A 72,089-nucleotide genomic window follows, 5' to 3' on the forward strand; every position below is an offset into this window, starting at 1 on the left:
CTGGGAAGGACACATGCATCCAGGTTTTTGGCATAATTGGATAACCAAAGCAATCTTTTAATCTCAATGTCCTTAATTATGTATGCAAAGACCTAGTTTCCAAATAAAAATAGCATTCATAGGTCCCAGGAATTAGGATTTGAAAGTATGTCTCTGGGAGCCACTATTTAACCCACTACAATGCTGCAAAACACTTATGTGTCCTTTGTTGTTAAAGGTCTTTATTTCATTGCAGCAAATGCGCTGGAGTGCAATTGCTTGGTTGAATTTCATGTTTAGCCTTTTTTTTTTTATAGAAAACTTTGGTCTTTTTTTTTTTTTCAAAATTACTGTGCTGTTTATGGTTTTAGCAGTGATGTGTGGTCAGTCCAGTTTTTGGGAAAACCAAGTAGGATTTGATGTCTGGATTTTTCACTTTAGACACTGTGAGCGGTGTGTTGTGATGTCTTTCTGTGGTTTCAGCCTGCATGTCCCCGGGGGCCCTAGAGGAGGATGCCAGCCATCTTTTTTGTTGTTGTTTGTGAGTTGTGCTCTTTTATTAAAGTGGTTTCCAGTCAGTGTCCAGGCGTGCCCTGGCTGCCTCAGCACCTCAGTCTGCTCCCAGGGAGATCAAAGCTTTTATACAACAAGTGGGGGGGCAACAAAAAAAGTGGCCCACAATGGCTGCCCAGTCAAAACTAAAAACAAAAAAAAAGTATCAAAAAGTGGAAGATTTAAAAAAATTGTCCTAGAGAACTGCCACAGAAGCGATGCTGGGGAGGTGACAGTACTGCCTCCGTGTACATTGTGTGCTCCCTGCCATCCTTCTGCGTGTCTGTTCACCGTCTGAGTGTCTTCTTTGATGAAGTGTCTACATATGTTGTTCGTGTTCAACTGAACTGTGTGTTGTTTTACTGTTGAGCTGTCACTTATAAAGTTTAAACAGTAGCTCTTTATCAGAAATTCTGTCTTCCCAGCTTACCTTTTTCATTTTCTTGGCCTAGTTATTTTCAAAGCAAAAAGTTTTAATTTTGAAATGACCCAGGGCAACATTTGTTCCTTTTCATAGATCATGTTTTTAGTATGAAGCTTAAGAACTCTTTGCTTAGTCCTACATCTGGGAGATTTTTCTCAATACTTCTTTTCTATAATTAAAAAAATCATATTTAGCACTGATGTTTATAACTTGTTCTTAATTAATTAATTGTTTTTTGGTTTTGTTGAGACAGGGTTTCTCTGTGTTCTAGAACTCTTTCTCTGTAGACCAGGCTGGGCTCGAACTAACAGAGATCCGCCTGCCTCTGCCTCCCGAGTGCTTGAATTAAAGGCGCCACCACTGCCCAGCCTTAGTTAATTTTTTATGAGGCTTGGCACTTAGATTAAGGTTCTTGGTTTTTGCATTGGGATGTCTAATCTGTCCAGCATTGTTGGCTAAAAGTCATTGTTTCCTCAACTGCCATGTTGGAATCTTAGAAGGAAAACATTTAGTCTATGATCGCTAAGTGCAGCATTAGCTGTATGTGCAACTCTTTATCAAGTTGAGGAAGCTTTCCTTTGTCCCTGTGAGGACTTTATCATGGGTGCTTATTGACTTTTCTGATGCTTTCTTTGCATCACTTGATAAGATCATAAAATCTAGTTTGTTAATTATATGGAAAATTGATAAATATGAAAAACTGATCAATCTATGTTTATTAAGCTCTCTATCTCTGCAATAAGTCTAACTTTGTTCTCTGTGTGTATTATTTCTCTATGCTGTTGACTTGTATTTGCTAATGGTTTATTATTCATTTTGCCTCTACTTTTAAAAAGAATATTAATTTGTAATTTTCTTCCCTCATTTATTTTGTTTTCTTCCTGTTTTTTCTTCTATATTTTTGTTGGGTTTGGCGTCAACATACTGCTGAATTCATAGTTGACTGAGAAATGTTTCCTCTTCTGTATTGGGGAGAATTGGTATAATTCTCACTTAAATTTTGGATTTCCTCAGTACAACAGTCTGGCCTGGTAATTCCTTCCATGGTGGTTTTCAATTACAGATGCAATTGCTTTAATACTTCCCGGAGTTATTCAAATGACTTGTTCAAACTGGATGAATTATGATCCTTGGGGTTTTTGATTGTAAAAATTGGTCTGTCTTATCTAAGTCCTCAGACTTGTATTTCTCTCGCCCTCACTCTTTTGATTTTTTTCTGGGTAAAGCAATACTTCTGTTTCATTACTAATACTTCTAATTGCTACAGATGTGTCAATTTTATCAATTTAAAAAAAAAGTTTTTTGCCAGAGTGTTGGTGTGAACCTGCAGTCCCACCTGCTGAAGGGTTGAGGTAGAAGGGCCACAAGTTCAAGGCTATCTTAGGCAATGTAGGGAGGCACTGTGTCCACATAGTGAACAAACCAGCTCTTCATTTCACTGATTTTTATCAAGTATTTTACTATTTTCAACTTCAGTGACTTCGGCACGCCTCTATTATTTCTTCTGTTCTGCTTGCTTCAGGCTTATTTTGGGCTTCTCTTTCAGCGTTCCTGAAGTAGAACTTAGGTAACTGACTCAAGACTTCTATTCTAATGCACAGTTAATGCTATAAATCGATTGTCTGCCAGGTATTGCCATGGAAGAAAATGGAGGTTTGAAAATTTCCATTTATAACAATAAAGACCGTAAATATAGAGGAATAAATCAATGAGAGGAAATACATAATCTTTACAGAGTAAATGATGAACCTTAATGAAAGTTGAAAAAAATCTAATTAAGTGGACAGAAGACCTGTGCTAACAGGGCGACCCAATATCATGAGGGCCGCACTTTCCCCCAGATCAGCCCTAACCACTGCAACGAGATGGGAATACATGCAGCTTCACTACTTGGACTAGTGAGGCCACTCCTATGAGCACTTGCCACCAAGCCTACCCACCTGCGTCTGATCATCAGCGCTCACACTGTAGAAGAGGACCACTCTTACAAGTTTTCCTCTGACCTTACCTGCATGCCATGGCATGTGTCCATGAATACACACACACACACACATGTTTAGATGATAAGTATTTATTACAGCTACTATTTTGCTTTCATCATCTTAACACCAAATTAAGTGGAAAATATTAACAAAGGCGTAAGAAAATAATCTCAAAATCAGCAGGTGGCACCATAGCTACTAGTACTGAGATAGTTGTAGTCATTACTTTTCTTGCTATTTAGTTTGATAATACTTAGAGTTGAACATATTCATATATGTTTTATAAACTCATATGTACACAAAAAGTGAAAAGTTACTATTTATTGTTACATTATAAATAATTGTGGAAAGTTGTAGATCTTTAAAATTACCATGGCTTTCTGTGCCAACAGAATCAACTAATAGGGAAGATTTTCCAGTCAGCATTTTTTATATTTATGTTTAATTAAATCCTTTAAGATCATTTTTACTACCTGAAGATAAATTGATCAAGCAAAATAAGTATTATAGAGACAGGTAAGGCAGACAACTCCAAGAAGGCCTGGGTGTGGACAGATTTGCATTTTTTATAATGTGTGGGCAGAATACGTTTGTTAATGGGGTTAGACTATTTTATTTGGAAGAGAGCAGCTAGTAATAGACCCCAAAAGAGAGGCATGTTTAATAAATTCTAGGGGCAAGAAAAGCAATAGACTGGAGTAGCACAGAGGAGGGGAGAGATAGCAGGAAATGAGAAGAAAGGGTAGGAGCGAAGTGTGCTTAAACCAGGTAGGGCCAAGTATTGACTCTGACTTTGACTGAGTCAGGAAACCTCTGAATGATTTTATCGGTGGAGAAAACTAATTTTACTTACGTCTTAAAAGAATCACTGTGACTACAGAGAAAAGGATGCCAATTAGCCGTTTCTTCTTTACAATCTGGAGACTGTAAAGAAAACAATTGCTATGGACTAATTCTTTATATGGTATTTATAAGATGTGTTTGTTTTTGCTTCTCTGTGAACACAGTTAGATACACTCCTGTCTCCCATTTTACTAGTGAAGGAAAGGGTAGTGACTGCCCACGGCCACACAGGCATTTACCTGAGGGTTTGACTTTTTACATCTGCTCATGTTCGGCTGTCTCTCATCCCATGGGTGGTTCTGTGAAGGGCGCGAGGAAGCTGATGGGAGTCGTGCGCCTTTCGAAGTGTGACGTCATAAACGTGCGCCTTTCAAAGTGTGACGTCATAAAGTACAGACAAGCAGTGGTGAAATGCAAAGAACAGAACTGCAGTAGAAATAAGCTACATAAACAGCTCTACAGGTAAATGACCAGACAGGGAGAAAATGGCCTGTAAGAGATGACTGCGGAGATTTGCTCAAAAATACAGACAAGTTAACAGCCACGTCAGACCATTTAGGTTAGGTAAGACACGGTTGTTCCCAGATAAAAATCAAATTTTCTGGCATAAAAAAGAACTTCAAGGTTTTTGTTGTTGCACAGAAAACTGACCTGCTGCCGGGCGATGGTGGCGCACGCCTTTAATCCCAGCACTCGGGAGGCAGAGGCAGGCGGATCTCTGTGAGTTCGAGACCAGCCTGGTCTACAAGAGCTAGTTCCAGGACAGGCTCCAAAACCACAGAGAAACCCTGTCTCGAAAAACCAAAAAAAAAAAAAAAAGAAAGAAAAAAAAAAAAAAGAAAACTGACCTGCTGATGTGCCACACTGTTATCAGAGTGGTCACCTTCCTGATTCTTTGCCAGTTTGCTGATTGGACTGGGTTTCACAGATCAGCTCCACTTAGAATGAAGGTATTTCTGCTTGTGGTTTAAATACTTCTCTTGCTCAGTTCTTACACTGAGTCATCCAGTTTGGAATTATGGTGTCCCATTTTCCAGCCCCCCCCCCCCCCCCCCAGGCAGCAGTAGTCACGAGAGACACAAGTGAAAAGCATTAGTGGCAGAGTGTGTGGTTATGAAAATCAATAAGCCACAGGATGCTTCAGATTCTTAAACAGTTTTTAAAAAGTGTGAGGACACTAGGTGAAATCCACAGAAGAGTGATTGCCCAAAGCTGGTACGCAAAGTACAAGGCCTCAGCTTGTAATTAAAGCTCCTTGTCCTGCTTTAGTGCCGTCTTTCACACATGCGTCTTGAGAAAATCCATAACCGTAACCATAGCTGAATGTTTCACAAAATTAATGTTTTGCCGGCAACACTGCAGTCTTGTTGAGAAATAAATACTGTCTCTTATGTAAATTATAATTGCAACAATGTTAAACAGTCTTGAGTACAGATTAAAGAAAGCCTCCAGGCTTAGATTTTAAGACTTTAACTCAGTTCATTCTGATCTTTCCAGTCTCTAGTGATGACATAAAGTATCACAACCTCAAAAATAATTGTTTAGGATTTGTATTTTGAATTTTTATTAAAGTTGTTTCTTGCCCCTGGCTTGTCTTTTTTCCAGTTCATTTTAATATCGTCCATATTTCATTGCTGTAACTGGAGGTTTCTCTCCTGCCTGCCAGTTGAGGCTTGATATTAATTACAAACTGGACAATGGCTCAGGCTTCTTACTGGCTAGCTCTACATATAAATGAACCTATTTCTGTTGGTCTGTGCATTGTCACGTGGCCATGGCATTACCTCATTTTCTACATGTCTTGCTTCCTCAGTGGCTGCTGGCATCTCTCTGACTCTGGCTTCTTTTTCTCTTTATCTTTGCTTGGATTTCCCACCTGGCTCTATTCTGCCTGGCTATTGGCCAGATCAGCTTCTTTATTAACCAATGGTAATAAGACACATTCACAGCATACAGAAGGGCATCCCACATCACAAATTGCAGACGATAACATTTATTGAGTGTCAGCGCTTTAGTTGACTCTTTAATTGAACAGATACAGCCTGTACTCTGTGAATTCTAGATTAACTAAGCGAAAGAGAAAACTGGGAAATCCTGACAATGCTGCCAGTTTAACATGCCCTCTATTTTTATTCCTTCCATCCAGCTTCTATCTATGCATAGCTAATGGAGTTAGCTTAGATAGAGTCTAGCATAAAATCAGTTCTCACAAACAAAGCCTAACTCTGAGAACTTCTGCACTGTTTTGGGAATGAGATACAGAATGCATGACAGACGGCAGTCATGAAACAGGAAACTAAACCAGAGACACAAGCTCCAGGATGTTGAGGCAAGCAGCAGAAAGGAGACCTTTAATGGAAAACTGAAAGTGTAGCTGGCTATCCCTTCAATATGTTTGAAATGAGCAGCAATCCAGCTCACCTATCCAAAGTTGATGCTCACTGAATACTGGCTATAGACCCAAAAGGACTTTGTTTTTCCAACTTTCTTAGTCCTCACAACTACAAGAGGTCATTATTATTCTTTCCATTTTATGGAAAAGCAACTGAGGTATTGAAGTCAGCTGACCAAGTTTCTGTACCCTGTAAGTACTTGTGGCCAGTCTCAGATTCAGTGCAGAGCCGAAGCACGTGGCTCTCATCACTGCGCTAAACCAGGTCCTAACATAGCGGTCCTGCGTCTCAGTGTGTTTCAGTGTCCTATAGAAAACTTAGAAAAGTTTTGCATCAGTCTTTTGGAATGTCAGTGACTATTATGAATATTGGAGGTTATGTGCCTACCATGCCCACATGTGAGGTCAGAGAACAACTTTGTGGAGTAGTCAGGTCTCTCCTTCCACGGGAATGAGGGTCATGTGGTGGAATACAGGCCTGGTGCCAGCATCTTTACCCACCGAGTCATCTCACTGACGCCCGGCCCCCATCTCAGAGACGAGGTCTGTGTACCAGGGAGGATGTGGCAAGATAGTGACCTCTCAGGCGTGTGACATTAACTTTCTAAGTTGGGATCCATATCAGAATCCCCGAGAAAAAGTATGAAGTTTCATTTCGCACATTCAAATAAATTTCCTAACTGCTATACTTTATAGTTTTAAAGATAAAAACTTTAGAAGCCGTTTTTGAAATTTGCCTTTTTAAAAAGTTTCTGGAAAAGCCTAGATTTAAAAAAAAACTTAAAGTTGACACAGGTGAAATTAACAATATCAACTATGGTGATATATATTATAAGGAAAATATGAGACTGTAACACGTGGAAGATAGCCTGCAACAAATTTAAATGCTAGCACTGCTTGTCTTGGTGTGTGGGATTGAATTATTTTGTACTTTCTGCTTTATTTTCAACTTTTGCCTCATGAACTTACTTGTTTTCCACATTATAATGGAAGTCATTTTTTAAAGCCTCATGAACTTGAATGAAAGAATTTAATTAAAGATGAATCCAAAGTTGATTTATAATTTTAAAAGGGAGTTCTTATCTTGCATATAAATCCATCCAGGGCAGAGAATACACGTTTTTCTTCTCTGTCCTTTCCTAGAGAGCCTATTCTTTCTGACGGCAGAAACCTAATACACTGGGTAACAAAGGTCCTTCCTGGAGACTGTTGAGTTCAGGGTCCTGAGAGGGGAAATTAAACTTCGAGAACTTAGAAGAATGTTCAAAAGGTTGTGTAGAGAAGTGCACACTAGGAAATCGTGAAGGGTGAACCGTCTGGGAGGTGGAACATGAGCGATGCCCACCTCCGAGCTCTCAGTTCCATTGTTCTGCCATGGCAGCTGTCCATCAGAAGGCGCTCTTAGCATCCCGCTCAGCTTTCAAAAAGGGTGAGAAAGATGGGGAAGCCAAACAAGGATGCTCGAAGAACGGAAAACTACAAACTAGTCTTTGTTATAATCATTGAATTTTAAAACCCAAAACAAAATGTCAGGAAATTGCATCTGTTGGTATGTAGAAATGGTTGCCGACGGTGATTGAGTGTGATAGCCTAGAAATGCCGAAGTGGTTTAACATTCCCAAGTCACTATAACGCACCGTGTCAGCCAAACAAGAGACAGAAATTCTATGATCCTCCTGCTAGATTTTTTTCAAATCTTTGATAAACTTAAATACTAATTCATAATAAAAACCAGGAATAGAAAGGAATTTTCTTAACCTGATATCTGCAAAAATGTGTAGCAGAGCTGAAAGCAAGATTAGGGAGGATAGTCTTCCCCAGGGATGAGAATTGGTTATCCAATACCACATGGCCACCCCAAAATGATGTGCATATGAGTGACACTAAGTGAACTCAGCATGTTGTAAATGCACACAATTGAAAAAATAATACAATAAAAATAATAACTGGAAAAAAAGAGGCCATGAATTTGAGAAGGAGCTGGGAGGATAGATTGGGGGATGGAGAAAGAATGATGTAATTATATTTTAATTTTTAGAAATTACAACATAAAAAGATTAAATACCCACCGGCATTACTTCTGTTCAACATGGTACTTCAGGTCTTAGCCATAAAAAGCCAATCAAAAGCAGAAGCATTGCCATTATTCACAAATTACCTAATTAGTGTACATGAAAAATTTAAATGCATGTCTAATGTTGATGTCTTTGGGTATGCCATATTTCCTAAAATAACACAAATAGTGTATTAAAAATCTGGATACGCTGTGCCACATTAAAATCAAGAAGTGTTCGTGGAAATACTCCTGTATAGAGAGTACAGCAGCACATCCTAGCCCAGGAGACATTTACAACAGATGATGTAACGTGTTTGTAGCCATACAACACAATAACAGAGCGTATGTAACTCATGCCTGGCAGTTCTGCTACTCTATATGTGTGTATTTACAAAAGACCCATTCTAGAATATGCATGCCCCATCTCTTTTAACAACCCAAATAACAGTAGATGGGTAAATAAATGGTGTACGGTCACACGGTGGAACACTTTAAGGCATGAGTCTAAACTTTTCTGTCAATGACCAGATTGTAAATGCGCTAGTGTTTGTGATGTAACTTGTGATCTGTGTGTCCCAGCTGCTCAGTTCTATTGTTATAGCCCGCAGTTAGCCCTGGACAGTCCAGAGAGAAGAGCCTGACCAGTGCTGGCCAAGCACCCCCCCACCCCAGTTTTCATTCTCAGCCACTCAATTTGAATTTTTTATAATTTTCACGTGTGGTAAAATGTTATTTTGATTTTAAAGAACAACTTTAAAACAGAAATATGATATTCAGCTCACAGGCTGTGCAAAAGCAAGGGACCAGGTTTGACCCTTTGGCCATGGTTTGCTGATCTCTACCCCGTGTATGTGAGAATAAGCTATAACTACATACATCAACATGCATTAGACTTACATAACTTTGAATAAAAGAGATAGACACGAAATGTGCATATCTGATTATCCCATTTCTATGAAGGTCAAAGGTAGGCAGAATTAATCTATGATGATAAAATAGCAAGGCAGAGAGCCACGCTTAATAGAGTTGGAAGTGACTGAAAAGCACAGGAGGCTTCTGGGATACTGACCAAACATGGGTCTGACGGATGCTGGTTATGTAAATTCTGTGCCTAGTAAAAATGATGGCATACATCTTTATCGCTTCACTCTTCAGTGTGCTATCCGAATAAAAACTATATTAAAATGGAGGTTACTGATTACGAGGAGTAGAAGAGAAATGGGAAAGGGGCAAGAAGAAAACACTATTTTGTTTTACCTTTAAAAAGGGAGAAAGAATTAAAGCAACCAATGATAGATACTTCTAAAGAATTACTAAAAAAAATTGCTATTAAAATTATCTAAAGCCTTTTAGATATTTTTTGTCAAAGATAATGGGGCTGAAAAGACGGCTCAGTGGTTAAGAGCACAGATTGCCCTTCCAGAAAACCCGGGTTTGATTCCCAGCACCCTCATGGCAGCTCACAACTGTCTGTAACTCCAGTAGCAAGGGCTCCAATGTATTTTCTGAACTCCATGGGTACCAGGCTCACACAGGATACACAGACACACATGCTGGCAAAATGTACGTGTACATAAAATGAAAATAAATTAAAAAAAAGATACACAGAACTCCAAAAACAAAAGATAGTCTCTGAAGATTAATTATAGTACTTTTATGGAGTAGCTGGACTTAAAAAAAAACTCTTTTAATGATCTACTAGTTAATTCCTGTGTCTTTTAACAACAATAAAAATTATGTAGGTGGATTTTACGGCTGAGGAAGTGCCCGAGGAAGGGGTTACTTGCTCCCTTCCTTACACCTAGCCCTCCCAGTATCTCAGGCACTGATAGCACTGACATCTTCTGGTCCTGCAGTATAGTGGTTATCACTTGGCCACACTTGGGTAACCTTGAGAAGCTGTACCTTTTCATTATTAGACTGTAGACTTGCAGCTTAATTTTCACTTTTATACCCAAAGGTTACAACTTTTTTTTTTTTATCATCAAAAAGCTACATACACATGAGTTGTGATTTAAGCTTCTGGGGCCAGAGATGACTCTTACTGGGGTATTCAGGGAGGAGTGGGGGTGGGGCTAAGAACTTATTTGGGTTTCTGCTACAGCAACCAAGGGTGCTCTATGAAATTTTACGATGATTTTAAAATGGAAAATAGAGAAGGTAAAACAAGCTGTTTCAGAACTAGAGGCCAAGAGGAATATTTTACTTTTCATCTCCCACCGAGCTCTAGAAAAAGATAATTTTTTTTTACAAACCCTGTTGTATTTGCAGAATGCAACAAATTTCTTTCTAATTGCTTTTTTTAAGATATATGTATATATCCTGCATCGTGACATTACTGAGGATTTTTTAAACCGGCATTCTTTTGTTTGAAGCCTGTTCTGTATGTATATGCCTCCTCATCTGGAACCATCATCTTCCATCATAGCCCAGCACATGTGGACCATGCCAAGCTGATTCCTAGAATTTCTCAGTATTAAAAACAAGCATCATTCCAGTTGCCATGGCTTTGATACCTGGTGTTATTTATGGGTTTTCATAAAGGGGAGGGGGTGAAAGGAGAAATATACTACTGTCTGGCCTCTCTCTACCTTCTCTTTCTCTACCCCCTCTCCACAGCGGAGTTTAATTTTAAATGATAAATGTGGAAATTAGAGACCATCGAGAAAATCCAATTTGGTGAGGAGTTTTAAAAATCCCATAATAAACGCGGAGTGAAATGTATGATTTAATGCAGGGCGCCAATGGCTGCTATTATGGGCTATTAGCAAATCGGGGCTGAGAGTGAATCTTTATCACTCGGTGAGTGCGGGTTGGTCCTGCTTCTCCCTCTGCTATTGATTTGTAGCCGCTTGTCATAATGACACTGGGAAGCAATGAATGGAAGATGTGCTTTTGATAGGATTCAGGGGGGTCCTGGGTAGGGAGAGAGAAAATTCAGCAAGTTTTCTATCTCTTCTGCCTGATTAGATTTTTTTTCTTCTTTTAAGAGCTTTCACATTCCAATAAAAATGCTAAATCAGCTCTGTGCCAGAATTGTTAGGGTGTAAATAGCCGGTCACAGTTAACACAGGAAAAGATACAATATTACCGCCCCGGCTCTGCAGCACTAGGTGGACAGAAGCTGATGGAAATGGAGTCGCGCAGGTGACGACAGTAGGATGAAGGAATGTGCAGGCATAATGCAGGTGTGCACTCACTACATAAAAAAGCACCTGCATTGCATATGTGTGTAGCAGCTTGTCTGCACTGTGTCATGGAAGGCGATGTAGCTTTCCATATACTGTGCGCATTTTATGAAAAAGATCCTTTCTTGTTTGCTTTGTGTGTAGCTTGTTAAAGGGCACGTAGAAGGTGCTGATGATAAAATCCCCCAAATTTAACTACTCACAGCAGACACTCAAAATGTTCAGCACAGGGAAGGCATACTCTTTGAGGACAAAGACACTCGTGAAGTAATCCAGTTCGGACTGGAGGAGATTTCTATTTAAAAAATGTGCATTAAATTTCTCAGTGAATTGTCTTTGGTTATTCAGTAATAGTTGTACTCTCAGTATATACATACATTTTGTGCATTTTTAGAGCAAGCAATCATCCCCCCCCCATTTCCTTATTCTGAGGTAATGCTAAGAGTCCTTGTCTTTGTGTGCAAAAATGCATGCATGCAGGCAGTACGAAGCTAGAGCTATGGATGTGGTTAATGCACGCACGGAGAGAGGAGCGTGGTCAGTGAGCACACGACACCCTTTGTTCTGTTCCGTGATAAACCTGCCCTCTCACCATGCCTCATTTCTCAGGCAGGTGTAAAGGAGACAATGAAAAGAGCACAGCGTTGTGCAGAAGAGAACAGCACTGTTAGAGACGTGTGAGATGCTTGTGGGAAGGTTTCCTTCATCTTTACTATTGAGGAAGAAAGCATGAGACCTTATGTCAGAAGAAACCAGGAATGAAAAATAGATCCCACCTGGATTCCTACGGCCATCTTAAACTCCTTCAGGTCCCTTACTCTGTTGTACCATGTACCATGAAAAATGTCCTCAGCCTGCTTTGTAGCATTTAATGTCAGTGAACCAAATAACACCCTTAAAAAATCCTTCAAAACTAGCCAGGCCTAGTGGTTCAGGCCCACCACCCACTACTCAGAAGGCTGAGTAGGAGGAGCATGAGTTCAAGACCCACGGCAGAGTAGGTTCAAAGGCTAGCCTAGGCAACTTCATAATACCCTGTCTCAAAACAGTAAAAACGGACTGGAGATGGCTCCATGGTAGGACATGTGGCCTAGTGTGGTCCAGGCTAGACTCCGTCCCTAGCGTTGAAGAAAGCAAAAGAAAGGAGAGGGGGTAGACTTTTGACTGTTAGTAGACTGGTCACATCTTTTAGATGGTTAAGAGTGTCTGTGTACTAGGAATGGGGGGTGGAGAGACAGAGGGGGGCACACATCAGACTTTGAGTGCGTATTGCACTTTAAAAGAAAGCTTCATGGGCTACGCAAAAAGCTGCCACAGTTCCTACATCCCCATCCCCCACTCAGGGACTACATCTAAACTGTGATAAATTAGAGCATGGCCATTTATTATGTATCATTTATTAAAAACTAATTAGAGGTAGAAAGAGGGCTTTCTCCATTTTTCACTGGGGGGGGGGTTGCTTTATCCCATATAGTAAGTGATTATTGTTTGGTCTATATATGGCTGTTTTATACTGCAATGAATTACCTGTATTGAAGTAATAATACCATATGTTCACATAGCCTTTGTTCTAATGTAAAAACATAATTAATCATTCCAAGAGTACACTATGAAGCAGTCGTTTCCATATTGTATATATATTAAGTGATTTTCACTATTACCCAACCAGAGGTAATAGTGTTAAAAATAAGTATGAAACATTTCTTTTTCTTACGCTGCAGTTTTATAACATAAAACTGTATATCAATCTATAAACTGAAATAGATAAATATTTTATAACAGAAAAATGGCTAATGTTTTGAGACCATTATTTACTGGATATCAGTGGAAAAAAGTGATATTTTTGTTGGTTCATTATATGCAGTGGTTATTTCTCCTTTTCAAGTGACAGGGTGAAATTTTTCATACTATTGAAAAGTTTACACGCTTAAAACTTGACAAATAAGATAGCTAAGTCCAACAACATCAAGAGAAGCAGTAGAAGAGAAACAAAAGACTTTTGCATACAAATGAAGTGAGGAACTCAAGACAAAAATAAGTCATGTAAATAAAAACTGAAAGGAAAGGAAAATTATACAATAGAAAAGGGATTCAAAATACCTAAACATAAAAGAGTCAATAAATAATAGAAGTGCATTAAAGGGACTCTCGCGATGGCTGGAAATGCAGATGCTACAATTCAACCCTCTGTTTTGCACACAGTGTGCATTGTGGACACATTGTCTTTGTGTAACTGAGAAGCAGAATCATGGGGAACGCTGGCTTTGCCAGAGGGGTTTGCACTTTGTGTATTGATTGCCGATTACCAGTATTAACAAGTGCTACAGCCTTCTTGTACCCATTTCTCCATCTCTTGTCCTGGGTTTGCCAGAGCCCCAGCTGAATTTATAAACCAAGTGTTTGATAACACATGTACCAGAAAAGCTGTGCTTCGGCTCCAAAGGTCACCCAACTCTAGAAACACCGGAACATACACTACCCTTTGTTTATCCTCTGTAGGTTTTAGATTGATGTTTTGAATACTCTCTCCTAAATCACCTTTTTCTTGGATTATACACATTTGACTAATATACCCTTCCCTCCTCCCAAAAATACAAGCATAAAAGGCAACAAATCTAAAATAAATTAATTCCAGTGATTGTTCTATTTATTGTTGTGTCCTTATTACCAAAATACATTTCAGACATTTTGTACCTACCCATGATTTGGGACAAAATGTTTGACTGATAATTTATTAAATTAAATGGTAGAAATACATAAATAAGCATAGCTAATATATAACATAACTGTACATTCAATAGCATGCTTATTTCACTTTTTGAATATTTAGATTTTCTAGTCTTTCTTACCATGCAGCTCATTGTGTATAGGCTCTTCCAAAAGGTACACACTTTTGATCCATCATTTCAGAGGCAGAAGCAGAAAGATTTGCGTGAAGCCATCTTGGTCTGCATGGAGAGTTCTGGGCCAAGGGCTACATAGTGAAAACCTTTCAGAGAGAGGCTGGGCAGATATTATTCCAGGTTTGGTGGCATGTGAGTATAATCCAAGATACTCAGAAGGCTGAGACAAAAGAATAATTATCCTGACAGTTATAGGCTAGTCTGGACAACATTGTAATATCCTATCTCTCAAAATAAAATACAAGAAAAAAATATTCCCAAGATAAAATGAACATTGATAGAGTTGCCCGTCTCATAGTTCAGGTTCTTTAGTGTATACTCGACAGTGAAGCCTGTGGTCCCCTGCCCCTCTAAGCATCTCCACCCTGGTGTCAGCAGTATCTGAGGGTATATTACTGCCATTCAGAGCTTCCTTCCAAGAAGCTCCTCTTTGCTTCCTTCCTGGAGTCTAAAGATGCATTTTTACCTTATATCCAAGAGATCTGCTTTTCTTTTGCTATCCTTTTAGGATTTATTTTAAAATGAACAAAAAAAGTACCATTACCAAAAATAAAAATTTAAACTATATATATATATATATATATATATATATATATATATATATAGTATTTGGTTACTGCCACCCCAAGTAATAAGTTGGCAGATATTGAGAAATCAAGAAAATCAAATTACTGCTATTTTTCTTTTGAGATCATCAAGCTAACAGTTCTCCCGCAGCAGGAATCCCAGCGCCAGGATTAGCCAGGATAACACACTCAGATCTTACTTTTCCCCTCAAAAACAAAATCATGCTTTCCTAATTACCATGAAATATATGGTACTTTATACAAATTATCTTCTTTAAAAAACCAACCTTTGAACAAAAGATACATTTTTAAATGGTGACAACTCATTCTATACATTAGCTGACATGACATAGTTTCACCTAGCTGGCATTTCAAGCTGCTAACTGTTTGAAATTTAGAACTTTCGACAATTACTTGTCTACACTTTGGAACAATCACCGCTTTAGAGTCTAGTGCAGTGCTTATTCTTCTCTGTGGGCTTCTCAGCCAGAGACAGCCGAAGCGTCAGCATAAGCAGAGCAACTCATGAGAAACGGGTGAGCCTGTGTCAGCTGCGAGACAGCCAGCACAGAGGGTGTTCCGTTAGCAGATCGTAAGGCAGGGTCTTTTCCAACTGGCATCAGAGCCACCTTTGAAATGGAGGAGAAGTTGGAGGAACTAGAGGGAAAGTTAGCTGTCCTGTGTCCTTTAATAAGGACTACTCTTCTTATATAAAACAAAGGGCAGGGGACAATGGGGAAATGTGCGTGTCAGCAGTACCCGTCTCTCCAAACAGAGTGTCTGCGTCTCTGCCAAGTGAGCATTTCTTAGAGACTGTACTTTCTAGCTTGTAAGTGTTACATTGGTTAAGGGTGACATTTTCTGCTCCGTTGTTTCAAGCAGAGAATTGTGTTCCCTTTGTGTCCTTCTAAACAAACACTGTTTTGACAAACAGAACTGTTTTCGGTGTTTTGTTTTAGAAAGGTGTATTTTTCTACCCATTTTATTAATTTGAAAAATTTTAAATTAAATTAACATTTTTATCCTCTTTAATTAACGTTTTTCTCTTTTTACACCACTGTTTTTTTTTGTTTTTGTTTTTCTGTTCTCCGTGTTCTTTACTTTATCTGAGACCCTAAAAGGTCTGCAGTTCATATATTTAACAATTTTTTGCTTTGTTTCTCCTGTTTCTTCTCTTGCATTTTCATTTTCCATTTCTTAATAGACTATGATAAAAGCCTATAGAAATACATACTGTAAAGATCATTAACTTAGTTTTTTCTAACATACTGAATCTGTATAGACAATTGGCATGAAAATGCCTGCCTAACCACAGTTTGGAGCAGCTACAGCTGAAAAGCAAGGCACGGCCATCAAGAGTACAGGCTTCCAAGTTAGATCAACATGACTCCCTATTGACTATGTTACAGCGAGCCACTGTGTAAGCCTTAGCTTCTCCACCCATAGAAATGAGATGAATAATAATAAACTCAGACTAGAGATAGGACATTTTTACATGTGAGTAATCATTCACAGTGAACACTAGAAACACGATGGCTGTTGCCACATCGTTTGGATGTGGCCCAGATCTTCATTATACTTCTTTTGCTATAAAGTCTTAAAATTAAGTATTTGATTTTTGTTATGTTGTAACAACTAAATAGTAAGATCAGAAGCAGCGCTGTTCTGACCCTGAAGAACTGTGGAAGATTAGGCTAGGGTGTGGTTAAAGAGACCCTTGGGCAGTCCGCTTAAAGAACACTCCTTACCCTGCCATGATCCTGAAGCCGAGTTTCTCCTTAACATTTGCAGCCAAGGCATTTCTCTGGCTCTAGTTCTGGTCCCCAGAAAGAACTTTATCTCCTCAGGGAAGAGAGTTGATTTTGCCAGTTTGTAATTTTAGGTGTGACCATTTGTGGTTCTCGACACTCCTTATGTTAATACCGGAAACACTTCCTCTTATTATTGCTTTTACTTTGAAACTTGAGCTCTCATAGAGCTCCTGTGTTTGCTTTGCTTGACTTCACTGCCTTCCTCTCTGAGGACCCCAGGTCAGCAGTAATTATCAGCGTAAAGCACAAGCATAAAGGAAAAGTATGAAGATAGGATTTCTTAATTAGATAATAATATCCAGTGCCGTACTCTCTCCTACTACTAAAAAAAGTGTTGTGAGGTGTTTCACCCATTTGGCTTTTTGAGGGGCCCACCCAAATAAGTCAAATAAAGCTCCCAAATAAATCACTCACAGGGGCTTATCCTTAGTTATGAATGTCCGTCCTTAGCTTGGTTTGTTTCTACCCAGCTTTCCTTAACTTAAATTATCCTGATTACCTTTTGCCTCTGGGCTTTTTTTTTCCCCTTCTGCATATCTTTACTTTCACTCTTCCTCTGTGACTGGCTGGATGACTGGCCCCTGACGTCCTCCTCCCCTTGTTCTCTCATTGCTCCTTTTCTTTAGCACGGGTCTCCTCCTATTCACGCTCTCAGCCTGCCAGCCCCCGCCTGTCCCTGCTCCTGCCTCACTATTGGCCATTCAGTGCTTTATTAGACCATCAGGTGTTTTAGACAGGCAAAGGATCACAGCTTCACAGAGTTAAACAAATGCAGCATAAACAAAAGCAACACACCTTAAACTAATATTCCCCAACAAAATGTATCTCTGCCCTGGTTTTGCATTGTCTTCAAAACGGGTTTTTTTCATAAATAAATAAATAACATGAACCAATGACAGAAGCTATCCATGAAATGATTATGATAGTCAATTAAAATAAAGCTGCTGATTGTCATTTGATGTCATAAAGCTCATGAGAATTTGGGAAAGTGTGGGCTTTGTTCTAAAAACCCTTAATATTACATATTTCTTTGAATCCAGAGCTTCAGGAGTGTTAGACAAATGCTATGTTGCTGATTCATAACACTAATCCTCAATTTTTGTTGAAAATAGATTCTTTTCATAAAATAAATTCTGATTATGATTTCACCTCCCCCAACTTCTTCAAAATCCTTCCCATGTACCCATCAACCCAAATCCACACCCTTTTTTTCTCTATCTCTCTCTATAGAATTCAAAAAGACAGAATAATAGAAAGATAAAATAAAAAACAAACTAACCAGAATAGGACAAAACAAAAAGAAACAAAGAGGCAAAGAAAAAGCGTAAGAAACACATACAGATGCTGAGGCACATTTGCACACACAGAAATCCCACAAAGACAAAATTAGAAACCATAATATGTAAGCAAAAGATCTGCAAGGCTAAAGAAAATGCCCAGACAAAAGACTGTGAGACAGAAGCCTCCAAAAGCACCATTGAGTTTGTCTTGTGTTAGTCGTCTACCTCTGGGTATGGGACCTTCCCTTGAGAGTGGTCTGTATCCCCAGTGAAACTCCATTGGAGGAAATTCATCTTTCTATTGCAAGCAGTTGTCAATTGGAAGTAGATTCTCTGCTATAAGGCTGTGTCCTCTTCCTGTCTCAGTGCTGGGACCCCGTCTGTCTTAGACCTGCGCAGGCCCTGTGCATGCTGCCACAGTCTCTGTGAGTTCCTATGTACATCAGTCCTGCTGTGTCTAGAAGGCGGTGAGCACAGACTATCCTCTCACCTAGAAGTCATCCAAAGCCAGGCTTCAGCCATATGCCTTTGAGTTCTTAACTTCCATCTCTAGTCCTTATTTCCAGCCCACTTGGCATCCTTAGACATACCTCAAAATCAAACACATGCAACATAATCCGATCTCTCTTACAAGCCTCATCGATGGCTCTGCATCTGGAGAACTGAGGTCGAGAGATACTGAGATCTCAAATGACTGATTTAAGTCTTAGGAGGTAAAAAGATAAAAGCTGAATTTAGAGAAGATCAGTTGAGGGAGTTCTCCTTTGTAGGTGGGTAAATATAACAGATGCCGAACAGGCTAACTCTTCAGGTAAAGTGTCGCTTGTGCAGAAATAAGTGTCCACAAATGAAAGACTGAGTGATAGAGTGTTTTCCCTCTATGGGAATTGCTAATGAGAAACTAGACCCAGAAAAAGCAAAATTTTTAAGGAATCACAGGAAGGCGTGGTCACGCGTGGCAGTGGGAGTATGAGTTGTGTTCACGTCATAGAAGACTAAGAAGCAGGACCAAGTTAAAAACCTCAAGACCTTCACCCAGTGGCCAACTTCGCCATCTAGGCCCTACCTCCTAGCAGTTCCATAACTTCCCCAAATGGCACAGCTATCCGGAAGCCTAGTGTCTGAAGACCTGAGCCTGTAGGAGAAGGGTTTGCATCTGAATCACAGCAGTTATGCAGGTGGGGAGTGCAATGAAAAATTATTCAGTATGGAGGAAAAGCCTTGTCTAAAGACCATATTTATTTGGGATATGACCAAATGATAAGGGAAAGAATTAACATTATGTAATGAGTTACCATGTTTAAGTCCAAATCACATTAGGCTTGGAACGCAGTGTTTGGGGTGGCACTATTCCCCTTGGGACAAGTAGAAAGCCTTGAAGAGGTTTTTGAGCAGCAAGCAAGGGATCAAACTTTTAAAATACCACCTTCGTTTTGATCTGGGAAAATGGTGATCTGAGGTAAGAATGGATGCCAGGAAAGCAAGAGGCTCTATTGGGCCAGTGAAAGATGACAGTGACCTGGCCTAGGGCATAGCAGTGGCCACAGACAGAAGGGATTGGATTTGTAAGGCACATGGTAAGATACCTGACCAGCAAAACTGGTAGGACTTGATGAACCAAAGATGGAAAGGAGATTGTCAGCGGTGATTCTTCAGGGTAGCTATCTTTGACTTCTAGATGTAGGACTTCCTGGAGCATTTCTTGTGAGCCCAGTCTAGTGGTGGTGAATTCCTTCACTTTTGGCTTTCATGTGAGAAGCTTTGTTTCTCATTCATTTCTGAAAGAGAGCTTTGCTGAACATGATATTCTTGACTGGAAGTTTTATTTGTGGATTGTGGTTTTATTTTGTTTAGTTTGGGCACTTTGAAAGCATCATTATCATCTCGTCTCACTTTTAGCTTTCTGCTTAGTAATCAATTAGTGTATGGAAAATTCCTTTATAGGTATTTTCGTGCCTGAGTTACATCTTCATGTTTGACAGTTTGATGCAATGGGCACTAGAGAAGACCTTCTTGGGTTAAGTCTGTTAAGGCCTTTAAACTATCTGTATCTTCCAAGGATTGCTGAGTTTTATCTGTGAGTGTGTTAAGCCCGTCTTCTGTTTCCTTTTCTCTCTCTCCTGTAATGCAAGTGTTTGTTCACTTCCGGCTCTCCTCTCAGTTTCTAGGCTTCCTGTTGCCTCTCTGTATATCAAACTGCTTCTGCAGTATCTTCCTCTGCTATAGGTATAGTACAGAGAATTCTCAAGATTAGATGTGGTAGTACACACCTGTAATCTCAACTCTTAGGAAGCTGAAGCAGGAGGATCACTGTGAGTTCAAGAGCAGCCTGAGCTACGTACCTCTGGCCACCGTACCCCCAAAAAAATAAACAAAAAAACTTTCAACTTTTGTTTAAAATCATTTTCCCTAACTATAAAATTCCGGGGTTGGTGACTTTTTTAGTACATTAAATATGCCAGATAGTGTCTTCCAGATTGTACCATTTTGGATAAGTAGTCCACTGTGACTTTGAATTTTGTTTTCTCTGTAATAATTATTTTCTTCTCTGGCTGCCTTCGGTGTTTTATTCTTGTTTCTCAGCAGTTCAAATATGCTGTCATTATGAGCATATATATGTACTTTGTCCTACATTGAGTTCTGTGGTGGTTTGGATGAGGATGACCCCATAGTCTCACACATTTGAATGCTTGGTCCTTGTTGGTAGACCTGTTTGGGAAGGATTAGCAGGAGTGGCCTGCCTTGGAAAGGTGAGTCACTGCGGGCATGTTTGAGGTTTCCGAAGACGCACATCGTTCCTAGTCTTCTCTCTTTGCCTGCTGCTTGGGGATCAAAATGTGAGCCCTCATTTGCTCCTTCTACCTTATTTTTTGCTCCACCATTATAAACTCTAGCCCTCTGAAACTGTAAACCCAACTAAAAACTCTTGTTGTAAGTTGCCTTTGTCATGGTGTTTTCTCACACCATAGACAAGTAAATAAGACAAGTTCTCTTCAATTTGAGCTATTTAGTCTTATTTTTGTAAAGCACTTTTATGAGTCAGGATTTATTCCTTCTACTTTTCTCCTCCTGGACTTCTACAATTGTGCATGCATTGGACTGCACCAGCGTTGGCAAACGGTGTCTCAGGGTTTTACCCCACTCTGGTTGCCCTTTGTTTTCCACTCTGAATAATTTTGAATATCTTATTTCAAGGCCAATTGGTGTTCACTTCCGCACATCCGTGCTGCCTGTTGATAAACTAACAAAGATTTCTTCATCTGGGAGACCTGTCTTCCTAGCATACCCGTGGAGTATTAATATCTTCTAATCTAGTTCTGTTCAAGGCTTTCCTCTCTGGAAAGCTTTTCCCTTGAATCTAAATGTTTGTAGTTCACTGACTTACAGACATTGTGTGTAGTATAGTAGAGACAAATTTTTGTCACCTTACCCCCGACTACTGCCTACCTATGGACTCTCCATTATGATGGTGACTTTTGTTTCCACCTCTTCTCCAGAAGCAGCAATTGATTTTTTTTTTGCCTATATCATAAAGAAGGGCTTCTTTCCCTGAAAGAGTGACTAAGATTTTTGTCTAAGAAAAATATCTAAGAAATAACTATGGTTTCATACCTCAGAGAACTTGTGAGTGTGACACTCTGTGTCAGGATGCTCCAAGACTGTGGTTGTTTTGCGCTGACGTAATCGAACACAGATTGTGTTTTCTTTACTCTGATGAACCAGACACAACTGCATCCATTTCTTTCAGACAAGTTTTCACTCTGAGATTAACTTGCCTCTGCTTGCCTTTAAACTCAACTTTCTGCTGTGTTCAAGCAAGTTGTAATTCTTCCGACTGTCTGGCTTTTTTTTTTATGTCATTGTTAGGATGGAGCAGCATGTCTTCGCTTGTGTTTTATATTTTCCCAGAATATAACAGGTCTTCATGATACCTACTACTTTCAGATATCCTTCCTTCTCAGTTTCACCATATAGAATAGTTCTTCTTGAGCCCCCTTGCACCTCTCATCTCTCATGTTATACATTAACCTGTGGGTGCCTTGGTTAATGGGATAAAGGGAAGAAAACAGGGGAAGAAAAGAAAAGACAGATATATTAATGTATTTATATAAAATTATTTGATGGTACAATGAAAGAATAGGGCAGTTGAAAAATAGATAATGAATAAACTCTTAGTCACAAAAGTCATAAGGAACTTTGATGTAACTGAATGATCCCTAATGGTTCTATAAATTGTGGTGCTTTCTACTGGCTAACTAGACAGGAAATATGGAAACACAGTTGATTAGGAATTAGATTATGGCTACTTAATAAAAAATTCACACGGCTGACTTTTATCTGTTCTATCGCTGTAACATGGTTAGAGCTCTTTCTAAGAAAAATTCTTGTCAAAGGTTGGTATATCTCAAGGTTGTTGCTTGGCAAAAATTGTGTAAGAATTTTTCTGAACATTTTATGATATTCTGAAGAGAATTAAGAAAGAACTAAATATAGGTATACTGTAATTATGGATTAATGTATTCTCTATCATTAAGATGTCACTTCTCCCTAGATTGACCTCTAGAATTAATGTAATTACAAAAGAAGAATTCCAGCATGCTTTTAAAATATAGAAATTAGCAAATACATGTGAGAAGAAATGGACAAAAGATGCCAATTGGAGGCCTTCACTAACTGGTTTCACAGTTTACTCTCATGCTCTAGGAACCAAGGCAATGTGCTACTTGCATATGGATGAATCTATGTCAATGGAACAGAGCCAAGTCGAGGGGCATACCCATAGTACTTGACAGAGATGCTAGGTTGTTTTAAATGAGAAAAAGATCAGCTTTCAAGTAACAATTGGGTGTTTATATATAAAAGAAGCAAAGGGGAGGAGGGGAGGGATGGAGAAAGGGGGAAAAGGCGTTAATCCTGCCCATATGTGGAAGCAAAGAAGTGCTGCTGGTCTCAAAGTCTATTTCTTCACGGTTCCAAACCCCGGAACATAGTGGATTGTGCTGCTGGTATCAAAGAGTCTATTTCTTCACAGTTCCAAACCCCGTAACATAGTGGATTGTGCTGCTGGTATCAAAGTCTATTTCTTCATGGTCCCAAACCCAGTAACATAGAGGATTGTTATCACTTCAAACTGTAGGTTCACACACATTTTCTCACAAGGGCCTCATTGCAAATAGTTTTTCTTAGTGGGTCATATTGTTATAATTACTCAGTTTAACCATTGGCAATATACAATCAAGAAACAAAGGAACTTGGCTATGAAGTCCATCAGAACTGATTGTAAGGAAGTAGAATCCTGTGCCCTTGTCTCAATCTAGATTTTTGATGTGTTTTGTCCATTTTCCTCCAGAAAAAAAAAACCTGCTTTTTATCTAGAGACTTCCTAGATCAATAGGAAGGAAAATTAAGAGAATATAAACATAAGGTAAATCTGATAACAGTAACTCTATTGATTATTTGGATATTTGTGGAATTCCTTCAATAAATCATCTAGTCTAATTCTTACAAAACACATGGGAACTATAATTTTCTCCCATTTTACTAGACAATGAACTGGCATTTTATGAAGGTATACTACATTTAAATTCGAATCTAAATCTAGGTAGTGTAACTTCTGAGTGTCAAAGTTGAACCTATGGCATCATCTCTTGAACAGAATTTACCAAGAATGAATTCTATTCTAAGTAAGGTTCTGAATGTCAGGGAATACAGCAGGAAACAAAATGGTTTGAGTTTCTTCAGGGCAAGTATGATCCAAGCAAGAAACAACAAAGCCTATTTAGGTGAGCAAGTCATGTTCCAGCTAGGGAAAAAAAAGAAGAAAAAGAAAACAGCAACAAAGAGTCAAGAACAGGCTGGAGTGGAAATGTTGTCAGGAACAGCTACACTGGAAAGGGTAAGGAAACAAAGTGCAAGCTACCAGGCTGCCATGTCGCCTAACAGAAGGAAAGTAAGACAAGTAAGGCATAAAAAATCTCCAAGATAGGGCTCTTCATGGCAGGCCGAAGGAGGCTAGTATGTAAGAGCTGAGCAGGGAAAAGAAAGAACAGTGGCAAAAAAGATAGAGGGCCTGGTCAGGGTTACTCTGTGTGGGGAGACCGAAGAGGCCGTTAAGTAGTAGCATAAACATGTTTTTATGAGATGATAGATAGATAGATAGATAGATAGATACATACATACATACATACATACATACATACATACATACACAGACAGGTATACACAAAGATAGTAGTTAGTTAGTCTGGGACAGGTAAAAATGGGGAGACTAATTAGAAAACCATTGCCACTACTTTGACAAACTATGACAATAGCATAAGAGAGAGTGAACAATGCCCGTGTTTCTTCTTAAGAATAGAAAGCAATTCTAGTTACATTATGTATTTTGAGTGTCATTTGTATTAAATTTCTTAAATTATACTTTCTTCATCATCTAACATCTGTGAGTAATTTAGATCGTTTGAAACCCTCTATGCCATATTTATTTCCCTCTTTGTTAATATGTTATAGATTTAGTGTATTTGAAAATAAACGGTCACATGCCCAAAGTTCCATTCTGTTGTCGTCTAGGGGCAGCTAATTGCATGCTGGTTACACATCAGCCATTTGGCTGATACACTCACTCCATGGACCCCATTGTTCATTATTTTTGAACACTGCGTGAGGATGCATATCTTTTTCTGAAAATTAATTCTATGATGCACAGCTTGTCTTACCGCGTGTACGTGAGAATTATCTGCCTTAAAGTGATAACTTTCTCTAGGACCCTATGGAGATTGAGACACCCCCCACCCCCTCCCAAAATCGCTGGACATTCTTCAGAAGCAGTAGCTTTACCCTGATATCTCATTTTTCCTAGAGACAGACAAGTAAATACAGCCTTTCCTTAAAGGGCAAAATGGAGAAAACAAATAGAAAACAAAGGGAAAATCTGTGGCTTCGGTTAGCTATGGACTTTTGGCTTATCCAGTTGTTAACGATTGGTTTTGAGAGCTCATAATAACAGCTCCTAGAATTACAGTTCGGTCTGTGCTTTTCATCTTGGCAGAAGTGAATTCATCTTTGTCATATTGGGTTGAAAACTTTGAAGACACAAGAAATTGGTTCTCAGACCTACTAATTTCCTGTCTTCATTAACACATCTTTCCTAGCGGTCTTTACACTTCGGGCAAAGATACCAGAAGAGCTGGTTTTCAGTCTTGTCACTGATTTAGAGTTTATCTGGGGGAACTTGACAAAGATGGGTTTTAGTTGTACTTAAAGTTCGGAAGTGTGAAAATATAGAAACCAGGTCCTGGTAAGTCCTTCAGAATGATACAAAATAACAAGCACATTCAGCAGTTTCTGCAGTAATTTAACTTAGAAGACTCTTGGTAAAGGTCTTAGCATTGTGGGTTTGCTGTGTGATCAGTAGGCCCCCAAGATCTTAGATTTGGATTTCTTTAATGATGCTCTATTTTTCTCCAGATAAGTCTTACTTTGATTTACTTTCTTCATTGAAAGTTAAGGAAGACAGCAAGATAAGATTTTAACAACATGTGAAGCCTCACGGAAAATACCAGCGTAGTCTAGCTCCCCTGTCTCCTTTGCTGTCCGTCAAGCCCATCTCACCTTCCCTGCAATAAAGTGTGAATCTAGCATCCATTTATTTGTCTTGATATATTTTTTAGATTACTTGTTCTTTATTTGTGAAATAACAATTTCTGAAATGTTTTTATATCACTTAATCTTGTTCATTTTATTTAGTCATAGGTAGTCTATGTCTGCCACTCTCAAGCTTTAGGAGCAACCCTTCTTCTGTGAGTGAATAAATTAGCTTACCCATGGAGACCCTCCGTTGGTCTTGCCTTTTCAGACTGACGAACCCTGGTTGTTTCAATTCACCTCTCTGGATACTGCCACCCTAAGTTATCCTTTAATGCAGCGCTTTGAAGGTTCTAGGTCAGATCTGCACATAACTTTCAGCCATCATAGTTCCATCCAGTGGCTCTCTTTCTAAGTCCATGCCTATGACGCATATATTCTTTGTTTTAAATATAATTTTGGCTGTTGTGCTCTCTAGGGAAGAGTTAGCAGCCCTCGAGAAGAAAGTACCCATTAACTCCATATCACTGTGCATCTATTTTTTTTTAAAATTCTAGTCACCATCTTTCTTCACTTTGTTAGAATCACATTCTCTCTGTTAGATACAGAAGCCAGTCGAGAATGGAGCTACTATAAAGTTAGACTTAGAGAACGAGCTTCGTTAGGAGAAAGGGATTTGCAAACACAGAGGCCATAACGGGCCCTGAGGCTGGAGAGCATGAGAAAGGAACAGGACATTATGTTTGAGACCTGAGTAGGGTCTTAAAGGGAAGAGGAGACATCTGTTTAAAACCTTGGCTGGAGCTGCACTGAGGGAGTAGCTCAAGGTAAGAGTAAGAGAGAAACAGCCGCATGCGCAGGCTGACAACGGGAAACGGAGAACTCCCTCACACAATGGAAACCAGCTGACATTTGTAACCTTGTAGGGGTGGCAGGAAGTCCCACACATCGGGGTTCATCTCAGAGTCGCACATCTGACAAAGAGCATGTGCGAACCAGGTAGGACAGTAAAACTACAAAACAACTTATCAGTGGGGAGGGGGAGAGACAGACAGACAGACACAGACTGTAGGATCTGGCCTTTTAGAGTTAGTTGCTACACCTTAAAGGGTCAGGCCCATGATCTAACAGTCCCTTCAGCTGAGTAAATTCAGCTTTGGACTTTTCTCCTTCCCCTTTTTCTAATCACCTCCAGTGCCTAACCGGGCAGCTGAAGACCGACTCCCGGAGTCCACCAAACAAAACACATGACCGAACGCTAAGGGAGAAAGCAGCAGAGCAGAAGCAGAAGGCCTCATCCATCAATACTTAAAATTTACCGAATAGGTGAAATAAAAAAAAAATCTAACTATATGCCACCTACAAGCAACTTCCCACCCCCATGGTTTGTAACTTACCTTTCCTAAAGCAAACTATGGAAAATAGGATTTCTCTTCCCCAAGTTAAGTAACAGAAACTCTAATCTGCCCTTCCGTTTCACATTGCAATTGGTCATGAAGAAGCACCATCACCAAGCCTTGTGTGCTAATTCTCCTTGTTCCAGAGAGCCATGCCTCCTACCCTACTGGACGAAATGCTGCCTAAAAATGCCCTTCCAGTCTGTTCAGTGTATAGGAAATCTGAAAATGCTGAATTGGGAACACTTTGAGACAGCCGAACTCAAGAAGGTTCCTGGAGGGTGAGACACCTGAAGAGCCTATTCAATCTCTGCACTCATTCCATGCAAGTACGTGTTTCCCTGAGTTCCTCAAGCAAATTAACCAAAGCCAAAGGGGTTGTGAGAACCCTGATTCATGCTATGTTAGAAGCTGAAGTGAACAACCTGGGGCTTGTGATTGGCCTCTCCGGTAGGAGAGGGGCTGGCCAGTCTTAAGGACTGAACCGGCTCTCATGGTGCCTCATCCTGTTTCCAGGCAGATAATATCAGAACTGAACTGAATTAGAGGACACCTAACTAATCCATCGTTTGCTACAACTAACTGCTCTATGATGGGGAGAAGGGCCCACACCTTCTGAGATCACAGAGGTCGCACAGGGAAGGCAGTCTGGTTTCGTGTGTTTTTGTTTACGGTATGTAGGTAAAAGATGTGTACAGTGTGGATTGCAAATCACTGATGAAAGCAATTAAAATAGAACAAATAAATGGATGGATAGGCCAGAAAAATTAAAATTATTAAAATGCCTATCTTACTCATTACAGTTTGGATCTTGAGCTTCTCGCAAAGGCCTGCATATTAAAGGCTTGGATTTCAGGGTGGGTGTGTTATTGGGTGGTGGTTGAACCTTTGAGAAGTGAGGCCTTATGGGAGGGGATTCTGCAGACTCTGGCTGCTTTCCTATTTCTCCTGCTGTTTGGATCGTGGTATGAGTGGTTCCACCCTGCCGCACACTCCCACCATGATGAGCTCTTCAGTATAGGCCCAAAGCAATGGAGCCATTTGATCTTAGACTGCACCCTAAAAATCAGGAGCCTACGTACACTTCAGTCATCTTGGACATGTCATTATGGTGGCAAAAATTAACACATTACTCCAAAGCAATCTACAAATTGAATGCAACCCCTATAAAAAATTGATGGCATTTTCTCACATCAATAGAGAGGTCAGTCCCCTTCCATTTATATGGAAGTCCTGTGTAGTCAAATCAACCTTGAACAAGAAGAATAGAACTCAATTTAAAAGTCTTATACTCACTGATTCCAAATTGTATTACAAACTATACATAAATAGAATAGAATTGAAAGCCCAGAGAAAAGCTGTAAATAGATAAACAATTAGTTTCAACAACAGTACCAGGAATATACGGTGTAGAAAGCAAGGTGTATCTAGTATATGGCACAGGAACACAGAATATACATGTGCAGAAGAATAAAATGAATAGTTGGACCACACACAAAAATCAACTCAACAGGTATTAAAATCATAGACAGAAGACCTGAACCCTTCAAACTTCAAGGAGACAAGATAAAAGCTCTTTGTCTTTGGTTAGCTGCAACTTAAGGGATTTATGTAACTTGGAGGGAGGGAGGAGGAGGAGAGAGAGAGATACCTGACTTGGAAAATCAGCAAAATAGCTAGACAGACATTACTTCAAAGAAGACATACAAAAGCTACCAGACATTTGAGACAGTATTATTCAAGTTTAGTCATCATCAGACAGCTACAAACCAAAATGTAATGAAATAGCATCTCACGCCTTTAGAGGACTGCAATTAAATAAGAGACCAGTGTTCGCAGGAGTATGGGGAAAGGAAGAGATACCATTGTAAATTGTTACTGTTGTTATGGGCAATAATATCAAAAGATTAAAAACAATGAACTCTATGGTGATCTGAGTTTGGGGCATATATCTAAAAGAAAAGATAGGGGTATCTTGAAGAGATATCTATTCTTCCATGTTCATTGCCAAATTCTCTACAGTAGCCAAGATATGGAACCAATCTAATTATTCATCAAAGGGATAAAGATATTGTGGCATGTCTAAACAATGGAATATTATTCAGTTAAGAAATTTTTACCATTTATGGCATATGAATGAACATAATTCTTGATATTAAATGAAATAATCCAGATACAGAAAGATAAATAGTATCATACTGTCTGACATGTATAATATATAAAAAAAAGTATGGAACTCACAGAAACAAAAACTAGAACAATAGCTGTCACGAAAGTGTGATATTTAAAGGTTGCGGAATTTTAGTCATGTTAGGTAAAGAAATTCAAGTGATTTCCCATTCCATATAGTAACTATAGCTCAATACTGTCGACTTAAAATGCACCCTATGAATTAAGTATGTATATATGTATATACTTACACACACACACACACACACACACACAATCGCACATATATTACTGTAGACATACAACAAGAAACCAAAGGAAATTTTGGGGCATAAATGTCTTTGTGGTATTTCTCAGGTGTGCCCCTAAACTCACTGAGAGCTGCACACTAAAATGTGTGGGTTGTGGATTTGTTAATTATACCTTTCTACAAGGTAGTTGTTTTCTTAAGAAAAAGCAAGCATGTAATATAATCATAGACTGTGTGTATTGGATATAATTTTGTTATAAATTCAAATGTGAAAATGGTATGTGCAGAGCAACGAGGCTTTGATTTTTCTGGACAAACCAGTGAGTTAGTTATTGTATAGACACGAAGGATTTAATTCAACATTTTTGATGTGGAGAAACCAAATGACCAAATGCGAAGCCTGGAGAAGAAAGGTTGGAACTCCGCCTTAGTATTTTCAGAACATGTAGAAGCTCGTGACTCACAAAGCAGAGGAACAGAGGCCGTCTGGCATTAAACTCCTAAGCCGCTTTAGGTCTGTAACAGTCATCCGCCTAAAGGTGGAGAATAACTCCTCTTCCCATGTATTCATCCACGATAAGAAAAGCCCCATCACCAGCCCTCTCTAGAGAGGGCCAGCGTCTCTCAAGGAACATCCTGTCGGCCCCAGCTCCAGAGTGACCCGCGAGGCCGGCTGTGTCCTGTGTTTCAGGCTACATGCTTGTGTCTGCCTACAGCTTTTGTCCCCATAAAACTCTCACCCAAGCATGGCTAAAATAGAATGTTGTTTGAGAAAGTGCATCTGGCTCTACATGAGTTTTGGGCATTCCATCCCAGGTTCTCAGGCTTCGGTGTCAAGGGCTTTATCCACTGAGCTGTCTCCCGTTCCTAGAGCTCACGAGTTTTAACATAAAATATTTTATGGATAGTAAGAAAGAATTCTACTTTGAAAGGGGGTTGAGGAAAGGTGATACTGTGGAAAGAATGTGGCTCTAATGCCTAAGAGACATGGATTTTAGCTTCCATTCTGTTACTATCTAGCCATGTGTCCGTGCGTAGATCACTTTCGCCCCCTTTAAATCTCAGCTGATTCTCCTCTAAAGTCAAAGAATTAGACTCGGCTATCTGGTTCTGTAAAGAAGGGAGAGGTTTCTTTGTTTTATGTATTACGTGGGCATCTAGATTAATATTTATTAGCTTGGAAAGGGGCATCCATAAAGCCTTTGCAGTTTGCTGTGCCTTGCAGCCCTTTCTCTGTATTACATGGACTTGCAGGATCAAAGAGTCACTTTGGGTTCACGGAAGGCTTTTGGCATATTTATCAGCGCAAAGTGGCGTGGCATTGCTGGCAACTGTGTCTCGTTTTTCGCCGGACTGGAAATACGTAGCTAACTTAGGAATGTTTATAAAGCATTTGCGTTCTCCATTCTTTATCAATCACTGACAGCCTCATTGCTTTATAATGTACTTCTCAGCAAGCTGTTTGCGACTCATCGCCTGCCTTACTTTATAATCCATAAATATTTAATTCTTTAATAAACTGCTTATATGTAATATAAAATGACTGATGCTATTCTTTCCCTCCTCTTTTAATAGTGCTACTATTTGCAAAACAATTCTTATTTTTTTTCCAAGTAGCAGTATGTTTCATAAACGTTTGGCTTTTCTCTTCTTAAGTAGCAATTTATTCTGTGAGGGTGAGAGTGATGGGCAGAAGCACAGACCTTGCTCTAAGGGGTACAGTTTAACTCTTCCCCATCTTCCTCCCTTCCAAGCTGTACACGGATGGGGTAAAGAAGACAGACTCTGGAATTGGGTCAGAGGACAGTTACCTCCCTACAGACACAGTGTACAAAACTGTTCAAATCTCTGAACCAGTGAGCAGACATAGTCCCCTCCATGTTCTGGCACTCTTTGTCCATGGGAATTTCAGATGACAGTCGGGAATAATATACCAACACCAAAGTGGTTTTGTCTCTTTTATAGATTTGCACTATAATATTGAGGGTTAGCTAATTTGCTTTCTGTGGCATGACTTTTTAATATTTAAAAACTTACTTTTAAAATCAGGTAAGTTGCATGTTTCCTGTTGTGTGCCCGGAAGAGTTGTTGGAATATTTACAAGCAAGCTACTGTCACTTGTCCGTAGTCCAGTATTACCTGCGAAGCCCTACTCATGACTCCTCCCCCCCCATAGAGAGCCGGAAGGCTGAAGCAGAAAGGCCAGAACAAACACCATTTCAGTGCCAGATACATTTGAAAACAGCATGAGGAGCACAGGGGTAGGGGATTTGTTTTTATTTTTCTTTTAATCTTGACATATATGCTGCATGTACCTTGAATTAGCTATGACTTCAAGCTTTTAATCTGCCTTTTCCTAACTGTTAGGTTAGCAGAAAAGATCATGACATTTCTATAAACATCTGACATACAATAGGCCCTCAAAATAGTGTCATCCCCCTGCCCATGTGTTCACTGCGAAGAACACTGAGACAAGATGAAAACGAGTGAGCTTCATCGCTGCAAAGATGGCTCTTTGGTGGAGACGGGCAATGCACACTCTAAATGTGGGGCTCCCTGTCTAACTCCCCTCACTTTTCCATGAGGAGACTCGCTAGTATGTTTCTCTAGAGCAGAGTTTTTTATGAAAATATACAGGTCAGTATATTGCATCCTCATATTCCTTGTAGCTCACCCCTTTTATGTGAGCCATTGTTTAATTCACGTATAATTCCAATGTTTCTCTCACCCATCTGTCACATCCTAAATATCTTTCCATTTTATTCTTCCCAAATCATACTTGTCTGTGATACCCACGGTGTCAATTTTTACACTGAGCATCGTAACTGTAAAAGGGTTTGAGTGTAGGTCCAGGTTTTCCTACGGCTCTTTCCTGTGACTGTATACCTCACTTGCTTCTGAAGCTGACTTTTTGCTCTCTTCCTGGCTTGTTCCATGACATAGGACTAGCCATCACCTCCTATTTAATTCTTTACTTTTTATCCTATGTTTTGCTAAGATGTTTTAGTCAGTGAAAATAATAGTTAATCTTATTATTAGAAACTTTATTGTATTATTACTGAGTCCTTACTAATTCTGGATATTGCTTTGAAGTATTTATTTATTTTTCCTGTTAATATAGCTATGTTGGTTCAGAAAACCTAATTTAAGAGGAAGAAAATGAAACATATACAAGTTAAGTTTTTTGTCCAATCTCACCTAGCTACCAAGTAAATAAAACCAAGACTCCAACACAGGTCCTGCTGATTCCATAGCGTGAACTTTGCCATATAGCCTTTAGAGACGCTCAGGAAAAAAATTAAGGAAGGGAAGGGAAGGGAAGAGAAGGGAAGGAAGAAAGGGAGGAAAAAAGAAAGGGTTTTATAAAAATGATAGTGTTTCTTTCTCCATTTAAAAAATAGCACAATTGCAGCCTACAAGATAGGTAAAAGGATTTTTACCAACTACACATCCAATAGAGGGTCTCCAAAATATATAAAGAACTCAAAAACTAGTATCAAGAAAACAAATAACCCAACTAAAATTGGAGCACAGATCTAAACAGAACTTTCTCAAAAGAGGGAACTCAGATGGCTGAGAACATTTAAAGAAATGCCCAACAGTGTTAATCATTGAGGAAATGCAAATAAAAAATTATTTTGAGATTTTATCTTACATTCATCAAAATGTCTAAGGTCAATGTAGCAAATGACAGCTTACACTGGTGAGGATATGGAGTAAGTACCAGTTGGACTGCAAACTTGTACAGCTACTATTAAAATCCGCGTGGTGGTTCCTTGGGAAGATGAACTCAATCTACTTCAAGATCCAGCTATAACACTTTGGGGTATCTACCAAAGGACACTGCTTACCACCACGGAGATGCTTTCTCAGCCATGTTCATTGCTGCTCTCTTCTTCATAGCCAGAAATTAGAAACAATCTACATGTCACTCAAAAGAAGAATGGATTTTGAAGAATGGTACATTTGCACAATGGAATACTACTCAGTCATTACAAATGAAATCATGAAATTCACAAGTAAATGGATGGAACTAGGGGAAAAAAATCATTTTAAATGAGGTAACCCAGACCCAGGAAGACAAATATAGCATGTATTTGTTTATATGTGGATATTATCTGTTACTTCAATGATAAACAAGCTACAATTCATAAAACAACAGAGGGAAGATACAGAGTAAGGGACTGAGGGAGGGGCAGGTGTATTCATAGAGAAGTCAAGCTGGTGCCCACCTAGAGCCTTCACCCCTACAGACTCATGCTCTTGGTACTGGAAGGTACTCTACATGTGATGAGGGATTCCCCTCTGTATGCTGTGATTACCATTGATTAATAAAGAAACTGCTTTGAACCTATAGCAGGGCAGAATAGATGTAGGCAGGGAAATCTAAACTGAATGCTGGGAGAAAGAAAGTGAAGTCAGGAAATGCCATGTAGCTGCCACCGAGAACAGAGGAACCAGAACCTTGCTGGTAAGCCACAGCCACGTAGTAATGCACAGATTAGTAGAAATAGGTTAAATTAAGATATAAGAGGTAGCCGATAAGAAGTTAGAGCTAATAGGCCAAGCAGTGATTTAATTAATACAGTTTCTGTGTGGTTATTTCGGGTCTGGGCAGCTGAGAACAAATAAACAGCCTACCAACAACATGCATGCTACTAAAAGAGAAGCATAAACACCAACCCAGCTACAAACACTTTGATCTACAATGATTGACTCTCCTGAAAGATATGCTTGGGCAATGGTGGCACAAAGCTTGTAGGAGTAACCAACCGATATCTGATGGAACCCATATGCTGCACTGCTTTGGTGAACCTGAGACTAGGGACCTAGGGTGAAACCAAATGCTACTGTTAGGAAGAAAGGACAGAAAGAAGGAAGGAAGAAAGGGAGGGAGAAATAGCTATCAAATGACTCTCATGGTTTAGTATCTTGTTCAGCCATCATAGAGAAGCTTCCTCCTGCAGCAGATGGGAACAAATACAGAGACCCACAGCCATACATAATGTAGAAAGTGGGAGAGAATATAGAAACTTAACTTTTTTAGTTTTAATTTAATGATACTAAATAACCACCCCTTGCAGAAAAATTAAAGCCAAATCATTTCAAATCATCTCTGTTTTTCAAGCTCAAATTTGCTTTCTTAATCAAATGACTCTTAATTATCCCCTCCATTACCCCCTCAGATACGACTCAACATCTCTGCTCTTAATTTAGGACTGCTTTTCTAATAACTTTTTTTGTCACATTCTTGTGTGTTTTCATGTCACTCACAATCAGCCTTGCATTTCATTCTTTCAATCTTTGTGTTTTCAAATTATAATCTACTCAAATTGCCAAAATCAATTACTTTTAACAATCTTTATGCACCTTCCCATGATTTAAAAAAAAATTCATCTCCTAAAGGGCAGAAATTGTTTTCTACATCAAAAACGTATACTGTTACAATGTACCAGACTTAATAAATGATAATCCCACAGTTAAAATTTATAGGCAAGAAAAAATAGTCACTTGGAAAAAATATGTATATAAAAATATTTTAATGCCATTTAAAAGGAAGAACAATTCAGTTTCAGGACTTGGTCTTGTTGTGCCTTTCTTAAAAAATATATATGAAATTGCTTTTTGCAGTGTAAGCCATAGACAAATATAAATTATAATTATAATTATGGTAAGGAATTGGATCACTTTTTAGTATAACCCTGTTAATTGTTACAGCATTTAAATCCTACATATGAGCATGTCATTCTCTGTGTAATTAAAAGACCTTTATAAAAATTACAAGTAATTTTTTAATTTAAAAAATACTACTTTAAATGCACAAAGGAGTTATTAATTCTGGATAAAGCCTGTAACAAGGTAAAGAATTGGTTTGTAATATGATTAATTCCCTAATTGTGTTGTGAATCTTTAGCTTTTAACCTTAGAATTTATAAAGGTGAGCATTTTTAAACAATGCTAACCAATGCCTCTAATTGCTTGAGATGTTTTGTTAAAGTCATCATGGAAAACCTTCTGACTTGTGTTTGAGACTTGGAGCCATTGTTATTAGAGCTTACAGCACAAAATCTCTGTGTCGGTGGTGAGTTAAAGCCTGGAAGTGTTTTCTCTTTACATTGATGAAATTGGACAACCAGGTGGTTCATCAGAAAAAGTGTGACCATCTGTCAATCATTTCCCCTATTCATGCATTCACAAAACACACTAATCTTGCAATATTCGAGTTTGGAAGCTCTGAGGGGCATCTCTGTTACCTAATTCTCTTCATTTCCTCTTATTTAATGTCAAATAAGGTAACATCTGATTCCATTAAAATATTATTTTCTGTCTCTTTTACAGAGAACAATGAAAACTTTGAGGTATTCTTTGATGGTTAATTCTTAGTAGAGGATATTCTTCAGTTTACAAATTCTTTATATATATTTTTTTAAGCCTAAGTGTATTAACGCTTTGCTCTAACTTTCTGGAAATACTGTCATTGCTTCATGCAAAGTTATGAAATATAGTATGCATGATGCATGTATCTGTTTATAACAGAAGCACACATAAAAATTGAGAAATTCAGCCGGGCGGTGGTTGTGCACGCCTTTAATCCCAACACTCGGGAGGCAGAGGCAGGCGGATCTCTGGGAGTTCGAGGCCAGCCTGGTCTACAAGAGCTAGTTCCAGGACAGGAACCAAAGCTACAGAGAAACCCTGTCTTGAAAAAAAAATTGTGAAATTAATTAACAACCATATGCTAATCCCAAAGCTGGCTATTTGATTGCATTGTCTTCTACAAACTACATTCTTGAGTGGGAGAATAACATTCATTAATGACTATATAATATCAACAAAGGGCAGAATTTGTAGGGGTAAATGTTGCAAAGCATCAGGGTAGACATTAATATAAAGATCACAGGTAGTTGCTTTGGGTGGATAGTCTATAATTGGCTAGGCCAAATGAATGATAAAGTCCACTAAAATACTCAAAAAAATTGTGACTTTACTAAACACATACAGGTTTATTTCTTGTCATTACTTATTCCATATGGTATAACATGGCAAACTATGGTCAATATTAAAGAGGGAAAACTTAAAGCAATTCCTATAGAATTAATGTGACAAGGATGTTCACTGTTGCCACTCATATTTAATATAGTATTTGAAGTCTTAGCCAGAGCAGTAAGGCAAGAAAAAGAAATAAAATAGATACAAATAGGAAAGGAGAAAGTAAAATTATTCTTATTTCCAGATGATATAGTCCTATACTTAAAAATACCCTTAAGATTCTATTACAAAACCTTCGATCTGATTTAATAAAGTAGCAAAATACAAAAGCAGCATAAATGCAGTGGCTTTCCTACATGCCAATCACAAATATGTTGAGAAATAAAGGATAAAATCTTTCACAATAACTTTAAGGTTTGGAGTAAGGGTCTGAGGAGGTAAAAGACTTCTATTATGAAAACTTTAAAATACTGATGATATAAAAGAGGACTCTAGAAGATAGACATCTCTACCATAACCAGGGGTCAACAAAACTAAGACTGTGAAAGTGGCTCTGTCATTCAAAGCAGTTACACAGATCCAATGCAATTCCTGTCAAAATTCAAACATTTCACAGAACTAGAAAAAGGAATTCTAATATTTACATAAAAGCACAAATGATCCTCAATAGCCAAAATAATCCGGGGGAGGGGATGATTGGTACTTAAGGTATCATGATACACAATTTCATATTATACTAAGAGCCATAGTAACAAAAAAGCTTGATACTTGCGCAAAACAAGCATTTGCATCATGGAATGCAATAGAGAGCCTAGAGATGAACTCACATAAATACAAATGTCTGGTTTTTCAAAAATATGCTGAAAGCATATATTGGAGGAACAAACATCTTTTTAATAAGTGATTCTGAAAAAAAAAACCTGATGTGGCTTGAAGAATAATACAACTAGAATCCAGACTCTCACCCTGTATAAAAATCAAAATAAAGGCTTTAAAGATATATCTGAAACTTTCAAGCTAGTAGAGGAAAATATAGGAAAAATATTTTAAGATACAGGCATGGTGGCTATCTTTTATAATACCAGAAGATGCTGTGTAGGAGAGAAAAAGGTAGCGGTGAACTTCCCCAACTTGAACCTTCATACCACAACAATATACCAGGCAAGGTATGCCCACTGGTGCAATAGTGTTATGACTGTTATGGGGGTAACCAGCTGCCTTCTGACTGGATTAAAAGCCTCCCCCACAGGCAGTAATTCATTCCTAACCCTATAAACCCAATCAAAAGCCCAAGGCTGAGGAGATTATAGGCCCCAAAATGAATGTACTACTATTTTTGCTTAATGGTAATGTTGTCCAACTGGCTTCTAAATATTATTATACCCACAAGTTATTATTACTATTCTTAATCTTGGTCTGTTGTGGAATATGAATTTAAGATGTGTTACCTTCATTTATGCTATGGAACATTTGTTTAATGATGCAAAAATGTGTTGCAGTCTTATGTTACATGTGTTTAACTTTGTGAAGCTGTGTTACTTTGCCTGTCTAAATACCTGATTGGACTAATAAAGAGTTGAATGACCAATAGGTAGGCAGGAGAAAGAATAGGTGATATTGGCAGGCAGAGAGAATAAATGGGAGGAGAAGTCTGGGAAGAGAAGATTGAGGAGCGAGAGGGGAGAAGGAGGAGGACATCTGGGGCCAGCCACCCAGCTATACAGCCGGCCATGGAGTAAAAAGTAAAGTATATAGAATAGAGGAAGATGAAAACCCAGAGGCAAAAGGTAAATGGGATAAATGAAGAAAAGCTGGCTAGAAACAAACCAAGTGAAGACTAGACATTCATAAGAAAGAATAAGTATCCATGTGATTCTTTAGGAGCTGGGTAGTGCCCCTCCCCCCATAAAAAACAAAGAGTAAAAGAACCAACTACATTGATCAGTGAAACTTCTTTTTGTAGTGGGCAGCAATTAATAAAGAATTGTAACTGGTCAAAGAGCTGAGGGAAAAAAAACTGAGTCTTCATGTTCAGTCCTAAATGGGATATCTATATTAACCTCCCACCTAGGGCTCAGGGAACATCACAGCAGAGGGACTGGAAAGAAAGAAAGAGTCGGAGGATGGGAAAGAGTGCTATGAAAGACAGTCTTCTGGAGCTGGCGTGGCATGCACTTGTGAGTTCATCAAGACAGTCAATGTTTCAACAGATAGAGGAGGCGCTCACAACCCCCCACACACACTACCTGAAGAGCTATTGGCAGCTGATGGCTGCTGGGTAATGGAGAATCATCAGTGTTCTGTAGTAGACTGCCCGTGCCCCCATGGGAGCCCACATCCCTGTGCATATTGGCAGCGCTAAAGGACTCAATGACTTATAACAACCAAGGACAAGAAGGTTGGAGGAGAAACCATGTTGTGAAGGATGCAGAAAGGAGGAGTGGCAGTGGATACGATCAAGATATATACATTTATGAAATTCTCAAAAGAATAAATAAAAATATTTAACAGATACAGACATAGGCAAGGACTTTGTAAATAAGATTCCATCAGTTCAAGAAATAAATGCAAGTATTGCCAACTAGGCTTATAGAAATGAAAAGACTTCTGCACATCAAAGGGAGAAATCAACAGATTGGAGGAACAGCCTGCAGAATGGGAGAATAGCTTTGCCAGTTGCTCATCTGAGAGGATATTGACATTCCAAATACATAAAGAACTAAAAAATTAAACACCAAAAGAGAATCATGCCACCGATAAAGCCAGAACAGACTTCTTGAAAGACGCGCAACAAAACACCTGTAGCCCTAAGAAAAAGGCAAGTCAAAGGCTGTTTGCCATCCTGTCTCACCCAAGTCACAATGGCTTTCATCACGAAAATGAGTAGCACCATTTCTGAGTAGTACAGATGAGAGTGTGGGGTAGCTCTATACACCGTTTATGAAACTGTAAATTCATCTAGCCAGTTTGTAAATCAGTATAGGATTTCAAAAAGAAAACAAAAAAATCTAAAAATAGAACTACAATATGACCCAGATTTACCACTCCATAGTACTGCTCACGTGAATCAAAGTGAGCATATAGTTAAAATGCAGCACCCTCGTAGCAACTATTGTACTATGTATAATAATCAAGGTATGGAACCAACTTAAGTGCATAGCAACAGATGAATTTAGAAATTCAGCACAAACACATACACACACACACACACACCACACATACCCTACAAGTATTTATTCACCACAAAAAAGAATAGAATCATTTTATCTGTAGAAACAGTGATGGAACTAGAAAGCATCATGTTAAGCAAAATCAGCCAGACTCAGAAAGGCAAACACCTCATGGTTTTGCAAATGAATTGAACATAAGGATAAAAGACATGAAGGTAGAAGTAGAGAAAAGGTCAGGGGGTGGAGAAGTAGGATAAAAGAGAATGATATGGCTTGAATATCATTACTGTATTATATGTATGACAGTGTCATAGTAAATTTCATTTTGAGCAATTAACATATTAAGATGAAGGAAGGGAAAGAGAGGGAAAAGAATAAAGGAAGGATGGGATTGGAGAGGGAGGAAGGAAAGAGGAAAGGATAGAAGACAGGAACCCAGAAGGGAGATGCAGCAGACCTATAGTTAACCAGATGTTTGGGTTACTAGGCAAGGTCTCTTAATTGGCACCAGAATGACATTTTGAAAAACACAAGAATACAGCTTAAAGAGAAGAGAGAATATAGTTATGAAAAATTAACTGAATATTCTGAGATTGAAAAATACAGTAACACAAATTGAACCCTTGGAAATAGATGAAGAAAAGATTGTTGAACTATTAATAAAGCAATAAAAGCTTTCAGATCAAAGCATGAATAAAGGAAAGTTGCATAAGAAATAGCAAAAATATATGATACATATTGCAAAGTACCTAATATATGTATAATTGGAATCCTACAAGTAAAAGAGAGTTTTGTACAGCTCATATTCAAATTGATAACAAACATATCAAAATGGAGGAAAGATATCAATCTGCAAAACCCCATGTGCAATAAACAAACAAACAAGTACAGTACGACTAGTTACATCAGTGGAACTGCAGAAGATGGAACAATAAAGGGAAAAATCGTAAGATGGGAGCAAAAACTGATGCATCACTCAAAGGCTGTGATAAGACTGGCTGCCTGCTTCTGAGAAGTGACGACGCCTAAGAGACAATATAGTCCCATCTTATAAAGCACTAGGAGAATGGCTACCGATGTAGAATTCTGCACTCTAGACAAATATCCCTTCAAACTGAAGATGAGATAACCTTCATCTCATGAAGATGAGGGTAAATTACCAAAATAGATCTGACTTAAACACAAATTTGAGTTGTTAGATTAGAAAAGGCAATCTCAGAAAGAAATATAAGGGTAAAGAAAGAAACAAAAAAACACTCATGTAGATGAGCTTCAATTCATCTTGGCCTCGTAAAGGAAAAACCATAGAATTTCACGATGTTGAAAATATATGAGCAATAAAATGCTTGTCAGTAATAGCATGACAGGTAAGAAAAGGCAGACAGGACAGCAGTCTAAGACTCTATGACCTTCTGATTCTAAAGTACCAGTTGATAACAGCCTTATTGAATGGTGCATGCTGCATTTAGGGTGACATCTAACATGTTACTCTCAAACTAGGAAAAACAATGAGACAAGACAGTTCATTTTCCTTTCTTCTCTATTTTCATTTAATATTGAGGATCAAAACTTTGCTGGGTGGTGACACACACCTTTAATCCCAGCACTTGGGAGGCAGAAGCAGGTGGATCTCTGAGTTCAAGGCCAACTTGGTCTACGTAGTGAGTTCCACAACATCCAGGCCTATACAGATAAACCCTGTCTTAAAAAACAACAACCATGCAAAACAACAACAGAAAAATTACTTTTCTCCTAGTACTACACAAGCTGGTCCTGGTGGCTCATTCCTCTAAGTAGGAAGGTAAAGACAGAGGGCTCTCCTGTCTCTGTGTATCCCCAGTTGTACAGAGTTCAAGGCCAACCTGTGTTTTATGAGATGCTGTACTTTAAAAAATAAATAAATAAAATCTCACATATGCTAGGTGATCCCAGGGTCACTGAACCACATCCCAGCCCATAAAAGAAATTAATCCTAAATAATGAAAAAAAACGTAAATGTGATAGAATGAATAGAAAAAATAAGGTAGTTTCTATTAAATATAAATTGACTCAGTACCAATTAAAAGATACTATTGTCTTACTGGATAAAAGATTCATTTAGGAAAAAGTATAACTAATTGAGAGAAATGATATTTTTTGAATCCAGCTATATCAAAATATAATTAAAATAACTATATTTGCCCTTAAAATAGACTTTAAGACAATAATAACATATAGTACAATTACTGGTGTTAACACAGCAGAGGAATAAAATCATTCTCAGTTTATGGGCATTTAATTTAAAAATAACATTAAAATATATAAAACAAAAATAGAAAAACTAAAAAATAAACATCATGCACAAATTCACATTTGCCAGACCTCAGCAAATCTTTTGGTAGCCAACAGGACAGGTATTCAAGAAGACAAATAATCTCTACTCTAGGTGAGCTGAACAGCGTAGTCTGATGTGACTGAGTTACAACTCAACAATCACACTCAAAAAAAATTTCAGCTGAACATTTTTCCCTAAGGTGATCATAATAATGTGTCAAGATGAAGGAAAGAATTGAAATCATCCCGTGCAAATTATGACCAGAGAGATCTGTAAAGTTATTTTTAAAACACTAGAAATCAATAAATAGGCCAGAGAGTCAGCTAACTCCTACAGGCTGCCCTGTGACCCCTGCACGAGCCTGAACACACACACACACACACACACACACACACACGTCTAAAAGAGGAGAGCCACAACTCAAACAATTCTTGGAGGGAAGCAGGCGGCTTTGCACATCTATGCTAGAAAGGAAAATTGCACTGATGTCATTACCTAATTCTGGTCCTTGTAAACACAGAAAAAGGACAGAGCAAAAGAAGGCAAGAGATGATCATCAGCAAGAGCTGATTCTTTGAGCAGATTAAGTGAGACTGGTTTTTAGAGAATAGATTATCAAGAAAAGAAGAAAATATAAATAACAAATGAAAGAATGGTGTCACTGCAGTGTTCGTGAATTAACTAAATGATATGGCATTTTGATAAACTTTATCCCAATTAACTTTATAACCAAGATAAAATAACCAGTTGGGGTGGGGTTGCGTAGCTTACCAAAATTGACAGAAGAAATAAAAAATATATATAGTCCTAGGTAATAATTTTTAAAAAAATGAATTAGTAATTAAAATTTTCTAGGCCTCATAGCTCCACTGGTGAATTGTATCCAATATTTCAGTGAAAATAATAACAATCTTAACACAAAGTTTCAGAATATAGCAGAGAAAGGATACTGGCCAACCCATTTTATAAAGCCAACAAGACCGTGATAACAATACCAAAATCATTACAAGAAAATTATACACTAATATCTCTCATTTACATTTATTTTAAAATACTTAACAAAATGTTAGCAAGTCATGTATCATACTGTGTCGAGGACAAGTACGTCATGGCCAAGTGACGTCCATCCTAGGATTTGCAAGGCTTGTTTAACAGCAAAATCAATCATTGTAATTCACTGTGCTAACAGCTTTATTTAAGCGTTACTTGTTTGAGCAGAAGCAGGAAGATCATTTTACAAAGCTTAACAATCACTCATGACTTAAAAAAAAACTAGAAATATACGAAAACTACTTTCACCAAACATAGGGCATGTGTCTTAGTGGTGAGAAATGAAAGGCTGCTGTAAGTCATCAAAAGGCAATGGTGCCCCTACTACTGGAAACACGCAAGGAGTTCCCTCCCCACACTCATTGTGTCTGTGCAGAGTTGACTAGATGTTCTCACCAATGAGATAAGACAAGTTAGAAAGAAAGGCGGGTGGGGAGGGGAGAAGGAGGAAAGAAGAGGAATTGCTGGTAATGAAGATAGCAGCTATGCAGAGATGGATGGATTGTGTTTACAGAAAATTAGAAGGAATCTGTAAAAACTATAATTTGCATTTTAAAACTATGCTAATATATTAAAATCTGGGCAAACTGTTACTATCTGGAAAGATGAGCAAGAAATCAGTAGCAGTCATTACAGATTTGTGAATGAGGTTTATGAATTCATAACCAGAAGATTCAGGAATGAGACTTTTTCTTTAAAAATTATTTAAGTTATTGATAATCGGACATAGTTAAATTTTTCACTATTTTGAATATAACTTATTTTTGAAATACTGAATTGGTCACTGCCTTATCAGTGTCTAATGACAAATACTTTTCAGTCCCTGTACCCTTCACCACAGATGTCATCAACATGAATGCCATTTCAGAATTATATCCATTTGAGAGAAATGAAGTAAATAATACATAAATGATTTGTAGTCAGAAGTCAAACTGCAGCTCCTATTCATATACAACAAGGTAATGTTTACTATAGATGCTATATAATGCTTTCTCATTGTACCTTATTCTCATAGAGCTAAGTAAATATTCCTTTTCCTTAACTCTCTCAAATACTAAACAATACACCAAAGTAGTAACAAAGGGAATATAATAAAATCTACTTTAAGGCTTGTTATTTAAGATTCTTCACCAAATTTTTTATGTGTATTATTTCAAAATGTAATATCCATAATTCTGGCAAAAGAGAAATAAGAGGCTAGAGGCCAGAATAATTAAGATTAAATAAAAATTCTCCAAATAGCCTTAAGTCTTCATTCTTTGTTGTTTGATATTACTGTAACAACATTTGGGTATCATGATAGCTGTGTGTGTGTGTGTGTGTGTGTGTGTGTGTGTGTGTGTGTGTGTGTTAAATGGAAATCTTGGAGATTATAGGTGAAAATCAGCAGAATTTACAACATAATTAGATACATCCTAGGTCAACCTTATGCCACTAAGTAGTAGTTGAGCATATACACAGACCAAATTTAGACTATCTTCAGATAATTTAACCAAAAGATAAAATTTGAACCCAAATTATGAAAGTAATTTGGACTATCCACCTGCCAAGAAAAATCAACAAAATTCATCTACATCTTGCTTTACTTTATCCTGCGCTGATCTACAAAAATGTTATCAGTTCAGAATCCACCCATCAGACTCGTTTACTGCTCGTCTATCTCTGTTTATTGTAAACATGCATTAATCGATACTCATAACTCCAGCACTCTGAAATGTTAGACAACCACAGTAATCATTACCCCGAGAATTAACCGGCACAGCAATTATCAGGCCTCCTTAAGCAGCAAATGATTCCATCTGTTCTCTAGCAACATATTCTGCAGTAGCGCCAAGAGTTCCCTCTTCCACAGATACCTGGACCAGGAGGCGTTCTACTGCATCCCAAAATAGTAGCTGTGCTTTTGGCTTCTGAGCTGAAGACAGCTGAGCGGGGAGGAGCAGGCACCAAGTTGCTGCTGCTCTCCTCTGCCTCAGACCTACAAGGGCCTGTCTCAGTGCTCATCTTGGTGAACCCTGATGGCTCTCTGGATCAGGAGCCCACACTTGGGACCAGTGGAGCAAAGATGGCTTCTGACAGCTTCCTGTGCTACAAAATGCCTTGCAGTAGCTGAGTAGCCTCCTCTTCATGGATTCTCTCTTCTCCCCTCCCTTCCATATCCATGCCCTTGTTTAGTCCCAGATTCCATTAGAAATGCTATTTGGGCAGCAAATTTCACAGATTGGATCCATCTCAATGCTGTCATGCAAAGAAAACACATCTGTCTGACTCTTCATTTAAAATAGGGAAAAATTGAAATAGCAAAATGCTGTAGTCGCTCTGAGCTGTCTCCTAATGAACCTGTTTGTCCCATGAGCTGTAGTGAGGAGCCTGTCCTCGGGAAGAATTCTTTGTGCATATTAATATTATGCATGTTTTCCATGTGACTCCTCCTTACTTGCCCTCACCCCATCCTTTGAATTCATTTAAATAAAAATAATTTATGTGGACATTCCTTCAGTCAGGATTTTTCTCTCTCTTTCTTAAAGACATCCATAACGTTCAGTTGATGCTTTGCGTGCAAGCCAAGTCGTTATGCCTTTGCATGTCATTGGAGTTTTATAAAGAACAACAGCGACATCTGCATGTGCCGCAGCGCCAAGAGATAGGAAAATACTGACAACAAAACTCCACACCGGCTTGGAGGCTGCCTGGCTCCTTTCCCCCAGCAACCCCTGCCACCACCATGGCTAGGAGTAATTGTACAATCACATCAGCCTCATCTGAATATTCATAGCAGAGACAAAGCTTGGGAGGATAAGGGAGGAGCGGGGGATCATTTAAATATAAGCCAGCGTCTCATTTCCAAATCAAGTTGTGCAGTTACACCATACACCAGGATTCAATATTTAAACCAACATTGTTTCATAGCTTGAAAATTGGACGTGAAGAAGATGGAAGAGAAAGGGGCTCAGGAAAGAAAGGATGGCGTTACATTCTCATTCTCGACTGAGGGAAAACAAGGAGAACATCAACAGAATAAAAATCGTTAAAGTGATATTTGAAGAGTCACCAACAGTGGCTAACCAGCTGCCGTTTTACCGAGAATGGAATAGCCTATTGAGGGACCTTTTAAAGCCCTCAATTAATATGTTGTGCATGTATACGGTCTACAAAGAACTCACTGTATTCCCCACCCCCGGTACCCCCAATACTCACATATTCCCTAACCACCACCTTTTTTTCTGTCGGGTGCAGGAAATGATCAGAGCTAATAAAATTATTAATTAACCACTTCAAAAGCGACAACACCCATCTTCACAATTAAAGGATAAAAACAAACACATACAAAAGGTGACTTCATTAATGAGGGATAAATTACCGATGGCTTCTTCATTCTCTTTAGTTCATTACCCCCCAAATGAAACAAGTATAATCCACATGTTAACACTCCTTGTCTTCTTTCTTTGTTTTGGGGATGATGCTCTTTATTATTTTTTAAGTGTTGGTATTTGTAGAAGCCTCTGCCACTGCACTCCCCAAAGAGCTACTAGTTTCAGCCCACTGGAGTTTATATTCCTTTAATTGTCTAGTGCAGGGACATTGCTGCTGTTTTTAAAAATATACCGCTCGGCAGGAATTAGAAGAATCCAAGGTTGTATCCAACTTCAAAGGCTTCCAAGTCATAATGATTTTAGCAAAAGCAGAAGACACATCATGGAACAAGCCCCCGTTTGAAGATAAGCATCATAGGGATCTTTTTTTCCTTGTCTGTCTCCCCAACTTTGTACTTCTCCTGGCTCTGAGTGCCCCCTTGCTAACATGGCTTAATGATATGCAAATGAAATATGCATAAAACCATTCTACTGTATGATGATTAAACGCTGGAGACATTAACAGCGGAGGCTTCACTCCGTAATAATCCTTCCCGACCATCCACTTTGATTGCAGAGTTATGGAAAACCAGAGCAGTTGGCAGAGAGAGTGAAAGAGAGAAGGAAGGAAAGATGCGGGGGCACATCACCCATTTCCGTGCTTCTCCCACTCCAGAAGAGCCCCCCCAACCTTTGTACTGCCCTCCTATTGCTGTCTTTTGTAATCCATCCATGCAGTCACACCAGAGCGATTAACGGGGGGAAAAAACCCAAACCTTTTCTCTTAATGTTTCAAAGCTCATTAGCCAAACGATTATTCCTCATTAACAGCGAAAGCTCATTCATTAAAAGGAAGAATATGCCCAAAAGATGCCAGCGCGGTTAATCCTGAGTCCCGTAACTGGTCTGTAAATCCCATACTACTTGTATATTCCATGCGAAGGGGGCATGCGCCAATCCACAATTTAAAAAAAAAAAAAAGGAACAAAAATGAAAACAGTTTGTGTGTTTTGTAAAATCCACACGAGCAGCAATTAATATTCCCATTGAATGACTTTATTTTTTTTTTTGTCTCCTTTTTGTTTGCAGCGCCTGCCCCTGGCTCAGCGCCCAGTGCCAACAGAACACCTTCAGGATTCACGCAGAAACCGTGAGTACCAGCCGTTCCCTCAGACCTTTCTGCAGGTTGTCTTTATTTTAAGCACCCAAAACATAGAGAAAAGCCTCTTCCCTTCTTCTCCTCAGCATCATGCCACCAGGGTTTTCTGAGTAGCCCCTTCCAAATCCCTCTGCCTTCTAGTTTGTGCGCGTCTGTGTGGCATCCCTCCTCCTCCTTTACTCCCATAGTAGATCTTGTAAAAGGGCTTCAGATCGGCCCCATTCATCTCCCTGGTGATAGCAGTGAATGTAGATAGATCTCTGGCTGCCTGCTTGCTGCTCCAGTATGATTTTTATTTTGTCTTCTGCATATACCTGGATTAGAGGGTGGGATGTACACACACACACACACACACACACGCACACATACATGCACATACGCATAACACCTCTTTCCTCTGCCATCCTCTCCTAGTTCTCTGACATGCATGCATCCCACGTGTGTATATGCAACCCATATACACCTATATACGTACCCATCCCTATATCATGAAAATGTACACATCTCTAAGCATTCAGTCTGTCAGAAAGCATGTGCATTCGTATACATATACAGCCTCACACACACATATCTATATGCAAGCAATGGCTGCCTGTTTTCACCTCTACCCATCTATCGCCCCTCTTAAACATCCCTCTTTCCTCTCAGCAGAGGCTGTGTGCAATTTCTATCTAGGATTGTAAAAGTAATATTCTTTCCTTCTGGTTTCTGTTTGTAGTAGACCTTTATGCTCCCTTCTCTGCCTTCTTCCAGCTGGAAAATTGGCATCTTTCCCTGAGGTTTTCCGAATGGCAAGTGGCAGCGGCTGGGGCACGCATTCATGCCGCTTCCTATGGCATTTCTCTTCCGATGTCTGCTTTTCCTCTTTGTTTGTTGTTGACTAGGCTGAATGGTGTTTTTTTTCTAAGTTAATTATAAACGAAGTTGAATAGCAAATAAGCCAGTAGCTTGCCCCTTCAAAAAAAAATTAATGAAAAAACAAAAATAGCCCATACAAGTGCCTTCTGCTGCAACAGATGCCCACATCACCCTTGGCATGGGCAAACGGACAAACAATTTTGGTGGTTGATAATTTTTTCTGATTGTCGCTGTATCTGTTGTTTGTTTTCCTTGTTTCTTTTTGATTTTTCAAGATGTCCAGAATCCCGGCCTCTGCTTGGAACGGAACAGTGTCATGGCGGAGACAACGGCCTTTGTCTTGCTGGGTGTGAAAACATCCGCTGGGCTGGCTCCACTGCGGCAGAATCAAGTTTAAATGAAAAAAAGTGATTAAAGTCAGCTTTGTGCTTCTTTGGTGTGGAAGACCCCCAAACCCCAAGTAGCCGACTCCCAGGGTCCAAGGAAGGGCTCATAGTTGGAGCAGCCTGGGTTGTAATCCTGGCACTTGCGCCTTGCGTTGCTGCTTGCTGTTCGCTCCTGGGGGTCTGGATAATCTCCCTTGGTTTTACCGCACTGTCTGGCCCGCATAGAGGGCCCGGTAACATATACCCGCTGCTGCTATCACACGAAACTGTGGCGTTGCCCCTGAATGGATGGCACCGTGCCAACTCTTCTGCCATCCGCCCTTGCAGCTTTTTTCTTTCCTCCAGCCCTCCCCTTCTTCTCCTCCTCCCGTCGACTTGACGTTAATTAACACACGGGTTAATTGATTTTAAAAGCCGAAGAATTACAGTTAACTTTTCCCACAGGGTACAGACGCCATCCGCTTGGCACACTCTGCCTTCTGCACTGGTGCAGGGGGGGCAGGGAAAGCCCGCAGCAAAACTAGCAACTGCTGAGGGAACGTTGCCTGCTTATTGGAGTAGAGCGGATAGAAGTCGACGTGGCACGGCTTCATCCTGCACAGAATATGGAGCCATTCTATATTTTGTCAAATAATCAAGCACAACCCACCCTGTCTTTCCTCTCCCTTTCCCTTTCCAAACTGGAAAACACCTGCAGAAGTTCTTCTGGAGATGGAATAAGCCCCTCCCCAAGACCATTTATCTCCATAAAATGCCTCTTATCTAGTAATAACAAAATAATGGTGCCTTTAAGACTTTTTTGAATTGTTGTTTTTGTGGCTTCACAAAGGGAAGGGTACTCCTTCCCTAAATAGCACAAGTATTAAGTTCCATAAAGTTTTTCTCAGTATCTGTTTTATTTTGGTCCCATTCCTCTGCTAGATTAGGTTATTTTTAGTGAAGGATTTCAGTGAGAAAACACATAGTATAATTAAGAACAAAATTCCTACCAAGGCTCTTTGTTATTTTCATATGTGTGTGTATCTGCTTGCCCTCTTCCCAGAGCCTCCGTACAAAATAAAAGCAATTGGTATTACAGTTGGGAAAGGAGTCAGGCGAGGCTGGGAATGTAATGCTTCCACCTTTTCATGCTTTCATTTTATTTCATTTTGTTTTTTAAAAGCACACAGCAAGTGAAGCGACAAGAGGAATCCATTATGCAAATTATGTCACTTTGCATAATGTCTCATGACTGGAATATGCAAATGAGCCGTATAATTTATGAGTGCCAGTGTCTGTCTAAAAGTGTTTCACACAATTTACAAAGTAAGCCCGAGACAGGGTGAAAGCAGCTCTTCTAAGTCCATTGCCAGGAAAACCGCATTTTCCTGTAAGTGCCACTCATGGCTACCGTCAAGAGCTGTGCAGGAGATTAAGGTTCCAAGTGTTCAAGAAACACAAAAAGTCTCCCTGCCTAAAAGTTTACAAGAAACTTCAACTCCAGTGGCACAATTTTTAGATTCTATCTGGGAAAGACACTGTTAACGCCAAAGGTGGCATTTGTATCTAGGTTTCCTTTGGGAGTCCGGGGATATCGGAGAGGAGCACCAGCTGTATGTGCCTGATGTATGAAGGCAGGAGAGTGGAGATCACATCCCAGGGGTTTTTATGTGCTCTGCTCAGTGCAGCATTTTATGAATTACAGGCTCTTGCACATTGGCTGTTGATACAAAAGACTCAGACCAGTTGTCTTGTGAAGATGGAAGGCGGCTTCAAAGGAGAAATACTGCTTCCCAAAAGCTGAATTTGAGGACACTCTTTGCATGACCACTCTTTTTAAAAATCATTCTTTTGAGATGACTCAACTCTTTGAGATGTTATAACATCTTTAATAATCTGATATAGTCTGGCCTTATATTTTCATTATTATTACAAAGTCTACGGAAAAGGTATATCTACCAAGCTATCATGGCAGTGCACACCAGAGGACCCGATCCTTGGCAGACTTGCCAAAAGACCTTCCTGATGGAAATAAGTCCAGGTCACCTCTGAAAGGTGAAGAGAGGGGGAACAAAAACTGAGCAGGTGTTTTTCACATAGGAGCTTTGGCCCCCACACATCTCCGTTCATTTGCTGGTGCCTCGTCTCTTAGGTCATCATTGTGTGTACTTGGAAACCATGGAGCTCTTAATAAAAACTACTATTGGCTACTATTAAAAACACTTTCTGTGTATGATCTCAAATCATTCAAAACTTATACACCAAACCATCAAAGTTCTGAAAACAACCTTATGTGACATTTTCCCTTTAATAACCATTTAAGAAATAATGATTAAAAAAGTGACACACCCAAAAGAAAAGAATGCAAACTCTTTACTAGTATAATGGGATATTAAGATGAACTTCCCTGTGGTCTACAAAAAAAGAAAAGGAAAAGAAAGAAAAGAAATTTAGAAATATTCATGTCAGAAAAATAAATAAACTCTGGTCTCCCACCCCCAAAATTGGACTACAAAGCAGTGAGAATGCCCTCTGAAAATCTTTCATGGAGAATCCAATGTTTCTAAATGTCATGCATTTAAGAGGCAATGGGAAATTAGAAAATATGTTAATGGAATGCAAATAAAACCCATTAGAAAATTTCTAAGATGCGGTTAAGATACGCTTAGAGGGAAAAAGCTTTTGTGATTGACTTTAGAAGCCAGAAAACTTTTGGGTCATTAAGTCCCTGCTCAGGAGAAAAGAAACCTGAACCAAATGTGAAAAAAGATACGTCAAACTTCATCAAAACCGAAAATACTACACTTGAATGGAATAAAATGATGAAAAAAAAATGAACTACAGACCGGGGAAATATTTGCTACTCATAATAAAGTTTTAAAAAACAACCATAGAAACTAATCAACTCAATCTAGACTGAAAATAACACAGGAGAAATCTCTCAAAAGCAAAAAAGAAATGTAGACTTAAAAATGTGTAGAAACAGAATGAGCTGTCAGTAAAAGATGTATACTGCAAGAAATGTTCAAGAATTCTCCCCCCAAAAGTGGGAAATTATGCCAAGGGAATAAAAATGTGGTCATTGTCATTGCCATGTCTTAAAATTTTTATTACTTAAGTGTACTTAAAGATAATTCAGTCTAAAGAAAAACAATGATTGTTATTTTCATAACAAATGTAATTTAAGACAACAAAAGCTGTTGAATAGAAAAGTGGAAGAATTCTGCCCTGAGGTTCTGCTATATGTGAGTAGTTCAATGCCAGTATTACCTAAAATGGACTCTAATGAGTTACAGTTTCATATCCTAAATATAGAAGCTAAAATGACAGCCATGATTAATAGGCTAAAAGAGAAAAATGTTGTCACCAAATATATCCATGTAATCAAGGACAAGATAATAGACTTAATCTTCATTAATTACATTAAATGTAAATGGCCTAAATATTCTAAATGACAAGCTATACCAGATTGCATAGAAAAACCAGTTTGACCTAAATAAATGTATCTTTTTTACATTCTTCTTCCTCTGCTCCAGAATCTTCAGGGTTTACCCCCAGACATACTCTGCCAGTTCCTACAGAACACTTTAGGTAAGTGTTACCACATACTCTGGGCATCAACCTCCCTTCTCCATTAAGAGGCCCAAGATTTCTTCAATGGGCTATGTATGATTTAACTGTGGCTGTTATTCTGGTGGCCAACAGGTGAAATGAAGTCAGGTTCTGAAAACTAAACATTCTGTAAGGCACCAGCCTCCCCTGAAGACTTTGCATTGTCAGAGTCATGACACTGTCCCTTTCTCCTAATGAGGAAATAGTCCCTTTCAGAGACCCTTGGGATTCCAAGTAATCTCCTTCAAGGCTTAGGGTAGCAAAAATGGCTATAATGAAAGGTCAGTCTTCTCTTATATTCTGCTGTGCTTACAAGTCATGTTTGAGTCTTTAACTGTCTACACTTAACTGTGTCAAATGACTTTTATTCTTTTCTGTAGGTTATTGCTCAATCAAAAAAACTCCTCATCATTCTCTTTCTTCATTAGATCATTGATACTCAGCAGCAATGGACCAGTTCAGTGGCCCTAGTAGGCTCTTCATCATTGCTCTGATAAGCCATAGGCATTACACAGCAAATTCCTTCTCTCCATCTCTGCCACAGCCACATTTACCATAAGACTGTGACAGCCAATCAAGCCTTCAACACTTTTTCCAGACTATGCATCCAGTGGTCACTCTGATGAAAACTACCCCAGGTAGGCTTCAATAAAGACATAAACCAAAACATTTTTACAACTAATATAAGACATTGTTCATACCCTGGGAGATGTCTGTAAAGAAAGATATGGAATAAGATGAACCAAAAGTTTTGCAAATATGTAGCTAACGGTGGATATCTAGCCTCGTCTTGAGTTTGTAGAGCATTCTGGAGCATATGTTGTTTATCAAAAGCCAGCTGAGCTGTTGTTCCCCAACATTACTTAGCCATTGTCTTTGGGCTTCTACCCATAAGTCCAGACATCCCAGACATTCCTAACAAAGTGATCTACTAAGGGTGCTATGGTTTTGATCAGCCAATTGCAATCCTCTAAGAGGCAAGTATAAGCTGTTACTATTATTCAGCAGTTGAAGGATATAGTTTTTTTTTTTGTGAAGAAGATCTAGGCAGAACCATGGCAGTTGCAATAAGCAACTAATAAGCTAAAAATGTGATAGCATGTTTTTTAAATTCATTTTAAACTTAAAGTACACCAAGATGTGTTCAGTGTGCAATTGGAAAGAAAATTTACACTCTGCAATTAAGTGTCGTACTGTAAAAGGTCTAGTTAATAGTTACTCAACATCTGCATGTTTTCTGATTCTGTCCATTTCTGAAAAAAGAGTGAAAGTCTTCAATTATGAGTAGAAACCTTTTCATCTATCTTGATTTCTGTTTCTGTATTTTAAGGTTCTGTTACTAGGTATAAAATGAACCCTTTGTCATTGTGAAATACTTTCATCATCTCTGGTAATCCTTGTCTTAAAATTCACTTTATATGATATTAATAGACTAATTGAATAATCATTTTCCTATAATATCTCCCCCTAAAGTCAAATACTTTAATGGCAAACTTATTAGAAGAAGTGGTAAATAGGCAAAATAAAAAATGAAGATATGGATTTGGGGTAGGTACAAGAAAGGACATAGTTGGAATGTGATGCTTGATTTTCTGTCAGATTTTTGCATGTGGATGATCATAACACAGGTGTCTGTCTGCTTTAATAATACATGCTCTTTTACAGATGTTATATAGTTGGTAATGGAAAAAGTCTTAAGTAAAAAAGTATTCATCATAATAAGCATTCAAAGATTATTTACAAAAAGTTAGCCACATGCATTGTTAAAAAGGAAATTTTAGATAACTAAAAAGTAATAATTATTCCAATTGTATTTTTTCAGCAGCACATACTCATTTTGGAAATCAACCATAAACAGTGTTTTTCACATCCCAATGAATAGAATATATAATATAATTGATTAAAACTGTAGAATTAAGTGTCTGTCAATCTTCATTGATATAAAATCTTAAATAAGGAGATTCAAGCAACAAAGATAGCTCTTCTTCACAGTAAAACCCAAAAAAAATAAATGTTGAAAGATAATAATAATAAAAGTAGAAAACAGTTTGGTTAACATTGAAAAAATAACTGTAGTCAGTAATCACAAACAAATGTCTAACTAGTGAATCCTTTGTTTCATTTATTTCACCTTGAGGTACCCTACTTTGGAAATGGGGAATATGGAGGTTATCTAATTGGAGAAGTGGAGGCTAGATATAGAAGAAGGAAGGAGGAAGATTAACTAACAGTAATGATGTCTGAAAAGGTCATAAGGAATCATACTATTAACTACGGACTTAAAATGCCTACAATACTAATATACATAAGCCAGTGTATATGTGTGTGTATATATATATATATATATATATATATATATATATATATATATGAAATTTACCATCTGAGCTGACCTTGTTTTCCCAAGAGCCATAGACCACCTAACAAAAACCCCAACAGCAAGCATGAGAAACTCTTTTTTTTTTTTTGAGTTGTTAGTCAGGGCTATCCAAGAGGCTCCCAAAATATAAGTTATCAGTGTTGCCTTTTGGTTGTCCACTGGAGGTTTACAGTAAGTCGCTTTGTAGAAGACACCATGTATGCACTTCAGACACAATACCCCGGGCTCTTAAGCTGAATTGAACCTGAGAGCCTCCACCCTGAGGACTAGTTTCCATGGAACCAGGAGGCACCATGCAAGCTTCCAAAGGAAGGAAGCAGCCAGTATTCCTGTGTAACTGTCACGCCTGTGAACAATAATTACAAGCAAGACATAATAACCCTACAGATGCAGTAGTGGCACACAGACCTTGGCAGTAACCAACAGCTCTCTAATTGTATTTAAGACCCACTGAGCAAGAGAAAAATCATGCCTGGTACTAGAAACCTAGCCAGCTCCTCGGGGATAGTGAAGTAATAGATCTCATAGGAAAACCTAACCCTAACTACATTCTTTGTCCTTCTACCCACAGAGAAGGGTATCTCTCACCCCTCGTCAGGGAAACTTATCTTTGCAACAGAGACCATTAAGTAAAATCACAACCAGTCAAAATGCAGAGTTGTAGAGTTCAGTCCCAACAGATACATCTGCAGCACAGTTCCTGTCCCCTGAGGCTTGGGCATCGTAGCAGAAGAGTGGGTGGAAAGATTGTAAAAACCTGAGGAACAGAGAGTTCGCTGTGAGATTGCTTCTCCCAGAAACATCAGAAGCTAGGTTCGTGAAGTCTAGTCAGCATGGATGCCTAAACATTACCTGAACAAGGTAAATGACTGACGTGGACAGGGAAAACTCATGAGGTCTCAACCTGAGGCACATAGTCTTCGCCAGGGAAAAGCACACCATTTGGTCATCCAATACCAAATGATCTGCCCTGAAAACTACATGTATAAGTAACATTATATGAACTGAGCAGGTTGTATTTATGTATTTAGGAATATATATATGTATATATTTGTGTGTATGTGCATGTGTGTATATATGTGTGTGTATGTATATATGTATATAAATATGTGTATATATATATTTATGTAATAACAAGGAAAAGAGACCATGAATTTGAAATCGAGCAGGGGTGTATGGGAAGGTTTTGAGGAAGGGAAGGGGCTGGTATAATTTAATTTGAATCTCAAGTGGAAACAACCTAAATGCCCCTCAACCAAAGAATGGATAAAGAAAATGGGGCACATTTACAAAATAAAATATTTTTTTAAAATATCTCCCTGAAAGGTCTAGGTTAGTGACAAGGAAAAGGGGGAGTGTGGAAACTGGTAAACTATTTAAGTCTGTGTCCAGAGATAGTGTCATCTGATATTCGGATACTCGAGATCTCCAGATAGTTCCCATTCTCCCCTGTCATCTTGAGCTCAACGTCATCTTGGCGAACGTGCCTACTACCATTGCCATCGTGAAAAAAAAATTCATGTCATTCTAGACTTGGAGACACTGTACCAGTGCTCTTCAGAACTGTGCAGGTCATGGTGAACAAAGAAGGACAGCCTGTGGACCGGTGGAGATTCAGGCGACAGTGTGACTAAGTTGCCCTTCACCCATACACATGTCTCCACAAAGGGCTTGTCCCTGCACTAAAACCATCACTGCTAAAGGCCAGTCTATACCAGTGCCACCAACCCTGTATCAAGGACTTCTCTGTCGCTGCCAGTTCATAACCCTTTGTCTGCTGGCGTGCTTTTCCCGCTCATTCAGAGGTGAAGTCAGCCAGCACTTCAAGGAAGAAATCCTGCTGGGCAAACAACAGAAGTACAGCAACCATATAAGAAATCTGCAGTGCCCATCTACCCCAGACAACCTCGTTTTTGTTTGTGAGCATGAACATACAGAGAGCACCACAGAGAAGAAAAATCTCTACAATATGAACAAGAATAGGTGAGAAAAATGAGGTACTGACTCCAGAAATAAAGATGTTACAAAAATGAAAGACAAAAATGTTTTAAGACACAGAGAGAGACTGAAGCAGAAGGCTCATAGCAATGTCAAGTGCTGCTTGGCCTGCCTAGCCAACCCAGTGAGACCCTGACCCAAGGGAGCAGCAACACACTGTGAAAAGGGGGAAACAGCAGGCATTCTTAAAGACTGGAAGGTGAGGTGAGGACATGGCTTAGTCGGTAAAGCAGATAACTCACAAATGTGCGGACCCTGGGACTCATAGTGGGACTCGTGGTGGCAGATGCCTATAGTCCTAACAGTGCCAAGATTGGAGACAGAGACACAGACCCACAGAAGCGGGCAGGCTAACTAACCTGACCTGTGTGCCAAAGTCCTGTGTCAGTGAGGTCCTGTCTCAAAGGTGGAGGACATTTGAGTGGTGACACAGAAGACTGTCTTCGGACCTTCACAAGTATACTGTGCGCGCACACGCATGCCCATGAATACACATACACACACACCCCCAAAAAAGTGTAAACGAATAATAGTTAAAACGCAAAGCTATGGCATGGTATCAACTGAGTAACACGAAAGGAAATTCCATATGGGATGAAAAAGCATTAAAAATTGGAGCAGATGCAGAGGAGATGGGATGTAGACATTAATTGCATTGCTAGTTTCCTTTGAAAGCATTTCTTTAGGTTTTCTGTCACTTTAGTTTGAAAAGGGCATTTTGCTCTGTTTTTCCACTTCCTTCAGAAGTCATGAGCCTGTAAATGTTAATGATGCCCAAAGTCTTTAAACTCAAATATAAAGTGGCTTTTGTGTAGCCCAAGACTTCTTTGTGTTCTGCTATTGAATTTTCCAAAGCGGAGCGTTACTTATTTAGAAAAGAATAAATCATTTTAAGCGAATGAGCCCTAAAGAGAATATGCCTCATTTCTCTCAACCCAGCTGCCAATCTCCAAGGGTAACCATTGCTGTCAGCTTGCTGCTTCTACGCAAGCTCAGCTATGTCTGCAAATGCCTACTATGGCTGTTATCAGTCACTTTTCCACACTCTGCCCTGTTTTACTCAATAATAAACCTATGGGGATCTCTTTGTGACCGTGTCTGCATATTTACCTCCTTTTAACAGTTATGTATGATTCCATCCTGTGAACACTCGGTAGTGTAAGCATCCATGAACCTGTTTTCCCGGTGTCGATAACTGCAAGCGTCTGTTGAGACTGAGACATCCTTGACTTCACCTACACCCTGTTTCCTGTCAACTGCCACTGTTTTCTTTGAATTTGCTTTTTTCAGTGTGCTCTTTCTCCTCTTCTGAGCACTCAGGACATAATATCTCCTTCTGTGTGTTATCCTTCTCTGTTAATTGTAATTCTCAGTGCTTAATCTCTAAATCTTCGGCACAGCTAGAGATCTTTAGTTCCAACAAATGGCGGGTACTCTCAGCACCTGCTGTCCAACAACCTGGCATCTGAAGCCTCCGTGTCCTGCAGCAGGAGGGAGCATCAGGATTCACAGAGTAGGACTTCTCTAAGTCCTATATCTGGGCCTTGTAAATGGTTAGTTAGCTTTAAAAGTTGGTTATAACCAGGTCTAACAAAATGTCAGTACTTAAGCTTTTTCTTTCTTTGGAACACAAAACTGCATTCACTTACAAATCTTTAGTTTTAAAGTTGCTAAGATTTTTTTTTTCAAATACACGTAATTAAGTGGTATTCTGAATGCTGTCACACAAAAAAATCCATTAAATACATGGTGCATGGTTTTCTGTTTTGATTGCTCTAGGGAAAGCTGTTTTGGATAATTTGAATGGAAACTACCTTTAGATATTCCGGTGGTTCCTCCCAACTTCTCCAGTGTCCCATGCACACTGTATTTGAGCTGTTGGTGACCACTTGATTGGGCCTGTAGAAATCCCTGCTCAGAGCTGCTGCTTTGGTAGGCCACGCCTCTCCTCTTGAACTTAGGTTCTATCATTGTATGTGTCTATGTAACACACATCTCAGTTATAAGCAGCACTGCAGATATAAACAGAACTAATTGATCAGGCCACACTGAAGAACATCGTATTAGCAACGAACTTCCGGCTAGATGGACATCAGCCACAGTTCTTGCAAGCAGAGAGCCCAAGGCAAGAGACTGAAGCACCTATGTGGAGTCAGCCAAGTTAATATCTATTACATGTTATCATTCAAGGAGTTCTGCAAACTGAACTAGCAGAGTTAGGGGACCAGTGAGGACAACAGAAAGTTCATGTAATTGTCTTTACTTGGTTACCTCAAGTTATTTTCAAGTGTGAATTTCATATTTAATACACTTAGCTTTTGTTGTTATCATATTGAAAAGAAAATTGATTTTCTCCACCAGTGTCTGTTTCCATTGCTGGGATATGGTGGTTAAGACTGAATTTAACAGTACAAACTTGCTTTTGGTTTATGCGCATGAATATTAGCGATATATATCTTGCATAAAGCTAGGTAGCGTTTTATTCTCACTTCAAATAATAAATACAACTTACCTGAAACAGATCTTAAATCTACTCATATTTCCAAAGTAACTCATATTTCCAGCAAAACTTAAGCCAAGAAATAAATTTTCCCTCCTTTTTCTTAATACAGTAAATCAGTTTTAACCTTCTCTTTCAGTGGTCATGGGATACTGAAGGAAAATGCTGAGCTCATCTCCCTGCGTTCTCCAAATACCCCGCTTCCTGGCCTTGCACACTGCCTAAGGGTTCAGTAAGTAGGCTAATTCTTTCTTCAGGCTTGGCCTGAGGGTTAAAGTTCCTGATGAGCCAACTGGAGCTTGCAGGAACGAAGAAGGCACACGGATAGGTGTGTTTGAATGACAGGGAGAAGGAACAACCATTAACATGCTACCAATTTCATGCAAATAATGGTTATTCTGTGTCATCATCTGTGTCCACATTCAAGACCAGGCTTGCTTTGTTTTTCACTTATTTTACAGCCCAATTATAATAATGCTCTTTCAGCATCTGGCACTTGGTTACTATGAAAGCATCTTCCAGTAGTCTCATTCAGTTGTTTTGGTGGAAGTTTTAGAATCTATCCCTGTTTACTCCTTCATTTATTCAAAGCCCGACTCCTCTTTGACCTTCTAATGAACAAGTAAAATAGGGGGAAGAAAAAAATCATGGTACTATTGAAAAGCTTATATTTATTTGATTAAATTTTTTTTCTGTGACAGCTGTAAAAGCCGTGATACTGATCCCCATATCTGCGGAGTTCTTACGTATTAACAGTCATTCCCCACTTAAAACTGACTTTACATTTACTGCACAGAAAAAGCAGGCTCTTTGGATTTAAGTAATGACCACTGTCAGGCAGCTAGTGAGCTGTAGAGGGGATTAAAATAGAGAGAGAAACTTACAATAGAGATTCTTCAGCTCCCAGGCCATACCTGGGGGTCCTGGAAGGTGAGAGACTCTCCGGACATCATCTTATGGTGCTGGTCTCACAAATGTTTTCTGAGTGTTTCTGTTATATTGTTCACTGTGCTAGGCATTTACGATTATTTTGCAGGGTTAATTTTAAGATGGTGCCACTATAGTGAACCAGCATTCTTGTGGAAACAGGGAAAGAGATAATCGTGTCCTAATAAGTACATGATATAATCTGTTAGAAAATTCTGTGACCCCAGCATGTGGCAATTAGAAGCAGGATTATCCGGAGGACAAGAGCAGCATGGATTTCCTGAAACCCTGCGTTGTAAAATATTATTTTAAGATGTATTACATTTGTTTATGGTGTGGAACATTTGTTTAATTATGTAAAGATGTATTTATTTTTTTTATTTTTGAGACAGGGTTTCTCTGTAATTTTTGGTGCCTATCCTAGAACTAGCTCTTGTATACCAGGCTAGCCTCAAACTCACGGAGATCCGCCTGCCTCTGCCTCCTGAGTGCAGGGATTAAAGGCATGTGCCACCACCGCCCGGCTTGTGTTGATTCTTTTATGTTGCATTTGTTTAACTCTGTGAAGCTGTGTTACTTTGCCTTCCCAAGACACCTGATTGGTCTAGTAAAGAGCTGGATGGTCAGCAGCTAGGCAGGAGAAAGGATAGGTGGGGCTGCCAGGCAGAGAGAATAAATAGGAAAAATCTGGGAAGAGAGGATCAAGGAGTGAGGAAAGAAGGGGCCACCTACCCAGACACAGAATAAGAAGGAAAGAAAAAATATACAGAAATAGAGGGAGGTAAAATCCCAGAGGCAGAGGTAGATGGGATAACTGAAGTTAAGAAAAGCTGGCTAGAAATAAACCAAACTAAGGTCAGGCATTCAGAAGTAGAAATAAGCCTCCGTGTGATTTATTTGGGAGCTGGATGTGGGCCCCTCAAAAGAACAATGAGCAAACAACAGCCCTGTCTCAAAACAGAAGCAATGAGTGGTATGAAAACAGTTTTGTAATCTCATCTTTTTTATTTAATTTAACGTAATCATATTGTGAATTATTATAGGGACCTCCTAGAACAAACACTGACTTACGACTTACGAGCAATTATTTACTATGTTTTCTTGCATATACTCGCTAGAGAAGGAAAGAATAAATATGGTGCAGTTTTAAATTGAAAGTGTCAAGGTGATTCAGAAAGGACTAATTTATACATAGAATCTGCTAACGAAGACAAGATCTCCTGAGTAAATTGGGAGCATGGGGGCCTTGGGAGAGGGTAGGAGAGGAGCAGAAAAACAATATATAGCTCAATAAAAACAATTTAAAAAATTTGCTAACAAAAGTGCCACACACTACATCAGTGTGTGTTTCTTTCAATCTGAAATAGTCATCATCTCGCACAGACCTGTGTGTATGTGCCTACATGTTTCTTTGAAATAGTTCTCTGGTGTTAAGTACCTTACTCCAAATTCCATTAGGTTGTCCGGTGCAGATTTAGACAATAGGAATATTTAAACTTCTCCAGGGGAATACAGGGTTTTGTTGTTGTTGTTGCTAGTGGCACCTGATTAAGATAGACCCTCAACTGTGCAGCTGTCACACTATGTCCAGAAACCACTGTTTCCTTTTAGTTATCCAGCATCTCTGGCTCTTACATTCGTTCTCACGTCTCCAGTGACCCCTGAGCCTTTGGAGGAAAGTGTGCAGTTCCATTCAGGGTGAGCACGCTTCGGTCTCTTATTCTCTGCACCTTGGCCAGTTGTGGGTCTCTGTGTTAATCACAATCTGCTGGAAATAGAAGCTTCTCAGGCAAGGGTTGACAGAGGCATTGATCTGTGGGTATAAGCAAGGCCCCATCGATCCGTTAAAAAAAAAAAAACAACCAAATACTCAAAGAATATTCCAGGCATGGCTTTATAAAGTCTAAGTATGATCATGCTGTGGTAGTAAACAAGGCTTTTAGATTATTAAAACTTAGTAATTTTTTAAGAAAAAGGTGGCATTAGGAGTCAGTTTAATGCCATGTTCAGTTAGTAGAATAATAGTAGTATATTCTCCTCTAGGGCCTATGACATGTCTAGCTATAGGTTCTTGGCCCAGTAATGGTGCCAGGTATGAGTTCCATCTTGTGGAATGGGACTTAAATCCAAACATAAATGACTGGTTACTCTCATGGCATTCTTGCCACTTTTGCCGGTAGGTATAACTTATCAGGCCAGTTGTCACTGCTTCTTCCAGGGTTCGCAAATGGGAATGGCTGATGGTTTGATGGTTATTTTTTTCCTCCAACTCCAGTAGTAGGCATAGCATAGCAACTTCCAGCAATATGTAATTTAATCAACAAGAGTAAAGCTTTCAGATCAACACCAACTTGATTTCTCGTAGTTCTATGGCTCAAGTGTTTTATGGCTTCAGTAATAGGGTCTTACTGTCAAGTTCTGAAAAGTAACCAATGCCAATAGCAACAGCCTGTATTCTTTGGAGATCTCTGGAACCTCACTGACCAACAACTCCAAAAGAAGTAACTCATTCATAACACCAAGCTTTTTTTTTTTTTTTTTTTTTTTATTTTTTATTTTAATTTATTTATTTATTAAGAATTTCTGCCTCGTCCCCACAACCGCTTCCCATTTCCCTCCCCCTCCCCCGATCAAGTCCCCCTCCCCCCATCTGCTCGAAGAGCAATCAGGGTTCCCTGACCTGTGGGAAGCCCAAGGACTGCCCACCTCTATCCAGGTCTCCTAAGGTGAGCATTCAAACTGCCTAGGCTCCCACAAAGCCAGTACGTGCAGTAGGATCAAAAACCCACTGCAATTGTTCTTGAGTTCTCAGTATTCCTCATTGTCCGCTATGTTCAGCTAGTCTGGATTTATCCCATGCTTTTTCAGACCTAGGCCAGCTGGCCTTGGTGAGATCCCAATAGAACATCCCCATTGTCTTAGTGTGTGGGTGCACCCCTCGTGGTCCTGAGTTCCTTGCTCGTGCTCCGTCTCCTTCTGCTCCTGATTTGGACCTTGAGATTTCTGTCCGGTGCTCCCGTGTGGGTCTCTGTCTCTGTCTCCTTTCATCGCCTGATGAAGAGAGGCCCTATCATACAACAAAAGTATATGCTCAACTATGTTCATGGCAGCATTGTTTGTAATAGCCAGAACCTGGAAACAACCTAGATGCCCTTCAACGGAAGAATGGATGAAGAAAGTATGGAATATATACATATTAGAGTATTACTCAGCAGTAAAAAACAAGGACTTCTTGAATTTTGCATACAAATGGATGGAAATAGAAAACACTATCCTGAGTGAGGTAAGCCAGACCCAAAAAGAGGAACATGGGATGTACTCACTCATATTTGGTTTCTAGCCATAAATAAAGGACATTGAGCCTATAATTCATGTTCCTAGAGAAGCTAAATAAGGTGAATCCAAAGACAAACACATAGGCATCCTCAGGAATATAAACACCAAGCTTTTTATTTGTTAGCCTCTGGTGTCTAGTGGGAATATTGTTGCTCTGTAACAGGAAACTCCATTTTAACTCTTTTTCTTTGTGTATATATTTGTACATGATATGTATGTATGTATATTAGGTATGTATGAGAGCTTCTACAATAGCAGATTTCTATATGGCTTTTAGAAAATATTTTTTCTTTTCGAGAGATTATAATATAATTGCAACATCTCTCCTTTCCTCTAAACCTTCCCGTATACCCCTCCTTGCTCTCTTTCAAATTTGTGGCCCCTTTTCAATAATTGTTATTACATAGATAAATGTATATGCATCTGTATTCCGAAATTCAGTGCTGATTATTTGGTGTTGGATCTTTAGTTTTATTTATCTCTCACCAGACTTCCTCTTCTACCCTGTCTTCTGCTTCTCCACGTCAGTTTACCCCTATCTGTGCAATCCCAAGCCTGACCAAGTCCCAGCATAGAAATGCTCCCACTTGAGAGAGAGAGAGAGAGAGAGGGAAGGAGAAAAGGAGAGAGAGAGAGAGAGAGAGAGAGAGAGAGAGGTTATCTTCTGGAAGTCTACCACACACCGGTGGAAGACCACACATCTAGGAATATTTGGGTGTGGCAAGTTTGGTCTTGATTGTGTCTTTATTTTTAAGAACACAAACTTGGGTGGGTAGAGAAGCAGAAGAGTGGATACTGGAAGAGTTGGGGGGAAAGACTTGATCAGAACACATATGAAACTCTCAAATAACTAATACAATTTTTCAAAAGATAGACATTCAAACCAGGTCTGGTACTGGACTCATGGCACTCAAGAACTAAGTCAAGAGGGATAATTTGAAGGTCTGTTTGGGTTACATGGAAAGATCCTATCAACTGATAAATAAGCAAACAAATACTCAAAGAATATTTCTGAGCAAGACTTTATAAAGAGGTGCATGTATCTAATTATTCTTTATCCATAAAAATCGGGAGTCAAATATCAGTGTAAGAACCTGAATAATCAGAGAAGTGGCAAAGAAATGACCAGTAACTCCCTGTCTCTTCTGCTACTCCATCCAAAAGGACATAGATCCTTGCTAAGCCCTGCTTTTGTTCTTCTTGTCTGCCTGTCCCCAGTCCTCCAAAACCTCTATGGTTAATTCTGGTTAGCTAGTTGCCTCTGATTCAAAGCAAGTTTTATTGTCAGAATGTGATCAAAATATCACACAACATTTCCCCCTTTTGTCTAAATAAAAAAGGGAAGATTTTTACTCTATTGTGTGTAGTAAATAACTGTATATAGTAAATAACTCATTATATATAGTAAAGCTACATACAATATCAGGTAAGATATACAATATATATGAATATGCAATTATCAGGTAAGAATAACATTTACAGTGTTCAGTTCATTTGCATTTGGCAAATCAGAGAAAATATTCCATTATCTATACTGTCTTGGTGAGTCCAAAGTTTTGTATTACCAACCCAAAATTATCCTTTTTGCCTTTCAACCTTATATACTTTACGTCGTTTTTTGGTTCTCTTTTCTGAGTTTGGTAACAAGGAAAACTATAACTATCTAGTCTTCATCTTCATCAGAGACCTGAGAAGGACATAATATCACCTGAGTAAACAGGAAGTGCAGAGCAAACACTTCCAAAACTAAGAAATGGCAGAACCATCTGGCTTTCTGGACAGTCACCCAGGGTTCCTCTGTAACTTTGGAACATCCATCTTTGAAAGCCTACAGGACTGGAATATCTTACAGACCTTTCTGTAGAACAGGAATTTTGAAGGATTATCCCACCTTGTCTTGAAAAAGTTCAGCAGAAACTTTTTGTGTCCTGCTTGTCCAATTTGGACAGCATACTATTGAGTTGAGGCAAGGGTAGTTTCTTGACTAGTGGCTAACTTTTGCTATAAAGAAAGCAAACTCCATATAAATGCCCATCATCTTCTCTGAAGTAGACTGGTGCTTCCAGGAACTAACATTTCCCATTGTCATAAAAACTTTTATATTATTGCCAGGCAGTGGTGACACATGCCTTAAATCTCAGCATGTACGAGGCAGAGTGAGATCCCTGAATCTGAGATCTCCTTTGTCAGTTTTTTCTGATCACCCCACATTGGGCACCAGATGATGCATTTATTTAATTATTCTTTATCAATAAAAGATCAGGAGTTCAGAGAGCAAGGTAACAAAAAAGAACCCTAAGAGAGACATACATGAAACCCCCTGAGAAGGGGAAATAGACAAGAACCCCTGAGAAAATTGGGAGCGTGTGGGGAGAAGGAAGGGTGAAAGGAGAGGGAGAGATAAGAAGGGAAGAGGAGAAGAGGACATGAAGGAACAGGATGGTTGACATGGGGGAAGGTCAGGGAGGGAGAGTAAGGAAAGAGATATCTTGATTGAGGGAGCCATTATGGGTCTAGCAAGAAACCTGGCACTGGGAAAATTCCCAGGAACCTACAAGGATGACCCCAGTAAGACCCTAAGCAATAGTGAAGAAGGTACCTGAAGTGCCCTTCACCTGTAATCAGATTGATAGCTAGCTATATTAGTTGTCATCATAGAAACTTCATCCAGCAACTGGTGGAAGCAGATGCAGAGATCCACTGGGCTGAGTTCTCAGACTCTAGTCAAGGAGAGGAAAGAGCAATATTGTGAGCAAAGAAGGCAAGACCATGATAGGGATACCCATAGAAACAGCTGACCTGAGCTAGTGGGAGCTCATTGATTCTGCATTGATTGATATCAGAGGAACCTGCATAGACCCAAACGAGGCCCTCTGAATATGGGTGACAGTTGTGTAGCTGGGGTAGTCTATAGGGCCACTCACAGTGGGACCAGAATTTATCCCTACTGCTTAAACTGGCATTTTGGAGTCCATTCTCTTTGGAGGGTTACCTTGCTCAGCCTAGATATAGGTGGAAGGGCCTTGGTCCTGCCTCAAAGTGATGTGCCTACTATATCTAGGCTGAGCAAGGTATCCATCCAAAGAGAATAGGTTCCCAAAAAGCCAGTAAAAGCAGTGAGGATAAATCCTGGTGCCACTGCCAGTGCTTCCTCAGTCTGCCCAGCCATGCAACTGTCAACCACATTCAGAGGGACTAGTTTGGTCCTAAACTTCCTTCCCAGTCCAGCTGGTGTTGGTGAGCTCCCATTAGCTCAGGTAGACTGTTTCAGAGGGTGTCCCCATCATGGTATTGACCTCTTTGCTCATATTCTCACTCCTCCCACTCTTCAGCTGGACTTTGGGAGCTCAGTCCAGTGTTGCGATGTGGGTCTCTGCCTCTGCTTCCATCAGTTGCTGGATGAAGGTTCTATGGTGATATTTAAGATATTCATCAATCTGACTACAGGGCAAGGCCAGTTCGGGCACTCTCTCCTCTATTGCTTAGGGTCTTCAGTGGGGTCATCCTTGTTGATTCCTGGGAATTTCTCTAGAGCCAGGTTTCTTGTTTGCCCCATAATGGCTCCCTCAATCAAGATATTTCTTTCCTTGCTCTTATCTGTCCTTCCATCTTGACTATCTCATTCCCTCAAGTTGTCCTCAACCCTCCCCTTCTCCCCTCCTCTTACTCTTTCACCCCCTCTTCTCCCCCCACCTCTATGTTCCCAATTTTGTCAGGTGATCTTGTCTATTTCAAATTTCCAGGTGGAAATATATATATATATATATATATATATATATATATATATATATATAATTTCAGAAGTACCATGGCATGAAATATGTTGTACTTCTAAGAAGAAATTCATTTGATAATCAGTTTGTTTGAACACCTTTAAAGCACCTGCCATCACTTTTCCTCTTAGATTGCCAAGTTGCCATCTGATAATATGTGTTCTATAGGAAATGCAATCTCCATCCTTCCAAGCCCATTTGTACAATGTCAAAAAGTAGTGGTTTTCCAAGTTGGAGTTTATATTCAAATTGAGTTGCTATTTTAGTTGGCAATTTTTAGTCATATTCTTCTTGTTCTGGCCCTTATCACAGAAAGTTTTGTCGTTCCAGACTCTGGTCTGTTTTTGGGTTAGCATTGTTATAACTCTAAATTCCCAGGTTTTTTTTGTTTTGTTTTGTTTTTGTTTTTTCGAGACAGGGTTTCTCTGTGGTTTTGGAGCCTGTCCTGGAACTAGCTCTTGTAGACCAGGCTGGTCTCGAACTCACAGAGATCCGCCTGCCTCTGCCTCCTGAGTGCTGGGATTAAAGGCGTGCGCCACCACCTCCCGGCTTAAATTCCCAGTTTTTAAATAGAAATTATTATGAGGCTTGATTGAAGCTGCCCTAATTCACTCAACTCCGAGGTGTGGTAGGGAGGTAAGTTGAGGCACATGTTTACTGCGTGGTGTTCAGAACAATTTCAAACTCTGTGTCACCCATCTCCTTCTTTAAATCTCCTAGACGACCCTTATATGAGTGATATTAAAACTAATAAATTGTGTGACTTCAAGTGTGGCCAGTGAATTATATCTCTACAGAGCCATTGCTTTTATCAAAGTCTTGCCAGACTCTCCATTTGCCACCTTACCCTCTGTGATATATAACTTCTTTTATATTATAAGCATCAGCGCAGTCTCAGTGTTACTTTATTTCTGTTAAATCCTCACATTCCTTTAAGGCTGTAAGAAAAGAGAAAACAACCCTCTATGTTTGACAAAGTCGTAGCCATTTCAGGTTTCTTCATTCTGCCCACATAATCCCCAACCAGGCTCCCTCGGCCTGGATGACTTCCTATGTCTTGCTTGTAGTATAGATGCTGATAGCAAGGTCTCCCAAATTTCATTTTACTGATATGTCTTTTTTTTATTATTTATTAAGGATTTCTGCCTCCTTCCTGCCACCGCCTCCCATTTCCCTCCCCCTCTCCCGATCAAGTCCCTCTCCCTCATCAGCTCTAAGAGCAATCAGGGTTCCCTGACCTGTGGGAAGTCCAAGGACCGCCCACCTCCATCCAGGTTTAGTAAGGTGAGCATCCAAACTGCCTAGGCTCCCACAAAGCCAGTACGTGCAGTAGGATCAAAAACCCATTGCCATTGTTCTTGAGTTCTCAGTAGTCCTCATTGTCAGCTATGTTCAGCGAGTCCGGTTTTATCCCAGGTTTTTTCAGACCCAGGCCAGCTGGCCTTGGTGATTTCCCGATAGAACATCCCCATTGTCTCAGTGTGTGGGTGTACCCCTCGCGGTCCTGAGTTCCTTGCCCATGCTCCCTCTCCTTCTGCTCCTGATTTGGACTTTGAGATTTCTGTCCGGTGCTCCAATGTGGGTCTCTGTCTCTGTCTCCTTTCATCGCCTGATGAAGGTTAATATTCAGGAGGATGCCTATATGTTTGTCTTTGGATTCACCTTCTTATTTAGCTTCTCTAGGATTGCGAATTATAAGCTCAATGTCCTTAATTTATGGCTAGAAACCAAATATGAGTGAGTACATCCCATGTTCCTCTTTTTGGGTCTGGCTTACCTCACTCAGGATAGTGTTTTCTATTTCCATCCATTTGTACGCAAAATTCAAGAAGTCCTTGTTTTTTACTGCTGAGTAATACTCTAATATGTATATATTCCATACTTTCTTCATCCATTCTTCCACTGAAGGGCATCTAGGTTGTTTCCAGGTTCTGGCTATTACAAACAATGCTGCTATGAACATAGTTGAGCATATACTTTTGTTGTATGATAGGGCCTCTCTTGGGTATATTCCCAAGAGTGGTATTACTGGGTCCAGGGGTAGGTTGATCCCGAATTTCCTGAGAAACTGCCACACTGCTTTCCAGAGTGGTTGCACAAGTTTGCATTCCCACCAGCAATGGATGAGTGTACCCCTTTCTCCACAACCTCTCCAGCAAAGGCTATCATTGGTGTTTTTGATTTTAGCCATTCTGACAGGTGTAAGATGGTATCTTAAAGTTGCCTTGATTTGCATTTCCCTGATCGCTAAGGAAGTTGAGCATGACCTTAAGTGTCTTTTGGCCATTTGAAGTTCTTCTGTTGAGAATTCTCTGTTCAGCTCAGTGCCCCATTTTATAATTGGGTTGATTAGCCTTTTGCGGTCTAGTTTCTTGAGTTCTTTATATATTTTGGAGATCAGACCTTTGTCAGTTGCGGGGTTGGTGAAGATCTTCTCCCAGTCAGTGGGTCACCTTTTTGTCTTAGTGACAGTGTCCTTTGCTTTACAGAAGCTTCTCAGTCTTAGGAGGTCCCATTTATTCAATGAGGCTCTTAATGTCTGTGCTGCTGGGGTTATACGTAGGAAGTGGTCTCCTGTGCCCATGTGTTGTAGAGTACTTCCCACTTTCTCTTCTATCAGGTTCAGTGTGTTCGGACTGATATTGAGGTCTTTAATCCATTTGGACTTGAGTTTTGTGCATGGTGATAGATATGGATCTATTTTCATTCTTCTACAGATTGACATCCAGTTTTGCCAGCACAATTTGTTGAAGATGCTCTCTTTTTTCCATTGTATACTTTTAGCTCCTTTATCGAAAATCAGGTGTTCATAGGTTTGTGGGTTAAAGTCAGGGTCTTCTATTCGATTCCATTGGTCGACTTCTCTGTTTTTATGCCAATACCAAGCTGTTTTCAATACTGTAGCTCTGTAATAGAGTTTGAAGTCAGGGATGGTAATGCCTCCAGACAATCCTTTATTGTATAAGATTGTTTTGGCTATCCTGGGTTTTTTGTTTTTCCATATAAAATTGATTATTGTCTTCTCCAGATTGTGAAGAATTTTGATGGGATTTTGATGGGGATTGCATTGAATCTATAGATTGCTTTTGGTAGAATTGCCATTTTTACTATGTTGATCCTCCCAATCCAAGAGCAAGGGAGGTCCTTCCATTTTCTGGTGTCCTCTTCAATTTCTTTCTTCAAAGACTTAAAGTTCTTGTCAAATAGATCTTTCACTTCCTTGGTCAGAGTTACCCCCAAGATATTTTATGCTATTTGTGGCTATCGTGAAAGGTGATGCTTCTCTGATTTCCCTCTCTGCTTCCTTATCCTTAGTGTATAGGAAGGCAACTGATTTTTTGAGTTGATCTTGTATCTGATATGTCTTTATATCACTTTAAAGTTATTTTTCCTGGCTATAGAGTTCAAATGTGACAGTTTTTACTTTCTTTAACAGTTACAGAATGATCTTTTATTGTCTTCCCTTGTTCCTGATATAAAAAATATTAATAGCAATTTGTATCATTGTTTCTCTGTTTATAATGGGAGTTTATTTCATCCTGCTGCTTGAAGATGCTCCCAGGTGTAGTTTTCTTCATAGTCATCTTGAGTTTGTTAATCTTTGGATGCTTTAAAGTTTGGCTTGCAACAATTTAGGAAAAATTTGACTTTTCCCTGTTAAAGATATTTGTATCTATCCTTGAAACTTTCATATGTCTATGCAATGTGTTTTTATCTTGCCCCCCTCTGTCTCCTTCTCTCTAACTCTCACAGTACCCAGTACCTCATCTCCTTCTTGCCTTCACATATTCTTTTATCATTATTATTATTAATAACCCTGATTCCAGTTAGTATTGCACATGGGTGAAGGGCCATCCCCAGAAATATGAACAACCTAACAGCAGCCATGGTCCCCTTCATTAGCAACCATCAACTGTCAATAGCTCTTCTGCTAGGATGTTCATCTGGGAGTGCCAGAGCATCCGCCCCCATCTGTGCTGGGATTGTCACTGACTTGGTCTTGTGCAGTAAGCACATTTGCTCTATGCAATAGCCATGTCATGCCCACACGTTAGCATTTCACAGCTCTCCTCCCCATCCACCAGATCATCCACTGTGTTCCCTGAGTTCTGGATAGGAAGAGGTTACAGTGCTCAATGTCATTCTCGGAACTTTGGCTAGTCCGAGTCTCTGCGTCAACCCCTAACCACTGCAAAAACAGAAGCTTTTTTTGACCTAGACCAAGAGCATCATAAAGCTGTGTATGAACATAAATATGATAGTTTAAAAACCCTACTGTAAAGCAGGCCTCAAAACCAATCAGAAAGTCATTGGTTACCCCTCAAATCATGTTACCATTATTGCACAAGTTCAATTTTCCTGGCAGGTCAGTATTGTAGCATGCAGGGTCCTTTGCTGGGTAAGGTCCTTGAGGTCCTTTATCCCAGAAGCATGTATAGCTAGCACCTTCCAGCACTGTGAAAGCTGACCCCAGGGAGATTTTCCTCTTGATCATTGTTTTTATATACGTTCTTTCTGCCAATTTTCTCCTTTCCAAAAATAAAATGAGATGAATATAATTTAATCTGTTTACCTGTTGCTTCTTAGATTCCTGTTCTTTATGCTTTTTCACTTCCAGATTTCTCTCCAATGTGACTCAATATTTCCCATTGATATATCTTCTGATTCATCACTTCCTTTCTTTGTCTATCCCTTGTTACCTTTGTTCCTGATCAGTATTTTTAGCATGTTGAATAATTTTAATAGTGCCATTTTAGTTATTGTAAATACTGTGATCTAGATAGTGTTGGCTTTTATTCTAGTGAGCAAGTCAAATGGCTGAACTCACCCTTCCCTGAGTGAAAATCTTCAGCTGTTGCTTCCTGTCAATTTCTCCAAGCATTTCTTTAATCAAATCTAGCTAAGTATTCATGGGAACTTTGTAGATA

This window comes from Microtus oregoni, unplaced genomic scaffold, assembly GCF_018167655.1.
Source record: "Microtus oregoni isolate MIOR12 unplaced genomic scaffold, Mior012 000004F_ref0000308, whole genome shotgun sequence".
Lineage (NCBI taxonomy): Eukaryota > Metazoa > Chordata > Mammalia > Rodentia > Cricetidae > Microtus > Microtus oregoni.